Raw genomic sequence first — 72,089 nt, 5'->3', positions numbered from 1 at the left:
ATGTGGAGAGACGTCCGTTCATCTAGCACAAAGGGAACGGTTTGAAGGAGAATCTTTTAATCTGGTTTCTCAGACTGTTTCCTAGTCCCGGTTTGAAGTTCTTGCATATTTTCACTGTATAATACTAGTTAGAGCTAGTACATCACCATATATAAGTATGGAGTGTTTTTTACAATAGAAAAGGAACTTTGTTTTCCCAAAAATTTAGATGTAGCTCGGCTTTCACACACACTTATCCCTCAGAAGTGAGTATGTGTAGAGAATTTCGTTCATGTAGCATGAAAAAATCTGATTGCAGATGAAACATTACTCAGGTATCTCAGTCTGTTTCCTAGTGCCAGTTAGAAGTTCCTGAAGTTTTCACAGTAAAACTGAATTGAAGCTAGTACTTCCCCATATATATTTATGGAGTGTAGTTTCCAAATGAAAAGAAACTTTGTGTTCCCAACAAACTAGGTGAAGGCCGGCTTTCACACACACATATCTCTCAGAACTGGGCATGTGGAGAGGCGTTCGATCATCCAGCACAAAAAGAACGGTTTGCATGAGAAACCTGTACTCAGGTTTCTTAGTCTCTTTCATTGTGCCGGTTTGAAATTACTGCAGTTTTCACTGTAAAACCGAGTTGGAGACATTAGCTCCTCATATATTTGTATGGAGTGTAGTTTGAATCTGAAAAGAACTTTGTGTTCCCAACAAGCTAGGTGAAGGTCGGATTTCACATACACTTATCTATCAGAACTGAGCATGTGGTGAGACCTTTGTTCATTTAGCACAAAGGGGGTGGTTTGCAAGAGAAACTTTTACTGTGGGTTCTCTGTTTCTTAGCGCCGGTTTGAGGTTCCTTCATTTTATAATGTAAAACCGAGTTTTAGCTAGTACCTCCCCTCATATATATACTTAGAGTAGTTTGCAAATGAAAAGAAACTTTGTGTTCTCAACAATCTAGCTGAAAGTGGGATTTACACACAATTGAATTTCAGAACTGTGCAGGTGGTGGGAATTTAGTTCTTCTTGCCCTAAGGGAAAGGTTTGCAGGAAAAACACTTGATGTGTTTTCTCATTCTGCTTCCTAGGGCCGGTTTCAAGCTCCTGCAGTTTTCAGTGAAAACCGTGTTGGAGCTACTACTTACACATTTATTTGTATGTTATTAAATTTGCATGTGAAAACAAACTTTGTGTTCCGAAGAAGAAGGGTGAAGGGCGTCTTTTACACACATTTATCTCTCAGAACTGAGCATGTGGAGAGACGTCCGTTCATCTAGCACAAAGGGAACGGTTTGAAGGAGAATCTTTTAATCTGGTTTCTCAGTCTGTTTCCTAGTCCCGGTTTGAAGTTCTTGCACATTTTCACTGTATAATACTAGTTAGAGCTAGTACATCACCATATATAAGTATGGAGTGTTTTTTACAATAGAAAAGGAACTTTGTTTTCCCAAAAATTTAGATGTAGCTCGGCTTTCACACACACTTATCTCTCAGAGTGAGTATGTGTAGAGAATTTCGTTCATGTAGCACGAAAAAATCTGAATGCAGATGAAAGCATTACTCAGGTTTCTCAGTCTGTTTCCTAGTGCCAGTTAGAAGTTCCTGCAGTTTTCACAGCAAAACTGAGTTGGAGCTAGTACCTCCCCATATATATGTATGGAGTGTGGTTTCCAAATGAAAAGAAACTTTGTGTTCCCAACAAACTAGGTGAAGGCCGGCTTTCACACACACTTATCTCTCAGAACTGGGCATGTGGAGAGACGTTCTTTCATCTAACACAAAGGGAACGGGTTGCAGGAAAAACACTTGATATGTTTTCTCATTCTGCTTCCTAGGGCCGGTTTCAAGCTCCTGCAGTTTTCAGTGAAAACAGTGTTGGAGCTACTACTTACACATTTATTTGTATGTTATTAAATTTGCATGTGAAAACAAACTTTGTGTTCCGAAGAAGAAGGGTGAAGGGCGGCTTTTACACACACTTATCTCTCAGAACTGGGCATGTGGAGAGACGTGCGATCATCTAGCACAAAGGGAACGGGTTTGCAGGAGAAACTTTTACTCTGGTTTCTTAGTCTGTTTCCTAGTGCTGGTTTGAAGTTCCTGCAGTTTTCGCTGTAAAACAGAGTTGGTGTTAGTACCTCCCCATATATATGTATGGAGTGTAGATCCCAAATGAAAAGAAACCTTTTGTTCCCAACAAGCTAGGTGAAGGACGGCTTTCACACACACTTATATCTGAGAACTGAGCATATGGAGGGACATTCGTTCATCTAGCACAAATGGAACGGGTTGCAGGAGAAACGTTTACTCTGGTTTTTCTGTCTGCTTCTTAGTGCCTGTTTAAAGTTCCTGCAGTTTTCACTGTAAAATCGAGTTAGAGCTATTCCTCCCCATATATATGTATGGACTGTAGTTTTCAAATGAAAAGAAACTTTGTGTTCCCAACAAACTAGGAGAAGGATGGCTTTCACACACACTTATCTCTCAGAACTGAGCATGTGGAGATACTTTCGTTCATCTAGCACAAACGGAACGGGTTGCAGGAGAAACTTTTACTCTGATTTCTCTGTCTGTTTCCTAGTGCCGGTTTCATGTTCCTGCAGTTTTCACTGTAAAACGGATTTGGAGCAATTACCTCCCCTTATATATGTATGGATTGTTGATTGTAACTGAAAAGAAACTTCGTGTTCCCAACAAACTAGGTGAAGGATGGCTTTCACTCATACTTATCTCTCAGAACTGAGCATGTGGAGACACGTTCATTCATCTAGCACAAAGGGAACATTTTGCAGGAGAAACTTTTACTCTGGTTTCTCATTCTGCTTCCTAGTGCCTGTTTAAATTTCCTGCAGTTTTCACTTTAAAACCGAGTTGGAGCTATTTCCTCCCCATATATATTTATGGACTGTAGTTTTCAAATGAAAAGAAACTTTGTGTTCCCAACAAGCTGTGTGAAAGACGGCATTCACACACACTTATCTATGAGATCTGAGCATGTGGAGAGACGTTCGTTCATCTAGCACAAAGGGAACGGGATGCAGGAGAAACCTTTACTCAGGTTTCTTAGTCTGCTTTATTGTGCCAGTTTGAAGTTCCTGCAGTTTTCTCTATAAAACCGAGTTGGAGCCATTAGCTCCTCATATATTTGTACGGAGTGTAGTTTGAAACTGAAAAGAACTTTGTGTTCCCAACAAGGTATCTGAAGGTCGGATTTCACACACACTTATCTATCAGAACTGAGCATGTGGAGAGACGTTCGTTCATCTAGCACAAATGGAACGGGTTGCAGGAGAACCTTTTACTTTGGTTTCTCAGTCTTTTTCTTAGTGCCGGTTTGAAGTTTCTGTAGTTTTCCCTGTAAAACCGAGTTGGAGCCAGTAGCTCCCCATATATTTTATGGAGTGTAGTTTTCAACTGAAAAGATCTTTGTGTTCCCAACAAGCTAGTTGAAGGACGGCTTTCACACACACTTATCTCTCAGAACTGAGCATGTGGAGAAACGTTCGTTCATCTAGCACAAAGGGAACGTATTGCAGGAGAAACTTTTACTCTGCTTTCTCAGTCTCTTTCCTAGTGCCAGTTTCAAGTTCCGGCAGTTTTCACAGTAAAAGCGAGTTCGAGCTAGTACCTCCCCTTATATATGTATGGAGTTTATTTTGCAGCTGAAAAGAAACTTTGTGTTCCAAACAAGCTAGTTGAAGGACGGCATTCACACACAATTATCTCTCAGAACTGAGCATGTGGAGAGACATTCGTTCATCTAGCGCAAATAGAACGGGTTACATTTGTAACTTTTACTCTGGTTTCTTAGTTGGTTAATTAGTGCCGGATTGTAGTTCATGTAGATTTCACTGTAAAACCGAGTTGGAGCTAGAACCTCCCCATAAATATGTAAGGAGTGTAGTTTTCAACTGAAAAGAAACGTTGTTTTCCCAACAAGCTAGTTGAAGGATGGCTTTCACTCACACTTATCTCTCAGAACTGAGCATGTGGAGAGACGTTCGTTCATGTAGCAAAAGGAACGGGTTGCAGGAGAAACTGTTACTCTGGTTTCTCAGTCTGTTTCCTAGTGCCGGTTTGAAGTTCTTGCAGTTTTCACAGTAAAACCGAGTAGGAGCTTGTATATCTCCATATATTTATGGAGTGTAGTTTCCATTTGAAAAGATTCTGTGTGTTTCGAAAAAGCTACGTGAAGAACGGCTTTCACACACACTTATCCTCGGAATTGAGCAAGTGGAGAGACGATCGTTCATCTAACACAAATGGAACGGGTGCGGGAGAAACTTTACTCCGGTTTCTCAGTCTCTTCCCTAATGCCAGTTTGAAGTTACTGCAGATTTTCACTGTAAAACCGAGTTGGAGCTAGTACATCCCCGTATATGTGCATGGACAGTAGTTGCAATTGAAAAGAAACTTTGTGTTCCCAACAAGCTAGTTGAAGTACGGCTTTCACACAGACATATTTCCCTGATTTGAGCATGTGGTGAGACCTTTGTTCATGTAACAAAAATGAGTGGTTTGCAAGAGAAACTTTTACACTGGGTTCTCTGTTTCTAAGAGCCAGTTTGAAGTTCCTTCATTTTATAATGTAAAACCAAGTTTTAGCTAGTACCTCCCCTTATATATATACTTAGAGTAGTTTGCAAATGAAAAGAAACTTTGTGTTCTCAACAATCTAGCTGAAGGTGGGATTTTACACACAATTGAATTTCAGAACTGAGCAGGTGGTGGGAAGTTATTTCTTCTTGCCCTAAGGGAACGGTTTGCAGGAAAAACACTTGATGTGTTTTCTCATTCTGCTTCCTAGGGCCGGTTTCAAGCTCCTGCAGTTTTCAGTGAAAACCGTGTTGGAGCTACTACTTACACATTTATTTGTATGTTATTAAATTTGCATGTGAAAACAAACTTTGTGTTCCGAACAAGAAGGGTGAAGGGCGGCTTTTACACACATTTATCTCTCAGAACTGAGCATGTGGAGAGACGTTCGTTCATCTAGCACAAAGGGAACGGTTTGAAGAAGAAACTTTTAATCTGGATTCTCAGTGTTTTTCCTAGTGCCGGTTTGAAGTTCCTGCAGTTTTCACTGTAAAACCGAGTTGGTTCTAGTACCTCCCCATATATATGTATGGAGTGTAGTTTCCATTGAAAAGAATCTTTGTGTTCCCAACAAGCTAGGTGAATGAAGGTTTTCACACACACTTATCTCTGAGAACTGAGCATGTGGAGACACGTTCGTTCATCTAGCACAAAGGGCACGGGTTGCAAGAGAAACTTTTACTCTCGTTTCTAATCTGTTTTCTTGTGCTAGTTTCAAGTTTTTCTAGTTTTCACTGTAAAACCGGTTTGGAGATAGTAGCTCCCCGTATATTTTTATGGAGTGTCGTACGTAACTGAAAAGATCTTTGTGTTCCCAACAAGCTAGGTGAAGAACGGCTTTCACACACACTTATCTCTCAGAACTGAGCATGTGGAGAGACGTTCTTTCATATAGCACAAACGGAACGGGGTGCTGGAGTAACTTTACTCTGGTTTCTTAGACTGTTTTCTTGTACCAGTTTGAAGTTTTTGTAGTTTTCACTGTAAAAGCGAGTTGTAGCCAGTAGCACCCCATATATATGTATGGAGTGTAGTTTGCAAATAAAAAGAAACTTTGTGTTCTCAGCAATCTAGCTGAAGGGGGGATTTTACACACAATTGAATTTCAGAATTGAGCAGGTGGTGGGAAGTTAGTTCTTCTTGCCCTAAGGGAACGGTTTGCAGGAAAAACACTTGATGTGTTTTCTCATTCTGCTTCCTAGGGCCGGTTTCAAGCTCCTGCAGTTTTCAGTGAAAACCGTGTTGGAGCTATTACTTACACATTTATTTGTATGTTATTAAATTTGCATGTGAAAACAAACTTTGTGTTCCGAAGAAGAAGGGTGAAGGGAGGCTTTTACACACATTTATCTCTCAGAATTTAGCATGTGGAGAGACGTCCGTTCATCTAGCACAAAGGGAACGGTTTGAAGGAGAATCTTTTAATCTGGTTTCTCAGACTGTTTCCTAGTCCCGGTTTGAAGTTCTTGCATATTTTCACTGTATAATACTAGTTAGAGCTAGTACATCACCATATATAAGTATGGAGTGTTTTTTACAATAGAAAAGGAACTTTGTTTTCCCAAAAATTTAGATGTAGCTCGGCTTTCACACACACTTATCCCTCAGAAGTGAGTATGTGTAGAGAATTTCGTTCATGTAGCATGAAAAAATCTGATTGCAGATGAAACATTACTCAGGTATCTCAGTCTGTTTCCTAGTGCCAGTTAGAAGTTCCTGAAGTTTTCACAGTAAAACTGAATTGAAGCTAGTACTTCCCCATATATATTTATGGAGTGTAGTTTCCAAATGAAAAGAAACTTTGTGTTCCCAACAAACTAGGTGAAGGCCGGCTTTCACACACACATATCTCTCAGAACTGGGCATGTGGAGAGGCGTTCGATCATCCAGCACAAAAAGAACGGTTTGCATGAGAAACCTGTACTCAGGTTTCTTAGTCTCTTTCATTGTGCCGGTTTGAAATTACTGCAGTTTTCACTGTAAAACCGAGTTGGAGACATTAGCTCCTCATATATTTGTATGGAGTGTAGTTTGAATCTGAAAAGAACTTTGTGTTCCCAACAAGCTAGGTGAAGGTCGGATTTCACATACACTTATCTATCAGAACTGAGCATGTGGTGAGACCTTTGTTCATTTAGCACAAAGGGGGTGGTTTGCAAGAGAAACTTTTACTGTGGGTTCTCTGTTTCTTAGCGCCGGTTTGAGGTTCCTTCATTTTATAATGTAAAACCGAGTTTTAGCTAGTACCTCCCCTCATATATATACTTAGAGTAGTTTGCAAATGAAAAGAAACTTTGTGTTCTCAACAATCTAGCTGAAAGTGGGATTTTACACACAATTGAATTTCAGAACTGTGCAGGTGGTGGGAATTTAGTTCTTCTTGCCCTAAGGGAAAGGTTTGCAGGAAAAACACTTGATGTGTTTTCTCATTCTGCTTCCTAGGGCCGGTTTCAAGCTCCTGCAGTTTTCAGTGAAAACCGTGTTGGAGCTACTACTTACACATTTATTTGTATGTTATTAAATTTGCATGTGAAAACAAACTTTGTGTTCCGAAGAAGAAGGGTGAAGGGCGTCTTTTACACACATTTATCTCTCAGAACTGAGCATGTGGAGAGACGTCCGTTCATCTAGCACAAAGGGAACGGTTTGAAGGAGAATCTTTTAATCTGGTTTCTCAGTCTGTTTCCTAGTCCCGGTTTGAAGTTCTTGCACATTTTCACTGTATAATACTAGTTAGAGCTAGTACATCACCATATATAAGTATGGAGTGTTTTTTACAATAGAAAAGGAACTTTGTTTTCCCAAAAATTTAGATGTAGCTCGGCTTTCACACACACTTATCTCTCAGAGTGAGTATGTGTAGAGAATTTCGTTCATGTAGCACGAAAAAATCTGAATGCAGATGAAAGCATTACTCAGGTTTCTCAGTCTGTTTCCTAGTGCCAGTTAGAAGTTCCTGCAGTTTTCACAGCAAAACTGAGTTGGAGCTAGTACCTCCCCATATATATGTATGGAGTGTGGTTTCCAAATGAAAAGAAACTTTGTGTTCCCAACAAACTAGGTGAAGGCCGGCTTTCACACACACTTATCTCTCAGAACTGGGCATGTGGAGAGACGTTCTTTCATCTAACACAAAGGGAACGGGTTGCAGGAAAAACACTTGATATGTTTTCTCATTCTGCTTCCTAGGGCCGGTTTCAAGCTCCTGCAGTTTTCAGTGAAAACAGTGTTGGAGCTACTACTTACACATTTATTTGTATGTTATTAAATTTGCATGTGAAAACAAACTTTGTGTTCCGAAGAAGAAGGGTGAAGGGCGGCTTTTACACACACTTATCTCTCAGAACTGGGCATGTGGAGAGACGTGCGATCATCTAGCACAAAGGGAACGGGTTGCAGGAGAAACTTTTACTCTGGTTTCTTAGTCTGTTTCCTAGTGCTGGTTTGAAGTTCCTGCAGTTTTCGCTGTAAAACAGAGTTGGTGTTAGTACCTCCCCATATATATGTATGGAGTGTAGATCCCAAATGAAAAGAAACCTTTTGTTCCCAACAAGCTAGGTGAAGGACGGCTTTCACACACACTTATATCTGAGAACTGAGCATATGGAGGGACATTCGTTCATCTAGCACAAATGGAACGGGTTGCAGGAGAAACGTTTACTCTGGTTTTTCTGTCTGCTTCTTAGTGCCTGTTTAAAGTTCCTGCAGTTTTCACTGTAAAATCGAGTTAGAGCTATTTCCTCCCCATATATATGTATGGACTGTAGTTTTCAAATGAAAAGAAACTTTGTGTTCCCAACAAACTAGGAGAAGGATGGCTTTCACACACACTTATCTCTCAGAACTGAGCATGTGGAGATACTTTCGTTCATCTAGCACAAACGGAACGGGTTGCAGGAGAAACTTTTACTCTGATTTCTCTGTCTGTTTCCTAGTGCCGGTTTCATGTTCCTGCAGTTTTCACTGTAAAACGGATTTGGAGCAATTACCTCCCCTTATATATGTATGGATTGTTGATTGTAACTGAAAAGAAACTTCGTGTTCCCAACAAACTAGGTGAAGGATGGCTTTCACTCATACTTATCTCTCAGAACTGAGCATGTGGAGACACGTTCATTCATCTAGCACAAAGGGAACATTTTGCAGGAGAAACTTTTACTCTGGTTTCTCATTCTGCTTCCTAGTGCCTGTTTAAATTTCCTGCAGTTTTCACTTTAAAACCGAGTTGGAGCTATTTCCTCCCCATATATATTTATGGACTGTAGTTTTCAAATGAAAAGAAACTTTGTGTTCCCAACAAGCTGTGTGAAAGACGGCATTCACACACACTTATCTATGAGATCTGAGCATGTGGAGAGACGTTCGTTCATCTAGCACAAAGGGAACGGGATGCAGGAGAAACCTTTACTCAGGTTTCTTAGTCTGCTTTATTGTGCCAGTTTGAAGTTCCTGCAGTTTTCTCTATAAAACCGAGTTGGAGCCATTAGCTCCTCATATATTTGTACGGAGTGTAGTTTGAAACTGAAAAGAACTTTGTGTTCCCAACAAGGTATCTGAAGGTCGGATTTCACACACACTTATCTATCAGAACTGAGCATGTGGAGAGACGTTCGTTCATCTAGCACAAATGGAACGGGTTGCAGGAGAACCTTTTACTTTGGTTTCTCAGTCTTTTTCTTAGTGCCGGTTTGAAGTTTCTGTAGTTTTCCCTGTAAAACCGAGTTGGAGCCAGTAGCTCCCCATATATTTTTATGGAGTGTAGTTTTCAACTGAAAAGATCTTTGTGTTCCCAACAAGCTAGTTGAAGGACGGCTTTCACACACACTTATCTCTCAGAACTGAGCATGTGGAGAAACGTTCGTTCATCTAGCACAAAGGGAACGTATTGCAGGAGAAACTTTTACTCTGCTTTCTCAGTCTCTTTCCTAGTGCCAGTTTCAAGTTCCGGCAGTTTTCACAGTAAAAGCGAGTTCGAGCTAGTACCTCCCCTTATATATGTATGGAGTTTATTTTGCAGCTGAAAGAAACTTTGTGTTCCAAACAAGCTAGTTGAAGGACGGCATTCACACACAATTATCTCTCAGAACTGAGCATGTGGAGAGACATTCGTTCATCTAGCGCAAATAGAACGGGTTACATTTGTAACTTTTACTCTGGTTTCTTAGTTGGTTAATTAGTGCCGGATTGTAGTTCATGTAGATTCACTGTAAAACCGAGTTGGAGCTAGAACCTCCCCATAAATATGTAAGGAGTGTAGTTTTCAACTGAAAAGAAACGTTGTTTTCCCAACAAGCTAGTTGAAGGATGGCTTTCACTCACACTTATCTCTCAGAACTGAGCATGTGGAGAGACGTTCGTTCATGTAGCAAAAAGGAACGGGTTGCAGGAGAAACTGTTACTCTGGTTTCTCAGTCTGTTTCCTAGTGCCGGTTTGAAGTTCTTGCAGTTTTCACAGTAAAACCGAGTAGGAGCTTGTATATCTCCATATATTTATGGAGTGTAGTTTCCATTTGAAAAGATTCTGTGTGTTTCGAAAAAGCTACGTGAAGAACGGCTTTCACACACACTTATCCCTCGGAATTGAGCAAGTGGAGAGACGATCGTTCATCTAACACAAATGGAACGGGTGCGGGAGAAACTTTTACTCCGGTTTCTCAGTCTCTTCCCTAATGCCAGTTTGAAGTTACTGCAGATTTTCACTGTAAAACCGAGTTGGAGCTAGTACATCCCCGTATATGTGCATGGACAGTAGTTGCAATTGAAAAGAAACTTTGTGTTCCCAACAAGCTAGTTGAAGTACGGCTTTCACACAGACATATTTCCCTGATTTGAGCATGTGGTGAGACCTTTGTTCATGTAACAAAATGAGTGGTTTGCAAGAGAAACTTTTACACTGGGTTCTCTGTTTCTAAGAGCCAGTTTGAAGTTCCTTCATTTTATAATGTAAAACCAAGTTTTAGCTAGTACCTCCCCTTATATATATACTTAGAGTAGTTTGCAAATGAAAAGAAACTTTGTGTTCTCAACAATCTAGCTGAAGGTGGGATTTTACACACAATTGAATTTCAGAACTGAGCAGGTGGTGGGAAGTTATTTCTTCTTGCCCTAAGGGAACGGTTTGCAGGAAAAACACTTGATGTGTTTTCTCATTCTGCTTCCTAGGGCCGGTTTCAAGCTCCTGCAGTTTTCAGTGAAAACCGTGTTGGAGCTACTACTTACACATTTATTTGTATGTTATTAAATTTGCATGTGAAAACAAACTTTGTGTTCCGAACAAGAAGGGTGAAGGGCGGCTTTTACACACATTTATCTCTCAGAACTGAGCATGTGGAGAGACGTTCGTTCATCTAGCACAAAGGGAACGGTTTGAAGAAGAAACTTTTAATCTGGATTCTCAGTGTTTTTCCTAGTGCCGGTTTGAAGTTCCTGCAGTTTTCACTGTAAAACCGAGTTGGTTCTAGTACCTCCCCATATATATGTATGGAGTGTAGTTTCCATTGAAAAGAATCTTTGTGTTCCCAACAAGCTAGGTGAATGAAGGTTTTCACACACACTTATCTCTGAGAACTGAGCATGTGGAGACACGTTCGTTCATCTAGCACAAAGGGCACGGGTTGCAAGAGAAACTTTTACTCTCGTTTCTTAATCTGTTTTCTTGTGCTAGTTTCAAGTTTTTCTAGTTTTCACTGTAAAACCGGTTTGGAGATAGTAGCTCCCCGTATATTTTTATGGAGTGTCGTACGTAACTGAAAAGATCTTTGTGTTCCCAACAAGCTAGGTGAAGAACGGCTTTCACACACACTTATCTCTCAGAACTGAGCATGTGGAGAGACGTTCTTTCATATAGCACAACGGAACGGGGTGCTGGAGTAACTTTACTCTGGTTTCTTAGACTGTTTTCTTGTACCAGTTTGAAGTTTTTGTAGTTTTCACTGTAAAAGCGAGTTGTAGCCAGTAGCACCCCATATATATGTATGGAGTGTAGTTTGCAAATAAAAAGAAACTTTGTGTTCTCAGCAATCTAGCTGAAGGGGGATTTTACACACAATTGAATTTCAGAATTGAGCAGGTGGTGGGAAGTTAGTTCTTCTTGCCCTAAGGGAACGGTTTGCAGGAAAAACACTTGATGTGTTTTCTCATTCTGCTTCCTAGGGCCGGTTTCAAGCTCCTGCAGTTTTCAGTGAAAACCGTGTTGGAGCTATTACTTACACATTTATTTGTATGTTATTAAATTGCATGTGAAAACAAACTTTGTGTTCCGAAGAAGAAGGGTGAAGGGAGGCTTTACACACATTTATCTCTCAGAATTTAGCATGTGGAGAGACGTCCGTTCATCTAGCACAAAGGGAACGGTTTGAAGGAGAATCTTTTAATCTGGTTTCTCAGACTGTTTCCTAGTCCGGTTTGAAGTTCTTGCATATTTTCACTGTATAATACTAGTTAGAGCTAGTACATCACCATATATAAGTATGGAGTGTTTTTACAATAGAAAAGGAACTTTGTTTTCCCAAAAATTTAGATGTAGCTCGGCTTTCACACACACTTATCCCTCAGAAGTGAGTATGTGTAGAGAATTTCGTTCATGTAGCATGAAAAAATCTGATTGCAGATGAAACATTACTCAGGTATCTCAGTCTGTTTCCTAGTGCCAGTTAGAAGTTCCTGAAGTTTTCACAGTAAAACTGAATTGAAGCTAGTACTTCCCCATATATATTTATGGAGTGTAGTTTCCAAATGAAAAGAAACTTTGTGTTCCCAACAAACTAGGTGAAGGCCGGCTTTCACACACACATATCTCTCAGAACTGGGCATGTGGAGAGGCGTTCGATCATCCAGCACAAAAAGAACGGTTTGCATGAGAAACCTGTACTCAGGTTTCTTAGTCTCTTTCATTGTGCCGGTTTGAAATTACTGCAGTTTTCACTGTAAAACCGAGTTGGAGACATTAGCTCCTCATATATTTGTATGGAGTGTAGTTTGAATCTGAAAAGAACTTGTGTTCCCAACAAGCTAGGTGAAGGTCGGATTTCACATACACTTATCTATCAGAACTGAGCATGTGGTGAGACCTTTGTTCATTTAGCACAAAGGGGGTGGTTTGCAAGAGAAACTTTTACTGTGGGTTCTCTGTTTCTTAGCGCCGGTTTGAGGTTCCTTCATTTTATAATGTAAAACCGAGTTTTAGCTAGTACCTCCCCTCATATATATACTTAGAGTAGTTTGCAAATGAAAAGAAACTTTGTGTTCTCAACAATCTAGCTGAAAGTGGGATTTTACACACAATTGAATTTCAGAACTGTGCAGGTGGTGGGAATTTAGTTCTTCTTGCCCTAAGGGAAAGGTTTGCAGGAAAAACACTTGATGTGTTTTCTCATTCTGCTTCCTAGGGCCGGTTTCAAGCTCCTGCAGTTTTCAGTGAAAACCGTGTTGGAGCTACTACTTACACATTTATTTGTATGTTATTAAATTTGCATGTGAAAACAAACTTTGTGTTCCGAAGAAGAAGGGTGAAGGGCGTCTTTTACACACATTTATCTCTCAGAACTGAGCATGTGGAGAGACGTCCGTTCATCTAGCACAAAGGGAACGGTTTGAAGGAGAATCTTTTAATCTGGTTTCTCAGTCTGTTTCCTAGTCCCGGTTTGAAGTTCTTGCACATTTTCACTGTATAATACTAGTTAGAGCTAGTACATCACCATATATAAGTATGGAGTGTTTTTTACAATAGAAAAGGAACTTTGTTTTCCCAAAAATTTAGATGTAGCTCGGCTTTCACACACACTTATCTCTCAGAGTGAGTATGTGTAGAGAATTTCGTTCATGTAGCACGAAAAAATCTGAATGCAGATGAAAGCATTACTCAGGTTTCTCAGTCTGTTTCCTAGTGCCAGTTAGAAGTTCCTGCAGTTTTCACAGCAAAACTGAGTTGGAGCTAGTACCTCCCCATATATATGTATGGAGTGTGGTTTCCAAATGAAAAGAAACTTTGTGTTCCCAACAAACTAGGTGAAGGCCGGCTTTCACACACACTTATCTCTCAGAACTGGGCATGTGGAGAGACGTTCTTTCATCTAACACAAAGGGAACGGGTTGCAGGAAAAACACTTGATATGTTTTCTCATTCTGCTTCCTAGGGCCGGTTTCAAGCTCCTGCAGTTTTCAGTGAAAACAGTGTTGGAGCTACTACTTACACATTTATTTGTATGTTATTAAATTTGCATGTGAAAACAAACTTTGTGTTCCGAAGAAGAAGGGTGAAGGGCGGCTTTTACACACACTTATCTCTCAGAACTGGGCATGTGGAGAGACGTGCGATCATCTAGCACAAAGGGAACGGGTTGCAGGAGAAACTTTTACTCTGGTTTCTTAGTCTGTTTCCTAGTGCTGGTTTGAAGTTCCTGCAGTTTTCGCTGTAAAACAGAGTTGGTGTTAGTACCTCCCCATATATATGTATGGAGTGTAGATCCCAAATGAAAAGAAACCTTTTGTTCCCAACAAGCTAGGTGAAGGACGGCTTTCACACACACTTATATCTGAGAACTGAGCATATGGAGGGACATTCGTTCATCTAGCACAAATGGAACGGGTTGCAGGAGAAACGTTTACTCTGGTTTTTCTGTCTGCTTCTTAGTGCCTGTTTAAAGTTCCTGCAGTTTTCACTGTAAAATCGAGTTAGAGCTATTTCCTCCCCATATATATGTATGGACTGTAGTTTTCAAATGAAAAGAAACTTTGTGTTCCCAACAAACTAGGAGAAGGATGGCTTTCACACACACTTATCTCTCAGAACTGAGCATGTGGAGATACTTTCGTTCATCTAGCACAAACGGAACGGGTTGCAGGAGAAACTTTTACTCTGATTTCTCTGTCTGTTTCCTAGTGCCGGTTTCATGTTCCTGCAGTTTTCACTGTAAAACGGATTTGGAGCAATTACCTCCCCTTATATATGTATGGATTGTTGATTGTAACTGAAAAGAAACTTCGTGTTCCCAACAAACTAGGTGAAGGATGGCTTTCACTCATACTTATCTCTCAGAACTGAGCATGTGGAGACACGTTCAGTTCATCTAGCACAAAGGGAACATTTTGCAGGAGAAACTTTTACTCTGGTTTCTCATTCTGCTTCCTAGTGCCTGTTTAAATTTCCTGCAGTTTTCACTTTAAAACCGAGTTGGAGCTATTTCCTCCCCATATATATTTATGGACTGTAGTTTTCAAATGAAAAGAAACTTTGTGTTCCCAACAAGCTGTGTGAAAGACGGCATTCACACACACTTATCTATGAGATCTGAGCATGTGGAGAGACGTTCGTTCATCTAGCACAAAGGGAACGGGATGCAGGAGAAACCTTTACTCAGGTTTCTTAGTCTGCTTTATTGTGCCAGTTTGAAGTTCCTGCAGTTTTCTCTATAAAACCGAGTTGGAGCCATTAGCTCCTCATATATTTGTACGGAGTGTAGTTTGAAACTGAAAAGAACTTTGTGTTCCCAACAAGGTATCTGAAGGTCGGATTTCACACACACTTATCTATCAGAACTGAGCATGTGGAGAGACGTTCGTTCATCTAGCACAAATGGAACGGGTTGCAGGAGAACCTTTTACTTTGGTTTCTCAGTCTTTTTCTTAGTGCCGGTTTGAAGTTTCTGTAGTTTTCCCTGTAAAACCGAGTTGGAGCCAGTAGCTCCCCATATATTTTTATGGAGTGTAGTTTTCAACTGAAAAGATCTTTGTGTTCCCAACAAGCTAGTTGAAGGACGGCTTTCACACACACTTATCTCTCAGAACTGAGCATGTGGAGAAACGTTCGTTCATCTAGCACAAAGGGAACGTATTGCAGGAGAAACTTTTACTCTGCTTTCTCAGTCTCTTTCCTAGTGCCAGTTTCAAGTTCCGGCAGTTTTCACAGTAAAAGCGAGTTCGAGCTAGTACCTCCCCTTATATATGTATGGAGTTTATTTTGCAGCTGAAAAGAAACTTTGTGTTCCAAACAAGCTAGTTGAAGGACGGCATTCACACACAATTATCTCTCAGAACTGAGCATGTGGAGAGACATTCGTTCATCTAGCGCAAATAGAACGGGTTACATTTGTAACTTTTACTCTGGTTTCTTAGTTGGTTAATTAGTGCCGGATTGTAGTTCATGTAGATTTCACTGTAAAACCGAGTTGGAGCTAGAACCTCCCCATAAATATGTAAGGAGTGTAGTTTTCAACTGAAAAGAAACGTTGTTTTCCCAACAAGCTAGTTGAAGGATGGCTTTCACTCACACTTATCTCTCAGAACTGAGCATGTGGAGAGACGTTCGTTCATGTAGCAAAAAGGAACGGGTTGCAGGAGAAACTGTTACTCTGGTTTCTCAGTCTGTTTCCTAGTGCCGGTTTGAAGTTCTTGCAGTTTTCACAGTAAAACCGAGTAGGAGCTTGTATATCTCCATATATTTATGGAGTGTAGTTTCCATTTGAAAAGATTCTGTGTGTTTCGAAAAAGCTACGTGAAGAACGGCTTTCACACACACTTATCCCTCGGAATTGAGCAAGTGGAGAGACGATCGTTCATCTAACACAAATGGAACGGGTGCGGGAGAAACTTTTACTCCGGTTTCTCAGTCTCTTCCCTAATGCCAGTTTGAAGTTACTGCAGATTTTCACTGTAAAACCGAGTTGGAGCTAGTACATCCCCGTATATGTGCATGGACAGTAGTTGCAATTGAAAAGAAACTTTGTGTTCCCAACAAGCTAGTTGAAGTACGGCTTTCACACAGACATATTTCCCTGATTTGAGCATGTGGTGAGACCTTTGTTCATGTAACAAAAATGAGTGGTTTGCAAGAGAAACTTTTACACTGGGTTCTCTGTTTCTAAGAGCCAGTTTGAAGTTCCTTCATTTTATAATGTAAAACCAAGTTTTAGCTAGTACCTCCCCTTATATATATACTTAGAGTAGTTTGCAAATGAAAAGAAACTTTGTGTTCTCAACAATCTAGCTGAAGGTGGGATTTTACACACAATTGAATTTCAGAACTGAGCAGGTGGTGGGAAGTTATTTCTTCTTGCCCTAAGGGAACGGTTTGCAGGAAAAACACTTGATGTGTTTTCTCATTCTGCTTCCTAGGGCCGGTTTCAAGCTCCTGCAGTTTTCAGTGAAAACCGTGTTGGAGCTACTACTTACACATTTATTTGTATGTTATTAAATTTGCATGTGAAAACAAACTTTGTGTTCCGAACAAGAAGGGTGAAGGGCGGCTTTTACACACATTTATCTCTCAGAACTGAGCATGTGGAGAGACGTTCGTTCATCTAGCACAAAGGGAACGGTTTGAAGAAGAAACTTTTAATCTGGATTCTCAGTGTTTTTCCTAGTGCCGGTTTGAAGTTCCTGCAGTTTTCACTGTAAAACCGAGTTGGTTCTAGTACCTCCCCATATATATGTATGGAGTGTAGTTTCCATTGAAAAGAATCTTTGTGTTCCCAACAAGCTAGGTGAATGAAGGTTTTCACACACACTTATCTCTGAGAACTGAGCATGTGGAGACACGTTCGTTCATCTAGCACAAAGGGCACGGGTTGCAAGAGAAACTTTTACTCTCGTTTCTTAATCTGTTTTCTTGTGCTAGTTTCAAGTTTTTCTAGTTTTCACTGTAAAACCGGTTTGGAGATAGTAGCTCCCCGTATATTTTTATGGAGTGTCGTACGTAACTGAAAAGATCTTTGTGTTCCCAACAAGCTAGGTGAAGAACGGCTTTCACACACACTTATCTCTCAGAACTGAGCATGTGGAGAGACGTTCTTTCATATAGCACAAACGGAACGGGGTGCTGGAGTAACTTTACTCTGGTTTCTTAGACTGTTTTCTTGTACCGGTTTGAAGTTTTTGTAGTTTTCACTGTAAAAGCGAGTTGTAGCCAGTAGCACCCCATATATATGTATGGAGTGTAGTTTGCAAATAAAAAGAAACTTTGTGTTCTCAGCAATCTAGCTGAAGGGGGGATTTTACACACAATTGAATTTCAGAATTGAGCAGGTGGTGGGAAGTTAGTTCTTCTTGCCCTAAGGGAACGGTTTGCAGGAAAAACACTTGATGTGTTTTCTCATTCTGCTTCCTAGGGCCGGTTTCAAGCTCCTGCAGTTTTCAGTGAAAACCGTGTTGGAGCTATTACTTACACATTTATTTGTATGTTATTAAATTTGCATGTGAAAACAAACTTTGTGTTCCGAAGAAGAAGGGTGAAGGGAGGCTTTTACACACATTTATCTCTCAGAATTTAGCATGTGGAGAGACGTCCGTTCATCTAGCACAAAGGGAACGGTTTGCAGGAGAATCTTTTAATCTGGTTTCTCAGACTGTTTCCTAGTCCCGGTTTGAAGTTCTTGCACATTTTCACTGTATAATACTAGTTAGAGCTAGTACATCACCATATATAAGTATGGAGTGTTTTTTACAATAGAAAAGGAACTTTGTTTTCCCAAAAATTTAGATGTAGCTCGGCTTTCACACACACTTATCCCTCAGAAGTGAGTATGTGTAGAGAATTTCGTTCATGTAGCATGAAAAAATCTGATTGCAGATGAAACATTACTCAGGTATCTCAGTCTGTTTCCTAGTGCCAGTTAGAAGTTCCTGAAGTTTTCACAGTAAAACTGAGTTGGAACTAGTACCTCCCCATATATATTTATGGAGTGTAGTTTCCAAATGAAAAGAAACTTTGTGTTCCCAACAAACTAGGTGAAGGACGGCTTTCACACACACTTATCTCTCAGGACTGAGCATGTGGAGAGACGTTCGTTCATCTAGCACAAAGGGAACGGGTTGCAGGAGAAACTTTTACCCTGTTTTCTTAATCTGTTTTATTGTTCCGGTTTAAATTTCCTGTAGTTTTCACAGTAAAACCGAGTTGGAGCTAGTACCTCCCCATATATATGTATGGAGTGTAGTTTGCAACCGAAAACAAACTTTGTGTTCCTAACAAGCTAGGTGAAGGGCGGCTTTCACACACACTTATCTCTCAGAACTGAGCATGTGGAGATACGCTCGTTCATCTAGCACAAAGGGAACGTTTTGCAGGAGAAACATTTACTCTGCTTTCTCAGTCTGTTTCCTAGTGCCAGTTTGAAGTTCCTGCAGTTTTCACAGTAAAAGCGAGTTGGAGCTAATAACTCCCCATATATATGTATGGAGTTTATTTTGCAACTGAAAAGAAACCTTGAGTTCCAAACAAGCTAGATGAAGGACGGATTTCACACACAATTATCTATCAGAACTGAGTATGTGGAGAGACGTTCGTTCATCTAGCACAAAGGGAACGGGTTGCAGTTCAAACTATTCTCTGGTTTCTCAGACTGTTTCCTAGTGCCGGTTTGAAGTTCCTGCAGTTTTCACTGTAAAACCCTGTTGGTGCTAGTATGTCCCCATATATATATAAGGAGTGTAGTTCCCAAATGAAAAGAAACTTTGTGTTCCCAACAAGCTAGGTGAAGGGCGGCTTTCACACACACTTATCTCTCAGAACTGAGCATGTGGAGGGACGTTCATTCATCTAACGCAAATAGAACGGGTTACAGGTGTAGCTTTTACTCTGGTTTCTCAGTCGGTTTATTAGTGCCGGATTGTAGTTCCTGCAGTTTTCACAGTAAAACCGAATTGGAGCTATTTCGTCCCCATATATATTTATGGACTGTAGATTTCAAATGAAAAGAAACTTTGTGTTCCCAACAAGATATGTGAAAGACGGCATTCACACACACTTATCTCTGAGAAGTGAGCATGTGGAGAGACGTTCGTTCATCTAACACAAAGGAAACGGGTTGCAGGAGAAACTTGTACTCTGGTTTCTTAGTCTGTTTAATTGTGCCGGTTTGAAGTTCCTGCAGTTTTCACTGTAAAACCGAGTTGGAGCCATTAGCTCCTCATATATTTGTATGCAGTGTAGTTTGAGACTGAAAAGAACTTTGTGTTTCCAACAAGCTACGTGAAGGTCGGATTTCACACACACATATCTCTCAGAACTGAGCATGTGGAGAGACTTTCTTTCCTCTAGCAAAAATGGAACGGGTTGTAGGAGAAACTTTTATTTTGGTTTCTCAGTCTGTTTCCGAGTACCGGTTTTAAGTTCCTGCAGTTTTCACTGTAAAACTGAGTTGGAGCAAGTAACTCGCCTTATATATGTATGGATTGTAGATTGCAACTGAAAAGAAACTTTGTGTTCCCAACAAACTAGGAGAAGGATGGCTTTAACACAAACTTATCTCTCAGAAATGAGCATATGGAGAGACGTTCGTTCATGTAGCAAAAAGGGAATGGGATGCAGGAGAAACTTTTCCTCTGATTTATCTGTCTGTTTCCTAGTGCCGGTTTCATGTTCCTGCAGTTTTCACTGTAAAACGGAGTTGGAGCTATTTCCTCCCCATATATATGTATGAACTGTAGTTTTCAAATGAAAAGAAACTTTGTGTTCCCAACAAGCTGTGTGAAAGACGGCATTCAAACACACTTATCTATGAGAACTGAGCATGTGGAGAGACGTACGATCATCTAGCACAAAGGGAACGGGAAGCAGGAGAAACCTTTACTCTGGTTTCTTAGTCTGTTTTATTGTGCCAGTTTGAAGTTCCTGCAGTTTTCACTGTAAAACCGAGTTGGAGCCTTTAGCTCCTCATATATTTGTACGGAGTGTAGTTTGAAAGTGAAAAGAACTTTGTGTTCCCAACAAGGTAGGTGAAGGTCGGATTTCACACACACTTATCTATCAGTACTGAGCATGTGGAGAGATGTTCTTTCATCTAGCATAAAGGGAACGGGTTGCAGGAGAAACTTTTACTCTGGTTTCTCAGTCTGTTTCCTAGTGCCGGTTTCAAGTTCCTGCAGTATTCACTGTATAAACGAGTTGGAACAAGTACCTCCCCTTATATATATATGGATTGTAGATTGTAACTGAAAAGAAACTTTGTGTTCCCAACAAATAAGGTGAAGGATGGCTTTCACACACACTTATCTCTCAGAACTGAGCATGTGGAGATACGTTCGTTCATCTAGCGCAAATAAAACGCGTTACATGTGTAACTTTTTCTCTGGATTCTTAGTCGGTTTATTAGTGCCGCATTGTAGTTCCTGTAGATTTCACTGTAAAACAGAATTGGAGCTAGAAACTCCCCATAAATATGTAAGGATTGCAGTTTACATCTGAAAAGAAACTTTGTATTCCCAAAAAGCTAGGTGAAGGACGGCTTTCACACACACTTATCTCTCAGAACTGAGCATGTGGAGAGACCTACGTTCATCTAACACAAAGGAAACGGGTTGCAGGAGAAACCTGTACTCTGGTTTCTTAGCCTGTTTCATTGTGCCGGTTTGAATTTCCTGCAGTTTTCACTGTAAAACCTAGTTGGATCCATTAGCTCTTCATATATTTTATGGAGTGTAGTTTGAAACTGAAAAGAACTTTGTGTTCCCAACAAGCTAGGTGAAGGACGGATTTCACACACACTTATCTATCAGAACTGAGCATGTGGAGAGACGTTCGTTCATCTAGCACAAAAGGAACGGGTTGCAGGAGAAACTTGTACTCTGGTTTCTCTATATGTTTCCTATTGCCGGTTTGATGTTCCTGCAGTTTTCACTGTAAAACTGAGTTGGAGCAATAACTTCCCCTTTTATATGTATGGATTGTAGATTGCAACTTAATAGAAACTTTGTGTTCCCAACAAACTAGGTGAAGGATGGCCCTCACACACACTTGTCTCTCAGAACTGAGCATGTGGATATCCGTTTTTTCATCTAGCAGAAAGGGAAAGTTTTGCAGGAGAAACTTTTACTCTGGTTTCTCAGTCTGCTTCCTAGTTCCTGTTTAAAGTTCCTGCAGTTTTCACTTTAAAAACTTGTTGGAGCTATTACCTCCCCATATATATGTATGGACTGTAGTTTTCAAATGAAAAGAAACTTTGTGTTCCAAACAAGCTGTGTGAAAGACGGCATTCACACACACTTATCTCTGAGAACTGAGGATGTGGAGAGACGTTCGTTCATCTAGCACAAAGGGAACGAGTTGCAGGAGAAAACTTTTTCTGGTTTCTTAGTCTGTTTTATTGTGCCAGTTTGAAGTTCCTGCTTTTTTCACTGTAAAACCGAGTTGGAGCCATTAGCTCCTCATATATTTGTACGGAGTGTAGTTTGAAACTGAAAAGAACTTTGTGTTGCCAACAAGGAAGGTGAAGGTCGGATTTCACACACACATATCTATCAGAACTGAGCATGTGGAGAGACGTTCTTTCATCTAGCACAAAGGGAACGGGTTGCAGGAGAAACTTTTACTCTGGTTTCTCAGTCTGTTTCCTAGTGCTTGTTTGATGTTCCTGCAGTATTCACTGTAAAAACGAGTTGGAACAAGTACCTCCCCTTATATATGTATGGATTGTAGATTGTAACTGAAAAGAAACTTTGTGTTCCCAACAAACTAGGTGAAGGACGGCTTTCACACACAGCTATCTCTGAGAACTGAGCATGTGGAGAGACGTTCATTCATCTAGCGCAAATAAAACGCGTTACATGTGTAACTTTTTCTCTGGTTTCTTAGTCGGTTTATTAGTGCCGGATTGTAGTTCCTGTAGATTTCACTGTAAATCCGAGTTGGACCTAGAACCTCCCCATAAATATGTAAGGATTGTAGTTTACAACTGAAAAGAAACTTTGTGTTCTCAACAAGCTAGGTGAAGGACGGCTTTCACACATACTTATCTCTCAGATCTTAGCATATGCAGAGACGTTCGTTCATGTAGCAAAAAGGGAATGGGTTGCAGGAGAAACTGTTACTCTGGTTTCTCAGTCTGTTTCCTAGTGCCGGTTTGAAGTTCTTGCAGTTTCACAGTAAAACCGTGTTGGAGCTAGTACGTCTCCATATATATTTGTGGAGTGTAGTTTCCAACTGAAAAGATTTTGTGTGTTTCCAACAAGCTACGTGAAGAACGGCTTTCACACACACTTATCCCTCGGAATTGAGCATGTGGAGAGACGATCGTTCATCTAGCACAAATGGAATGTGTGCAGAAGCAACTTTTACTCCGGTTTCTCAGTCTCTTCCCTAATGCCAGTTTGAAGTTACTGCAGTTTTTCACTGTAAGACCGAGTTGGAGCTAGTACATCCCCATATATATGTATGGACCGTAGTTGCAATTGAAAAGAAACTTTGTGTTCCCAACAAGCTAGGTGTAGTACGGCTTTCACACACACATATCTCCCTATTTTGAGCATGTGGTGAGACCTTTGTTCATGTAACACAAAGGGAGTGGTTTGTAAAAGAAACTTTTAGTCTAGGATCTCTGTTTCCTAGAGCCGGTTTGAATTTCCTGCATTTTATAATGTAAAACCGAGTTTTAGCTAGTACCTCCCCTTATATATATACTTAGAGTAGTTTGCAAATGAAAAGAAACTTTGTGTTCTCAACAATCTAGCTGAATGGGGGATTTTACACACAATTGAATTTCAGAACTGAGCAGGTGGTGGGAAGTTAATTCTTCTTGCCCGAGGGAACGTTTTGCAGGAAAAACACTTGATGTGTTTTCTCATTCTGCTTCCTAGGGCCGGTTTCAAGCTCCTGCAGTTTTCAGTTGAAACCGTGTTGGAGCTACTACTTACACATTTATTTGTATGTTATTAAATTTGCATGTGAAAACAAACTTTGTGTTCCGAACAAGAAGGGTGAAGGGCGGATTTTACACACATTTATCTCTCAGAACTGAGCATGTGGAGAGACGTTCGTTTATCTAGCACAAAGGGAACGGTTTGAAGGAGAATCTTTTAATCTGGTTTCTCAGTCTGTTTCCTAGTCCCGGTTTGAAGTTCTTGCATATTTTCACTGTATAATACTAGTTAGGGCTAGTACATCACCATATATAAGTATGGAGTGTTTTTTACAATAGAAAAGGAACTTTATTTTCCCAAAAATTTAGATATAGCTCGGCTTTCACACTCACTTATGTCTCAGAAGTGAGTATGTGTAGAGAAGTTCGTTCATGTAGCACGAAGGAATCTGGTTGCAGATGGAAGTATTACTCTGGTTTCTCAGTTTGTTTCCTAGTGCCAGTTAGAAGTTCCTGCATTTTTCACTGTAAAACCGAGTTGGAGCAATTACCTCCCCTTATATTTGTATGGAGTGTACTTTTCAACTGAGAAGAAATTTGTGTTCCCAACAAACTATGTGAAGGATGACTTTCACACACACTTATCTCTCAGAACTGAGCATGTGGAGAGACGTTCGTTCATCTAGCACAAAGGGAACGGTTTGAAATAGAATCTTTTAATCTGGTTTCTCATTCTGTTTCCTAGTCCCGGTTTGAAGTTCATGCAGATTTTCACTGTATAATACTAGTTTGAGGTAGTACATCCCCATATATAAGTATGGAGTGTTGTTTACAATAGAAAAGGAACTTTGTTTTCCCAAAAATCTACATGTATAATGGGTTTCACACACACTTATCTCTCAGAACTGAGCATGTGGATAGACGTTCATTCATCTAACACAAAGGGAATTGGTTGCAGGTGAAACAATTTCTCCGGTTTCTCAGTGTGTTTCCTAGTGCCGGTTTGAAGTTCATGCATTTTTCACTGTAAAAACGATTCGGATCTAGTACCTCCCCATATATATGTATTTCTGTAGTTTCCAAGTGAAAATGAACTTTGTGTTCCCAAGAAGCTAGGTGAAGAACCGCTTTCACAGACACTTATCTCTGAGAACTTAGCATGTGGGGATATGTTCGTCCATCAAACACAAAGGATTGGGTTGCAGGAAAAATCATTACTCTGGTTTCTCAGTCTGTTTCCTAGTGAGGGTTTGAAGTTCATGCAGTTTTCACTGTAAAATCGTGTTGGAGTTAGTACCTCTCCTTATATAAGTATGCATTGTATTTTCCTACTGAAAAGAAACTTTGTCTTCCCAAGAACCTAGTTAAAGGACGGCTTTCACTCACACTTATCTTTCAGACGTGAGCATGTGGACAGACTTTTGTTCATCTAGCATGAAGGGAATGGGTTACAGTAGAACCACATACTCTGCTTTCTCTGTATGTTTCCTACTGCTGATTTTAAGTTCATGCAGTATTCACTGCAAACCCGAGTTGGAGCTAGTACCTCCCCATATATATACATGTAGTGTAGTTTCCAACTGGAAAGAAACTTTGTGTTCACAACAAGCTAATTGAATGATGGTTTTCACACTCACTTATCTCTCAGAACTGAACATGTAAGGAGACCTTCATTTATCTAGCCTAAAGGGAATGGGTTGCAGTAGAAACACTTAATTTTGTCTCTCAAAATGTTTCCTAGTGTTGGTGTCAAATTCGTGCTCTTTTTACTGTAAAACCATGTTGGAGCTTGTACCTCCACATATAAATTTATATTTTGTATTTTCCAACTGAAAGGAACTTTATTTTCCCAAGAAGGTGTGTGAATGTCGGCATTCACACACACTTATCTCTCAGAATTGAACATGTGGGGAGACTTTCGTTCAACTAGCATAAAAGGAATGGGTTGCATAGACACACTTACTCTGGTTTCTCAGTATGTTTCCTAGTGCCTGTTTGAAGTTCATGCAGTTTTAACTGTAAAACCGTGTTGGATCTAGTACCACACCAGATATAAAAGTATGGAATGTTGTTTGCATCTGCAAAGAAACTTTGTGTTCCCTACAAGCTATGTGAATGACGGCTTTCACAAACACTTATCTCTTATATCTCAGCATGTTGAGAAGTACATTCATCTAGCATAAGGGAAATGTGTTGCAGTAGAAACACTTCACTGGTGTCTGAGTATGTTTCCTTGTTCTGGTTTGATGTTCATGCCATTTTCACTGTAAAACCGTGTTGGCACTAGTACCTCCCCAATATATATATGTAGTGTATTTCCCAACTGAAAGAAACTTTGTGATCTCAACAAGCTAGGTGAATGACTGCTTTTACACACACTTATCTCTCAAAATTGAACATTTGGAGAGACGTTCATTCACTAGCATAAAATTAATGGGTTGCAGTAGAAACACTTCACTGGTTTCTCAGTATGTTTCCTAGTTCCTGTTTGAAGTTCATGCAGTTTACACTGTAAAACCGAGTTGGATCTAGTACCTCCCCATATATTTGTATGTAGTGTAGTTTCCCATGGAAAGAAAATATTTGTTGCCAACAAGCATGGTGATTGGCAGCTTTCACACACACTTATGTCTCAGAATTTACCTTGTTATGAGACGTTGCTCATGTAGTATAAGTGGAATGTGTTAATGTAGAAACACTTATTCTTGTTTCTCAGTACATTTTTTAGTGCCACTTTGAACTTCATGCTGTTTTCATTGTAAAACCAAGTTGGAGCTTGTACTCCCCATATATATGTATGTAGTGTAATTTCCTACTGAAAACAATCTGTGTTTTCCCAACAAGGATGTTGACTGATGGCTTTCACACACACTTATCTCTCAGAATTTAGCATATGGAGAAACTTTCGTTCTTCCAGCCTAAAAGGATTGGGTTGCATTTGAAACACTTACTCTGATTTGCCACTATGTTGCCTATTGCCAGTTTGAAGTTCATGGTCTTTTCACTGTTAATCCGATTTGGAGCTGGTACCTCCCCATATATATGTTTTATTGTTGTGTCCGAGTGAGATGTATCTGTGTGTTCCCAATCATCTAGTTGATTGACGGCTTTCACACACACTTATCTCTCTAGAATTGAGCATGTGAGTTGACCTTCTTTCATCTAGCATAAATGGAATTGGTTGCATTAGAAACACTTACTCTTTTTTATCAGTGCGTTTCCTTGTTCTAGTTTGACGTTCATGAAATTTTCACTGTAAAATCATGTTGGAGCTTGTAGCTTCCCATATATATGTAGTTAGTGTAGTTTCCCACTGAAAAGAATCTGTGTGTTCCCAACAAGCTAGTTGACTGATGGCTTTCAAACACTCTTCACTCTCATGATTGAACATGTGGAGAGGCGTTCGTTCATCTAGCATAAAGGGAATTTTTTCAGTAGAAACACTTACGCTGAGTTCTCATTGTTTCCTAGTGCCGGTTTGAATTTCATGCAGTTTTCACTGTTAAACCAAGTTGTAAGTAGTACCACCCCATATAAGTATACTCCGAATGCCCTTTGCCATGGATGTTGTCTCTATTTTCCACTTTTAAGCTTTAGCTTAGAGATGTTTCAGTGTCTTGCCATGTAAGCTACAGACCATAAGTGCGTCTTTAACCACATGGCTCTTTCCTCCTCACTGTAGCATAGATCCTCTGCATTCGAGCATCCCGAGATGTCATTGGTGTTCATTTTTCATGTTAGGAATCAGTAAGTATGTTATGTCCACATGGATTAGGAGGGTAAGATTTCATTGTCTAAAGTGGTAATGATGGGTTGACCTTTTCACTTAAAGAGTCTCACATCAACAAATTCGTGTCTGTTCTGGACAAAGAAGAAATAAGTGTTTGAAAAATAATAACTTGGAAGGTCAGTGGGACATGTCAGGCATCTTCTTCATGTCTTCCCGTTCGGGTATCAAACATGGGTTTCCTATCCTGAGTGATACTGTCATTTTGTCATGCTCTGTGCCTCTTGTATGCCAGAGGCTTTCTAAATAATATATCTTAAAATGGTATCATTTTTGATATCTGTTGAATAGGTGGAGATGAAAGAATTAAAATTAGTCCCTAATGTGCATTGATTTTTTTAAAGACATCAATTTTATTAAAACTTTTGAAGAATTAAAGTGACAGAAAATTGCAAAGCACCTTCTCCTTCTGGTAGAAAAGGGTTCTGTTTTCCTTTTTTGATGAATGTAACATAGAATCAGTACTAATATTGTTTGTATTGTACTTAGTGTTTACAGGGTGATTCAAGATATTTTCCTATTTCATGTGTGCAATGACCTCTGGAAGATAAGATTTCCTAGTTATTCTTTTTAATGTGTATTTCTTAACTCTGTCTAAAAGCAGATTGATTGAGCTCCATTTCCTCAATTTAGAAGGCTGGACTGATTAATTGTGTCAGAACATTCCAGGAGGCAGAGGAAAGGAAGAGACAGGGGTTGTACACGATGGAATCTGCTCCTGAAAGGATTTGACCAGCAGTCTTATCCATTTTTCCCAAGGCTGGAAACAAAACACAACCCAAGACAAGAAAATAGGGAGCCCATGTGACTCCAGCCTTGGCACATAGATTCACAGCTGTCTTCCTGTGCCTTGGAGAGGAGGATGCTTTGGGTCTCTGTTCTACAAACTCTGTTTTGCTTTTTCTCCACAGTGTCTTGTTTTCCTGGCATATGCCAAAACTTGATTTATATTTCATAGCATTAAAACAAAAATCAAGATCTCATTATCATTTATTAACTATTTGGTAAATAGTTTTTGTTGAATCTTTATTATTAGGACTTACCATGGCAATGTACAACACCTAGTTCCCCAGATAACAGCAGTGGCTTAAACATGCTCAAATTGTATTTCCCTGTTACATAAAGAAGTCAAGCAATCGGTACCCCAGGGCTGATTTGCATGAAGGCCCCAGGGTCAGAGAACCAGATGCCTGTTATCTTCAACCCATCAACCTGATGGCCCAAAGTGGCTGACTGAGGGTCAACCATCAGATCCACATTCCAGGCAGCAGAGAGGAGGGAAGAAAGGTGCTTCAGTTCCCTTTTGGGATGGTTCTGTGAAGTCCCAGGTAGCTTTCCTTCTTTTATCTTGCTTTAGACTGAGGGCTGATAGACAGCTTGCTATGAGGTAAGCTCAGATCAAGACCAGCCATCTCCCTCGAGGGGAGGGGAGTGAGGGTCGGGGAGGCACCGCTCATCCTGCAAATGGTGTAAGACACCACGATGAGCTGTTGGGGGCCTCTGCAGTCCATGCATTGCTTCGGGCTGCACTGAGCGGTTGGTAACGGTTGAGATTTTCACGTAGTGTGTGTATGCTGGAACAATTGCTCGGTACTTTTAAACTAGTGGCTACCAGAGCACGTTGGAGAACACATTTATTCTCACCTTCTAGCCAGTGACCCTCCCGCCAGGTTTCTGTCCTGCTGTTCATTTCCACGTTATTTTCCAAGACTTCCAGAGGACATGTAAGCAGCCTAATGCTGAAATGCTTTTCTGTGTGATTACCCCCTTGTTCTTTGAAGGAAATACAAATTGCCTAGAGAACAGTGAATGAAATGCCAACCCCACATTTCTTTAAAGGTCTGAGATTTGGTGTTAGGAAATAGAAGAAAATTGCAGAAACACCCTTAAGAAACTTATTATTTCTTTCAAATGTGATTCGGAACAGCAAAGGACAATATATTTTATAGCACAACTTTCAAGACAACCGAATTGGCAGTAAGTTCACATAATGAATCTTCCAACAAGTCTTTATATTTCTCCTGGAAATTCCTTGGTTCTTGGTGTAAATTTTTAATAATTAATATCAGCTTTCTATTATTTCTCTTCCTGTAGTTGTAGAGTTAATGTGAAAATAGCTTGTTGTGTAACTAAGAAAGTCTCCTGGTCAGATTTCTTGTTAAACAGCTCATGTGCATTTCATTGGCAAGTGTGCTAAACAGTAGTTTTCAGGCACTTGAGGGATGCCCATCACAACAGCACTGTGGGAGCCTATTTCTCACCCACGACCAGATGAGACCCTCCTTTCCTCCACTGCCTCGCCCAGGCACCCACATTCTGGTTCTTTCTCATGAACCATTATCATCAGGTTCAGCCCTGCACCAGCAGAGCAAGTCTTGGTTTTTCAAAGACCAGGATCTTAGTTCTAGGTTTTCTGTTAAAGGACAGTTCATAAAATCAGGCAAATTGATATGTCTTTTGAGGTCTCAGAATCTCTGCATTTAAAATGAGAACTTGAGTTACAATACTATTCTCTTCCACTTTTCAAATTCTAAAGCTCCACACAATAGCTTTTTTTTTAATTAGCTAAAAATTTTCTAGAGTATATTTTCCTAAGTTTCACAAGTATCTGTTCATTTATATTTCAAGATGCTATATTTAAGAAATAGAATAATTACTTACTTTTAAATAGGAATTTAAGTCAAGAAATGTTTGATACTGAATGTTTACTATGAGTTCAAGTATGTAAGCTTAATTTTTGTGGTACTATTGATAAACCACACAACGTGAGAGTTGTGGGTTAAGTTTTATCTGGGGAAAAATGAGAAGCAGAACCCAGGAGACAGCATCTCAGAGAGCTCAGAGGAAGTGCTCTGAAGAGGGGAGCTCAGCATTATATGTGATTTCAGTGAAGGGGGACGTGCAGTCCAGTACACGTTTAGGCAGGGGCTGATGCTAGTTGAGGAGCAGGTGTCTCTGTTAATGATTTTAGTGCTTTTCTAGATAGGAGGAGATGCAAGAATTTGGGCTCATAAAATTTCCTGAAAATGTCAAATTATCTGCAGGCTTTTCTGCCCATTTTCCCAGAGCACAGGGTGCCGAATTCCTGATCTCCACTCTGAACTACTTTCAGAGGGTGTTGAAGGTCAGCAGCTGCAGTGGCTCATGACTTAATCAAATCAGAGGCAGATGACAAGTGCGAATTTTTAGTTGACAATATGTATATATTGTAGGAAAAAAATGTTACTTTCCAACCCTACCCCTGTTTTAGTTTTAGTTAGAGATCAACTGATAACTGTTAGAAGACTTAGGTCAGATGAGGGGCTGAAGGAGTCGTCTCGTGAGCTGGCCAGTGCTCTATGTCAGCCTCCTTGATCACATTCAATTTTCTTTCTGTTCAAACAGCATGCATCTGATTTTATGAAGTTTGGAGCCTGTTCTGAGCACATGGGGTCTGGAGGTGGCCCTGTTCCTGTGGTCTTTGTTTATTCTGTGAATTATGGTGTGAAACTTTATGTGCCCAAACTTCATCATAATTTCAAACTTAAAGGATTTAAATATGGGAGATGGATGCCAAGTTCTGGGAATAGATTTTCAGTATAACAACCAGGATTGGTAAAAAGTAGGAGAATGGATACAGCCTTTAAAAAAGAAATGTTATTTACAATTTCTGGCAGATAAATTAAAGTGCTTGTTGGGATTCTATCAGTAATGTTTAATTGGGAGACTTGCCTCCCATTTTCATGAAATAAAATAATTTTATTATTTGTTTAGTGCCTACTGTGTGGCAAATAATTAGCCCCTTTGCATACAGTTTTATCTTTTAATCTCTACAAAGATTCCCTGGAGAACACACGTGTCACAGGTGAGGGAACCAAGATCATCCAGGGTAAGTGGCTGGAAGGCAGATGGGCTGGAGGGCTTACCCTCCTTCAGGCTGAGACAGAGACACAAGGTTTATTGACAAGTGTGTTGCTGAAGTGCTTTATTTCATACTTTGCTTCTTTGATGAAGTGGATCTCTTGAAATTGTTTATGTCTGGCTTATCTTCCCCTCTCTCGTCTGCCTCACGACTTCTCCTCGTAAGTAGTATGAATTCAGCCTGAACAGATTCAGGAAAATCAGAAAATAAAAATTAGCCCTCACAAATGTCTGATTCGTCCTTGTAATTCAGTACTTCCTAAAACTCTCAGAAATGCAAGGAAGGTGTGTTAACTCAGGGACTGAGTGCATTTGAAGAGTGAGAAATGTAGTGTGATCTGGTAAAGGCACAGGCTCTACAGACAAAGATCCAGGTTTGTATCCTGGCTCCACCGAGTACTGAAAACATGACCAACCAGAGCCTCAGTTTCTTCATGTGTTAAATGGGCTGATGGAGCTCACCTCCAAGCAGTCAGGTCAAAATGATACGGTTCGTGTGACTCTCAGGCAGAATGCTTGGCAAAGTGCTAGTTTCTCTTGCTGCTTTATAATATCTTCTTAGGTAATTCCGTTGTTCATTGGCTTGCGAATACCTCCTCATTTGATTTAAGAAAAATAGCATACCTTAAGAATTTTAAAAATAAGGAATGAAGATTTACTGATTAATGGTGGGTGTATTTTTATAGGTCATTTATAAAAAAAAAAGTAGTTCTCTAAAGCGAATTTATTCAGTGTGTCAAGAATATGATTCATTTAAAAATGATTTTCCTTTAAATTCTTTTCAGAAATTTACTGTGATATTTTTTTGAATACTAGTTGAAGTATTCTGAGGAGGTGTTACATTTCGAAAAGTTTATTCTAGTAAAAACTGATACATTAAATAAATGATTCATATCCCTGGACAGTGTAAATCCCTGTCTGTTTTGTTTTTTATATATATATAATTTTGGGAGTAAGTTCTATGACATTTTATTGGGTAGAAGTATTTCCAATTTCCATTTTACAGGAAAAGAAAGTGAGTCATATGATACTCATTATACAAGAGCAGCAGAGTCTGATTAATTTGGGCAGAGGAGGAAAAGGGTGTGGAGAAAAAAATCCTTGATTCTCAAACTGGACACATTCTGCGGTGCTGTGCAGCTGAAACTGTTTTGATTTTGCTTCTGGGTTGTTCCTAGTGTTCGGCACATGTGACTGGAAAGGTCTCTCTGGCAAAAATGCTAATTTAAGAAGGTTGTCATTCTAAATGCTCTTAAGAGGATTAAACAAATTTCACAGCAAATAAATGAACATGTTTGGAAAGTTTTACACCCTCATGTAATTTCCAGAAAAGAGACATGGTTCACTTGCTAAACCAAACACACAGGTATAATAATGAGCCTGGCTCACATGACTGGACAGCACGGAGGGAGCCTCATCTATTGGCGTGGGTTCCGCTGCAGGAACCGCACCTGAAGTTTTAATTAGAATTTATTTGCAGCGAGTGCTGCTTCCGTGTTTTTCTCCACAAAGTAAGGAAGCACCCTCCTTGCCTGGCTGTTAGTGGGCAGAGCCCCGTTGCTCACACACTCCCCTGCTCATCAGGAGGATGATGGAGCCAGCTTGCTTTGAAACCCATAGCTACACTCGCAGCGGGGATCATCAGTCTCTTCTGTGTGTTCACCTCCATGTGCAGGGGAGAAAATCGAGTTTTGCTGCCGACAAACGCTAATTCACCACCAGTTATTTCAGAGCGACTGTGATGTTGAAAACTGTAGTCCCTTTCATTTTTATATGTTGGATGCAGGCAAACTGCACAGCAACACCCACACTGTAAGTTCACCCACCAGGGAGGGGATTGGAATTTGATCTGCATGTTTTAGTATTCAGATCCTGGCACTGGTCAGCTTACAGTGTTCTCGCTGGGTTTGGGAGACTGTTTCCGTAGTGATTTATTTGGTTTCCAATAAATTTGCACAGCCGTCTCCTTCAGTCGAGTTCTGATGAGTTCAGTTGGGAGGGGCATGTGAAATTGGGGCAGGCAGAGAGGTTGCAATGAAGACTAGACACCATCTGGTTACCTCTCATTTTTTATGGGCCCAAAAATGCTTGTCTTGTTTTCTTTTCTCCTCCATCTACCCCTTCAGGTCAGGGAGTCGTCTTCAAGAATTTCATCCTAAAATATAAAGTAATGAAGAAGGCAGTGTGTCTCTTTGGTTGATTTCATTTGACTTGGGTTCATTGTTAAAGATTTTCCAGTGAGGATTTTGTGAGCTTTTAAAAGCTGGAAGTGCAGCACAACCAAGGAGAGAAAGTCAGAGAAACGAGTCAGCGGCCCCTGTGAGGTCTGCAGGACGAAGGCAGGAAGTGGGGCGGAGGCAGCACCTTGGCCTCACCTGCAGCCCTGAAGGCAACGTGCGCATGTAAAGCCAGCATCTCTTGTCACCATGTGTTCTACCAGGATTCGCACTAAAGGAATGCATGGAGATTTGGGAGGCCTTACCTTTTACCCTCTTGTGAAACATCTTTAATGCTGACTGTATTTATTCAAGATGACACAGAGATCACCTGCAGAGCTTGAGGGAGTGGTGCTTGCTTCCTTTCTTGCTGCCCCAGGCTCACTCATCAGACACCTGTTTCTTACAGGCACTGCAGTGCCAGTGGGGGTATCTCTGCTCCTGGGGGTCTCTGCTTCTGTGGGGGGAGCTCTGCTCCTCAGGGAGCTGGACACGGGAGTGCTCACATTGGAGCAGGCCGCACCAGCGCTTATCCCACTCCACGTGGTGAGCCCTTTGTGCAAGTAGTAGAGGTGGGATCCAGAGTTTTCCTTTGTCTACGGAGTTCTCCAGTAAAGCCAACTTGGAGGAAAGAAAGAAAATGCCTACTGTTCCATGACTGTGTCCTAAGGGTTTAAAGCTCACTGGGGAGAACATGTGAGATCTCATCCAGTAAATACTCTGGGGTTTTCACTCTGACTTGTCATAAATTTGGCATTCTCATAATGTTATTTCTCTTAAAATATGTCTAATCAATAATTTTTGTGTGATGGTTATGTGTGCGTAAGGGTTCTGAAGAAACTGTTGTGGATGGAAGTGTGGGCATCAGTGGTACCAGAAGGGCTGATGGCCCTGGGGGCTGCCCGAGCTCCACACCATTTGTTACCAGCAGTCTTTCAGATTGCATCTTATTCCAGAGCTCACTGGGGCTCCCATCTCTTACTATGTATCTTGAGAGAATATTTGTTCAGAGGGGAGGGGACGGGGTGCTTCCAAGTCTGGGTTCTGGGGTTCCCTGTCTAAAGGTGGCACTAGCACAAATCCTTTATTCATGGAGTAATGAAGCCCTCCAGTCTCGTGGCTAATTGGGCCTCCCTGTCCTTCATGTGAGGAGCCAGAGGGCTTGGGTAAGGCCCCCAAACCTGTTTTTGGTGAGCTTTCAGCCCTACCACACAACCTGGGTTGTCCCGTTTCAGTCACATGACTTTGATTTTTGCAGGTAGGTGTGACTCCTGGACAGTGCCTGGGACTTCCAGGTTTCCCCTACAGTAGGGAACACTGAAGAAATTTCAACCCGTAAGTGTGTTTGGGGGCCTCGAGGACAAGTAGGGACCCACAGAAAGATATCTGGATGGGTGGCGATCAGGCCCGAGTCTTGGAAGGACAGAGATTCCATTACTGTTGTAACAGTGAACTTAAGGGAGGAATTCGGGAAGGTCTGATGCAATTCAGATTAAAAATATTATCTGGCTTTTATTGTTAGCAGTAGTGGTTTTTAACCCTTAGACCCATTCCCCGCTTTTTATAAGAAATATTTTGTAACCTTTCTTTTTTGGTGCCCGGAATTGAACATCATAGAAAGTGTAACCTAAGTATAAATATGATAAACAAATAGACAGGTAGATGGAAAGATGTGGTACCTAAATTCTTATATTATGGGGTATTTTATATTCTATGCTAATTAGTGACCTCTCAGGACAAAAGGCACATACAAAGGAAGTCACTTATAATAAACTATTTTTCCAAGCCTTACCTAACTGGAAAACAAGTGGCTTCACAATGTTAGAGCACCTCCCAGGTCCCGGGGGAAAGCTCCTTGTCAGAATTACACTTGCTGATGGTGTCCTGTGCCAAGTACAAGCAGATGCGGTTCAGAAACTGCCCGGAGGCTGACTCCGGGGATTCCTTCTCCACCGCAGCTGTGAGGGAGCCTTGCCTTTCCTGACCACAACCACAGAGGCTATTTTAAATCTCTGAAAACGGCCATACCAGTGTATATCACAACCCCCACAAGATATGTTGAATAAAGTAGAAAACTTAAAGTGTCTCCTTTAGGATAGAAATAGGATATAAAATAAATCATGATTTAAAAAATTCTAGTGCCCGAATAAGTGCTACATTACACTGGCTGCATTATTAGGTTAGACAACTTCATTACTGCTTTCCATACCACATCTTCGTAGTTAGATTTTATTTATCTTTTTTTCCCTAAAGAAAAAAATCATATGATGCATTCTTGTGTCAGAGGTGACAAGAAGAGAGCAAGTGTAAAACCGGAAATCGTGATGCTGGTCAGTCTAATATCAGCTCCGTCACTGCACAGATCATCTTAACTCATTTTACTGCACTTTTTGGAATTACCTTCTCACTTGGAAAACCCCTGTGTCAGTTAGATTTGCTAGTAAAACAATTCTTTTTTCTTACCTAGTGCATCAGTGATGTTTTCAAGATGATAAAAAAATTTTGCCCATGGCATTTAAACAGTTGCTTGTTCTCGTAATTCATGGCTCACAGTCTTGTATTTGTCACAATTGGAGAACTGTGTATTTTTTTTGTGTGTGTGCAAATTCTCATTGCTTTGGTGATGCAGGGACACGTGTCCTTACTGGATGGAGTATGATAGTAGTTTTTTGCATTCTCTCCCTAAATCTGGAGTCCTGTGTTATGTTTCCTGTTAACTTAAAAAATAGGAATATTGTTATTTACCTAAATAGCTAACCCCACACCAGTGATGCATAACAAATTGGTCCAAATAAGAATTCCAATATTAATAAGACAGTAATTTCACAACCCACTGTTCCGAAAGTTGGATTGATGGTTCAATTATACCAGGGACATTAGCAGTTTTAATTGAATCAATCATTGCTTTCTTCAATAAAAGTTTCCATTCCGTCTGCTCTTTTGGTTTATTGTTCTTCAGTGTTTCATTTGCTTTCTTTCCCAAATATATATGATTTTTGCTTTTGTCATTGAAAATCATTGCTGGTTTTGCTACCTCATGCTGGAGAGGAAGCCTTGTGACTGTTTTATAGTCACTGATTTCATGGTTGTATGAGTGCTTAATGCCACCTTGCAGGGGTGTGGAGACCTAATGAAGTGTGTACATACAAGGCTTAGTCTACACTGAGTGCAGGGTTAGTGTTAGCAGCTCATGTCATCAGTATCATAATTAATCCATTACAATCATCCTCTATTAATCAGTGTTATCCTTCTAATGTCTCCAGGAGAGGAAATGTAGCATTCTAAATGCAAATCTTTGCCAAACTTTTAGTCAAATCAACACTTTTAAAGCTTTGCTGTCAATAGGACTGTGTGCCTGTTATCCCTACTTCTGCTCCTCCTGACCCAGGACGCGGTCTCCATGGCTGATGATCCACGAGACACTGGATTCTTGGTCCCATGGCTCTGTGCGTTCTGGGACAACTGGGGACTTCAGCACTGTTTTCGGGGCTTTGGGTCCCAGCTCTTCATAGCATTGCTGAGATGGGATCTGTGTGTTCACCCTCATTCTTGAGTGTATTGTGCATTTTTTCTAGAACCAACACAAGCCACTGTGGCAGCACTGCTTTGACCACATGCTAGGACAGTGAGTGCTTGTCAATACTTGGGTTTAAAATTTTCTGTTCTAATTTCTAAAATGGGGTATATTGACAGATACACTCCATGTAAACAGAAGCTCTGTGGGGTTTTCAGCAACTTCTAAGACCATAAATATTCCTGAAGCAGCTAACCTTCCTCCCAAGTGAAAGCAAGCCGGCAAGTCCTGGGTGCCTGCGGCAGCCAAGCTCTGCAGCCCAGGCTGCTCACTGAGGAGCAAGGAGAAAATCTTAAAAACCTACTTCCATGCTGTCTTTCACAGAATCTCAGAAATGAACGTTTTAATATTTAAAGAGGGGTGATTCTTTTTTTAATAAATTATTTTATTTTTTTCCTTTTTCAGTATTATTAGGTAGAATTATTACAGTTCAACTCCACATACATATATTGCATGTAAATACATGTATAGAGTATACTGCATTTTTCTAGTTTACATATATGTACTAATTATTGTTTCTAAGAACAGATTAGAGCTTTAGATTTTTAAACTTACATAGTTACCAGAGGAATAAAGCCAACTACAAAAGAATAAACAGAATATGTTAATCCAATCACAAAGGACAGTCAAATGTGCTTACACATATTCAAGAAATCAAAATAATAATTAGCTCATTTGTGGTCTTATTATTATTGCTATTAATTTTACGATTCCTCATAAATGAAGTCATATTGCATTTTTCTTTCTCTTTCCACCCCACTTCACTTAGAGTGACAGTCTTCAGGTCCATCCATGTTGCTGCAAATGGCATCTTTTTTGGCTGAGTATTATTCCATTGTATATATGTATCACCTCGTCTTTATCCAGTCATGTGCTGATGGACAATTGTGTTGTTTCCATGTTTCTTGTTCTATGTCCCTTCTGGCAACAATTACTGATTTTAAATATTTTCCACCTTAAAATCCTTCCTGAAGGAGATGTGGTAACAGGAATCAAAAACATTTACAGCCCAGGGTTGTGTGTGATGGGCCCTGGGGGCTTGGTAGAAAGGTTGGCAGAAAGGATTTCAGATTCTGATCAAATGACTTCTCCTCTTGTAGACCTGCTGACTGCCTATCTCACTGCCTGCCCTACAAGTCTGACCAGTCCCTTCTGTGAATCCTATTGTATTGTGCACAAATTTTGTCCAATTGGTGTCATCCAGCTGGCACCTTAGTTGAGGCACCTAAGCTCCTGTGTTGGTTTCTTCCATCAGCCCTTAACTTCCTTGGGAGCCAGGACTGTCTCATTGTTTCAAGGATCCCTAATGCCTAGTGAGATCCCTGATACAGCTGGTACTTAATGAGCACAAGGGTCAAATGGAAAAACCTGATCAAAGAAAAGGCCCTCATTTTTCAGACATGCCTACTTGAGTACATAGGATAAAATGACATGTCTTCTGGGATTTGCTGTCAAATACTTCAACAAAGGACAAGTAAAAGAACAAAGGTCTGAATAAAGGAAATATGGAAAAGTTTGTGAATTCCTTAATCTGGGTGATGGGCTTATTGTACTATATTTATTGATGTATACTTAAGTTATTTTATAATTTTCCTATCATTAGCTGAATAGCAAGTATTAATACGTATTAATTGAAATCCTTTGAGCCGACCAAACTTACCCCACACAAAATCCTTAATATCCTAGTAGTCTGTCTTACAGAAATCTTTTCCCACAAAGACAGGAAAAAAGGGAAAGACAGATCCGTGCAGTATTTCCACGTTGTCAAAAGACCAAAGACCGACACAAAGTAAGAGATACTAAAAAAGATAAAGAGGCTGAAATCAATGTCCTGAAAACCTAGCCAAGAATTCTAAATGTCCCAACTTAACTAACCTCAGCACTGCCGCATCAGGAATGGGGCAAATAGCACCTTGTGGATTTTTTTCTTTAAATAAATAAATAATGATCCAGTTCCTAACACAGGCAATTAGAAGACTGAGTATAAGTTCTAACACCAAATAGTGTACAAATTATAATTTCTACTTGATTCAAACTGCTTCTTCTATAAAATCTGAATCTTTTTATTCTTAAGACAGATTTGTGGCATATGACCTAGTGATAAAATTTTCAACCCGCTTGTATTCAAAAAGTTCACCAATGTGAGAGTTTATTACATCAACTATTGCTTTTTGGGAAACCCATGTGCCTTGTCACTCTCTTCATAAGATTTCCTGTGGAAAATTCAATCCCTCATTCAGGAAAAGGCTGAGCAAACGGTCTGATGGAAAACCTTCATACACTGCAACACAAGAAAATGAAAATGACTGTGAGCAGCCCGTGAAGCCGGCAGACACACACAGCTCACGGCTGTGTTCCCGCCTCGACTTTCTGTAACCAGCAGGGAAAATGTGCATTTCAAGAAATAGACATAAACACTTTTCAGGACCTGAGCACATAATTTCCCTTTCAGGGTTTAGTGGGCTTCCATTTAATTCTATGAGAAGTGTTTAAAACAACAGAACAACAGCTGAGATATGGTTTAAAGTAACTTTATGTCTTAGTGAAAATAAAGCCAGCTGATAGTTATCATTTTTACTTTATTTGATCTCACTCTCCTACTTTACCTCCCCAACCTCCTCCACAAAATGATGGTGAACGTCCCCTCCTGGGTCAGAAGGCTAAGTAGAAAGTACCAATCACATGGAGGTGTGCTTTGTTGTTTTATTTTTCAAAAGAAACATGTTTCATTCATGTGATTTAATAATTAAGATCAAGAAACAAACTCTATTCAATAAATGGTAGCCAACACATGTCGTCATAGCTGCTCATCAGGTTTGGCCCCATGTTACACACATTTACATGGACATCTGCCATGTGCTGTCATGGGACATGGTGAGTGGGGACAGGGTCTCTGCTCTCACAGGGCACACAGCCTGGTGGGGGAGGCGGTGTTCAATCATTGCCCTTTTTTTTAATGTACTTACAAATTATGGGAAATGCTATTTAAAAAGAACAAAATGAGTCAATGAAAGTGAAAAATACAAGGACTGTATTTAGGCTGAGGGAAGACAGGGAACCTCTTTGAAGAGCTGACACTCCACTGAGACCCAAAGGACAACTCCGGTGCTGCAGGTGAAGGGCAGGGACACACTGATAAGGGCTGATATCCAGAATACACCAAAATCTCTTTAAACTCAACAAGAAGAATGAATAACCTGATTAAAAAATGAGCAAAATGCCTGAACACACACCTCATCATAGAAGGAATCTAGATGCCAAAGAAGTCTATGGAAACATGCTCCACAGCATCTGTCATCAAGGGAATGCAGACTGAAACAGCGAGGTACCATTGCACATCTGTCAGAACTGCCAAAACGCAGAACACTGACAATACTGAATGCTGGTGAGGATGTGGAGCGACAGGAATTCTCATGCATTGCTGGTGGGAATGTAAAATGGCCCAGATACTTTGGAAGACGGTCTGGCAATTTTTTACAAAACTAAACGTACTCCTACCATATGATCCGGCAATTGTGCTCCTTGGTGTTTACTCGATGAAATGGAAACTTACGTCCACACACAAATCTGCATATAGATGTTAATAGCAGCTTTATTCATAATCACCAGAACTCAGAAGCAACTAAGCTGTTCTTCAGTAGGTGAATGGATAAATAAACTGTGGTCCAGCCAGAAAATGGACTATTATTTGGTGTTAAAATGAAATGAGTTATCAAGGCATGGAAAGACATGGAGGAACCTTAAATGCATATTACTAAGTGAAAGAAGCCAATCTGGGAAGGTTCTGCAACTGTCTGATTCCAACTGTATGGTGTTCTGGGAAAGGCAAAACCACAGAGACTAAAAGATCAGTGGCTGTCAGAGGCTAGAGGGGAAGGAGTAATGAATGAGGTGCAGCACGGAGCATTTTTAGGGTCACTAAGACAGACTACTCTGTATGATGCTGTGATGGTAGAAACGTGTCATTGTACATCTGTCCAAACCCACAGAGTGCACACCACCAAGTGTAAATCCTAGTGTCAAGTATGGGCTCTTGGTGATGATGACGTGTCAGTGTAGGTTCACCCATTGTCGCAAATGCACGCTCAGGTGCAGGCGTCAATAGTGAGGAGGCTGTGGGGACAAACTGCAGTTCATACACCCAATCCAGCCCCAGCCACTGCTGTGAATAAAGCTCTGTGGGTGTGTGGACTGTCCGGCTGCTCTGGCGTCTGAACAGCAGAGCTGAGCAGCTGCACCAGAGATCAGGAGGTTTGCAGATCCTGAAATATTGACTCCCAAGCCCTTGACAGAAAAAAGTCTGCTGTGTCCTGTTCTACACGAATCACAATTCACCCTGATGAGACAGGAGAGCAGGGCCCAAACAAGGCATGGTTAATCGGACTGAAGCAATGTTTTAGTTCCAAAACCTTTGTTGAAGTCCTGCAGATCCAGCGACAGACTGTAGCCAGGAAGCGTCTGCAGAAGGAGTCGGTAGCAGGCCTTCCCGCCAGGCTCCGGGATGCCGGGGGCCGCGCGCTGCACGGGGGCCACCCACTTGAAGAAGACGGACTTGCAGTGGAAGCCGATCAACTCATAGAGCTCGGAGAGGATGCTGCACTGCTGAATTCTCTCCTAGGAACGCTGAAGCACAGGGAGAAAAGCAACAAGCATCTGAACGAAACATGTAAGTGAAAAAAGACACGTAAAAAAGTTTTCCCATAAAACAGAGACCTGATGACACAGGAAGGAAGAGGAAGGCTGACTTCGTGCACTGATGGGACCGGATGCAGAAATGCAGGGAAGCAGCGCTGTGCAGATGCTCCAGACCCCCTCCGGCCCCACCTATCCACGTTCATCCTGTCCTTTTCCTAGAAAGGCCTGTATTCCCTGAAACAGAGGAATCTGCTCCCTACACATGAGACGCAGAGAAAGGAAGGAGCAAAAGAAAGGGAAAGTAAAGGAACAACGTTTCATCTAGACCCTAGTATTTGGGCAGGACTTTCACCAAACACACATCTTCTCAAAGCACAGAGCACACAGTGAGAGGCTGACAGAGTGACTGCGACTTCTGCTCCTTAAGCACCAGCTACCTGCCAGCACACGCTGCGCCCCTTACTGAATCATTACAATCATCTCAGAAACTATTACTACCCCGGCTCACAGGCAAGGAAATCTGAAACTCGGGGAGGAATTATTATCATCCTGGACAATGTCCCACGACCCAGAATTGTCAGAGCCTCCAGCAGACCCTGGACTAAAATGCTCCGCTTCACCACGGGCCCTGAGCCTCAGGCTGAGGCCACATCAGGTCTGCACGGGCCCAGAGCACGAGTCTGTGGGACAGGGAATGCTCCCACTCGAAGTGCCAGGCCAAGGCCCTCAGGAACCTATGAAATGAAACCAAATCCCCAAACTCATTTCCAACCCACTGCCCTGTCCGGGAGGACTGCTCGGCACATCTGCGCTGTCACCTGTGCACAGGCTGAGCAAGGGGCCCAGACAGTGACGTGACGTCCCAGTGGAAGTGGCTCGGAGACCGCTTCATCACAGGACAGACTCTCCCGGCTTCCAACGTTAACTCTCCATTCCATTTCCAACTGGAAAGTAAGTTTAGACTTGTTTTCCTCTCCTAGAAACAAAGAGAGTGGTAATATCAGCAGGAAACTCAAGACTGAGGAAGAGTCTCCTGGCCATCTGGAAGGATAGGCCGGGGAGGGAACAGAGACAGGGATCAGAAAGACCCGTGTTCCAGTCCAAAGTCTGCACGTCACTCGCTTTGACAGTTTACTTATTAATACAGGTGAAAAAATCTAATTATGATTGTTGGGAAAACTAATTGAAATAACGTATGCCACTAGCATACGTCTAAAATCCTTCATGAGTGTCCCAGAAATGGAAGTGATCGTGGTTAGTTACTGTCTGCCAAGTCTTGGGTGCTAAGCCCACATCAGCCAGCCAGAGATGTGCCAGAGAATGCCTCACCAGCTAGCAGCCTTCTCCAACTTGGAAACTCACAGTGTCTGAAGAACAGGCAGTGGTGGATGCTTTGGGACACTCTGGAGGTAACACTCCAGTGATGACTTTAAAAAGCTGGGGAGAATTTAGGGGACCATACAGTTCAAATACAGAAAACACATTCCATGTCTGCCCACATTCATCTCTAGCCATGATGATTCAGAGAGGAAATACATATTCAAACGTACACCATTTTCCCACATAAGTGCATCAAAACAATTTCGAAAGAATGTAACTTTTTTCTCTAGATCAGAAAGGGGGGATTACAAGGTTTGTACTGAGAATCCTACTTGTAAACCTCTGCTAACATAACTGGGTTCACTATCAGTCATTATCATTCTAAGAGCAGGATGGAAAAGAACAAAGCCAAGCTAATACACTCCGGTCTTTTGTTGGGTTACAATGTCAAAGAGGAGACGGACAGGTCAACAAGGAACCACTGTGCCGTGATCACGGAGCCGCGGAACAGGATGGGCGGCAAGATGTATGACGCAGCCGCAGCTGTGCCCGCGCTTCTAGGCAGTTACCAAAGTCACCTCGACAAGGTGTCCAATGCTTGTGCCCACGACCCCATCACCTAAGATGCATAAAAGAGAAATGAAAACTATAACGGCCAATACCCTTGGTGGGCACACCGTCCAAAGAGCAAAGTCACAGTTTGACAACTGGCCATCCCGGTTCCCTGGGATTCATTCTTGGAGAACCTTAAAAACCACACCTCTGTCCTCAAGAAGTGCTGCCTACTTGTCCGATCTTTGGCTCAGGGATACAGCACGTTCACGTGAACTTCAATGTCTGCACAGATTTGACTGTCTTTCTCCAGGTTCACTTGTCCATTCTGAAGAGGCCTGAGTTAAGTCCATCCTCTGTAAGATCAATTCCCTCCAGTGAAAACTCATCGAGCCTGCAATTAAAAGCCAACTGAACAGGACTGTCCTCAGCTAAAAATGTCACCCACCCTTCACTGCTTTCTTAATTTCCTTTCCTGGCTAATTGCAACAGACTAAAACCTCCCTCCACCCAGCTCCCCAACTATGTCAAACAGAAAGTAAGGTCCATAAAAGAGGAGACAACTCCATAGTCACCTCTGAATTCCTAGCATATACTAATGTCAATAAATAGAACTATGATTATGGCTTCTTTCCTTTAAAACCTTTCTGGTTATTTAAATGAGACCTTGGAAGAGAGCTGTTTGGGTCTAGTATCTTGATCCAGAAGACTCAGGAGGCCTTTTTCGGAATGGCTGTTCACTGATTCATTCAAAACACAACTTCTCATTCCAGGAGGAGCTGTGATTTTCTGCCAGGAGTTTGTGGTCACTCTCATGCCAGAACAGATTCAAACTAAATCCTTACTTTCGATTTGTTATTTTTCCCCCTTCCAAAAAATTGAATTTCCTTACTTTCTTGCCTTGAGTAATTTTTTTTCTTTCTTTCTAATTCACCCTTTAGTAAAGCAGGCTTCTCAGGATGGGCTTGGCCTTACATAGGATCAGCCATTCACCTCCCAGTGTGAGAGGCCTGGGGCTCACCTCCTGCCCAACTCTCAGGGCAACTGAAACTCACTTCAGCAGCCAACAGGCACCCCAGGGCTTCTAATGTTCATGTATGTCCCAGAATCCCTGCTTTCTGGTTTGTCTTGGCTTCTGAGGATTTCCCCTCACTTTCTTGACAATTAGCTGTGCAGCTTGAAAGATGAGGAAGGAAGGTTTTATTTCTTAATCAGCATTTTAAGGAACTTGTGTAATGAAGGTTTTCACGAGTTTCTAGAACCCTCCATTGCCGAGACAGAAAACACACTAGATATTTTCTAAATTTAGGTATCATGTGCATTTTTTCTTTGCTTTTGTTTTCTTAACTGCTAACAGACATTTTTTCATTAAAAAAAATAAGGCCCCAAATAGGATAGAAACTTGAAGGGGCAAACAAAATTAAAGGGCAAAGACAGAAAAATGATAAGTACTCTACAAAGTTAATAGAATACATACACTATGGATCAGATCAGCAATTCTCAGTAACAGCTAATTGAAACATGACCATGAGGTAAAACGTCTCTCCTGTCAGGAGATGGCCAACAGAAAATAGAATTAAAACAACAAATTAAAATTCTAAGTCTGGCGAGGTATAGAAGGCTACCAGCTAAATGTGTCTTCTTCTGGAAAAGAGGGAGGCTCACCAGCTCTTTACTGTGGAGCCTGAGCCTAGGGGAGGGCGGTGAAGAACCGCCCTGTAAGTACCCAATTAGCAAAGTGGGTGATGAATAAAGAGACGTGAGCTTTGATGACAGAGATGATACTACTATTCACTTGTCCTGTAAAGTATGTCTTCACGTTCAGTGATCAATACCTCGGCGTCCTCAGGGATTGAGATTATAGGAAAATGCACAGCCCGGGCCCAGACCTCCTCTGTGAGCTCGTGACACTGCACTTAGATGTCTCAAGGGCAACTCCAACTCCACCTGCAAAGAGCTGACTTCACGGTGCTCCTCCCATAGCCGTCCTGCCCAGGGCCCCTGGTTGGGAGGGAAGGTCTCTCTGCCCCTCCCAGCTCAGGCCCATCACTCACAGATGTGACTGGACCCCTCCTTCAGGGCTCAGATTTCCTCAGTCACCGAGCCCCACCACCCACACCTGACCTACCAGGTACTCACAGGCACTCCCTCAGCACTGACTCTGGGCTGGGGACCACGCTGCACACTGTGCACATGTTATCTCACTGGATCTCCACAACAGTCCTGGGAATTGGGTACATCACTGCTTCAATTGATTAGATAAATTGTTTCACTTCCTTGAGTGCGTCATCCAAAGTGACACGTCTACTGAGCCACAAACATGGGACTGAAAACCACTTGAAAATTGAACACTGCTACACCTCGCAGCCACCCTACTCTGACTTCATCACATCACTTCTGCCGAGCCTACTGAATGTTTGCAAGCATTCTACAAGCACAAAAGTGATCTACGAGGGCTCCCCACTCCCCTACTTAAAATCTGTCAATGACGGTCCACTGCCCTTAGGAGAAATCCCCACCGGGCCTGAGCACAGCCCAACGGCCCGGTATCCCCATTCCCTGCACGGCCACGCCGCCTCACCCACCACGCAGCTCTACACGTGCCGTGTCCAGGAAAAGGATGCTGACTCCGTACAACCCGGGGCTCTTCTCACTCGAACAATGATCACCGTCTTCAGTGGTCACCCTCTTCAATGCTGACTCAGAAAAATGTTTTTTCCGGATGAATCAATATCTTTTTCCTTACAACTTCCAGTCATTGATAATGAGCTCCCCCCAAAAGAGAGAGGAACTAATCCTCAGTCTCCTTATCTGTAAATGTGGGAATAACAAGGAATTATGTGATTTTTTAAGAGAAATAATATTCATGTGAGGCTGAGGGACAATTCCCAACATACAGTAAGCACTCAATATGTGCTTACTTAATATTAATAAGAATATATTCCATTCCAGCAATCTTAAATCAATGTTTTGTTGTTTTGTCCAACAGACTACTGACAAAATGTTGGACGAACCCCTTTGAGCAGATCAGCACAAGCGTACTGGGAGAGGTAAGCGCTGACTCCAGTTACAGCTGCAGGCAACAAGCACTATGGGGCGGGGGCAGTTTGCTCAAACTCTTACATGTTGTTCGAGCATTTACTTGTAGTTACTGAATAAAGACAGGTGTTCTTTAGTCAAAGCTTCTGAAACATAAATCTTCAAAGATTGATGCAAATTAGGTTTCAAGTACAACATTCTCACTAGAAATTATTTGAAAATGATAGTCTTAGCTCCTCTGTACATCAAAAGGGCATGTTCTTAATGTATCTGACTATATACACTGAAAGGATTGTTTAAAAGAAATTAAGATGAAGCCATCCTAAATAAGCTCTCAGTATCATCTGCACAAAGCCCCACCCAAGGGTCTCATTTCTCACTTCCACATAGGTGTTCAGGTAGCTTAACCTGGGTCTTGGTTTCTTATAACACAGGGGAGGGAAGAGTTGTGGATAGATTTATGTAGCAAATATAAACCTAGTGTATTTGATGTGTAGGAATCCTAGAAATAAACAAATTGATATATAGTCCCACCCTTAAGAAGCTCAGCCTTTCCATTTACAACAGCATTAAAAATAAAATGGGAGATACATTTAACAAAAATTTACAAGATTTGTACATTGAACAATTTGAAGTATCACTGAAAAAATTTTAGAAGATCTACATATATGGAAGACATCCCATGTTCATGGAATGGTAGACAATATTGTTAAAAATGTTAAGACTCCCCAAAGTGATCTACAAATTCAGTGGAATCCTATCAAAATTCCAGCTGACTTCTTTGCAAAAATTGAAAAACTGATCCCAAAATTCATATGGAAGTGCAAGGGACCCAGGTCAGCCAAAGCAATCTTGAAAAAGAAGAGCAAAGTTGGAGGACTCACTTTAAATGTTACTACAAATCTATAGTACTCAAGTCATTATGGTACTGGCATAAGTTTGGATACATAAATCTATGAGACACAAGTAAAAATTCCAGGGGGGAAACTTACATTTACAGTCAGTTTTCCACAAGGGTGCCAACAACACTCCATTGAAAGAATAGTCTATTCAACGAATGGTGCAGGGACACCTGGGTATCTGCAGGCAAAAGAATGAATCTAGAATCTGAACCCCCCTATTGTATATAACAAATAAAAATTAATTCAAAATGGATCACAGACAGAAACGTAAAAACTAAACCTATAAACTTTCTAAAAGAAGACATAGTATAAATCTTTGTGGTCCTAGGATAGGCTATGGTTTCCTAGATACAATACCAAGAGCACAAGTGATAAAAAAAAAAACAGATAAACTGGACTTCATCAAAATTAAAACCTTTTGTTACAAAGGACATCATCAAGAAAGTGAAATGAAAGGGGAAGTGGGTAGCTCAAGTGATAGAGTGCATGCTTGGCAAAAATTAAAATAAAATAAAATGAATAAATCTAATTACCTCCCCTATAAAGAAATTGTTTTAATGTTTAAAAAAAGTAAAGTGAAACGACAATCTGCAGAATAGGAGAAAAATTTTGCAAAGCATGTATCTAATAAGAGACTAGTATCCAGGATATATAACAAATGCTTACAACTGAACAATACAAAGAAAATCGACCCAATTTTTAAATTTGCCAAGGATTTAAATAGATACACAAATGGCCAATAAGCATATGAAAAGATGCTCAGCATCACTAGCCAAATCAAAATCAAAATGAGATCTCATTTTACACCCACTAGGATGGTTATAATCAAAACATGGACAATAACAAGTGTCGGTCAGGAGGCAGAGAAACCTCATATGCAGCCAGTGGAAAGGGATAATGGTGCAGCTTCTTTGGAAAAGTCTGGTGTTTCCTCAAAATGTTGGAGTTATCATATGGCTCAGCAATTCCACTCCTACATATAAATTCATCCCTCAGTATCCTCAGGGCATTGGTTTCAGGAACCCCCAACCCTGGATACCATAATCCAAGGTTGTTCGAGTCCCTTTACAATCAGCCATCTGGATCCATGAAGTGGAAACTACAGATATGGCAGGCCAACTGTACAGCCAACAGAATGAAAACATATTCTCACAAAAACTTGCACATCAATATTCATAGCAGTATCATTCAGAGTAGCCAAAAGTTACAAACAATATCCATCCATCAATGAATGGATAAACAAAATTATCAAGAATAGTCCCACAAACTTTTGGTCATTGAATCTTTGACAAAGGAGGTGAGAACATACAATGGAGTAAAGACAGCCTCTTCAGCAAATGGTGTAGGGAAAACTGGACAGCTGCATGTAAATCAATGAAGTTAGACTACTCCCTCACAGCATACACAAAAATAAATTCAAAATGGCTTAAAGACTTAAACATGTAGACAAGACACTATAAACCTCTTAGAAGAAAACATAGGCAAAACATCTGACATACATCTCAGCAATGTTCTCCTAGAGCAGTCTACTCAAGCAATAGAAATACAAGCAAAAATATACAAGTGGGATCTAATTAAACTTACAAGCTTTTGCACAGCAAAGGAAACAATAAGCAAAACAAAAAGACAACCTATGGAATGGGAGAAAATATTTGCAATAAATGAGACTGACAAGGGCTTAATTCCCAGAATATATAAACAGCTTTTACACTTATAAGAAAGAAAAACAAACAATTCAATCCAAAAATGGGCAGAAGGTCTAAACAAACATTTCTCCAATGAAAACATAGAAATGGCCAATAGGCACATGAAAAAATGCTCAATATCATTATCAGAGAAATGAAAATCAAAACTACAATCACATACCACCTCACGCCAGTCAGAATAGCCATCATTCAGAAGTTCACAAACAATAAATGCTGGAGAGGCTGTGGAGAAAAGGGAACCCTCCTACATTGTGCTGGGAATGCAGTTTGGTGGATCCATTGTGGAAAACAGTATGGAGATTCCCCAAAAGACAAAAAATTGACTTCCCATATGACCCAGCAATCCCACTCCTGGGCATATATCCAGAAGGAACCCTAATTCAAAAAGACACTTGCCCGCCAGTGTTCGCAGCAGCAATATTTACAATAGCCAAGACATGGGAAAACTTAAATGTCCACTGACAGATGACTGGATTAAGAGGCTGTAGTATATTTATGCCATAGACTAATACTCAGCCATAAAATATAATAAAATAATGCCATTTGCAGCAACATGAATGGACCTGGAGAATGTCATTCTAAGAGAAGTGAGCCAGAAAGAGAAAGAAAAATACCATATGAGATCGCTCATATGTGGAATCTAAACAAAACAAAACAAACCAAAACAAAACAAGACAAACTTATCTACAGAACCGAAACAGACACAGAGACATAGAAAGCAAACCATGGTTACCAGAGGGGAGAGGGTGTGGGAAGGGAAAAATTGGGAGTCCAAGACTTGCAGATACTGACTATGTATAGAATAAACAGCAAGTTTATACTGTATAGAACAGGGAAATATATTTAATATCTTATAGTAACTTATGTTTAAAAAGAATATGAAAATGAATACATGTATGTTCCTATATAACTGAAGTGTTTTGCTGTAAACAAGAAACCAACACAACATTATAAACTGACTAGACTTCAATGAAACTATTTTTAAATAGACCAAAAACAAAAACAAAAAAAAGAAAAAAGAAAAAAGATATTATTAAACAAAAAGTATAAAGTACAGATTCAGGCTACAATATGGATGAACCTTGAAACAGTATGCTAAAATAAGCCAGACACAAAATGGCAAATACTGCCCTTTTAGGTGAACTATATCTAAGTGTTCATTGTACTACTCCTGTAAGTTTTCCGGAGGTTTGAAGTCTATCAAAATAAAAATAAAGTGTATTATTCATTAAAAACATAAAACGATTCCTCACAGGAGAGTTTAAATTATTAAATGCAGAAATGCATGTAAAGCTCCTGGAACAACACTTTGCATGTCCACAGTCACTGCTGTCACTACCACTCAGTGGGTGGTGCCAGCGCTGATGAGAGCTGCCTCCACTCGCTCCCCTGCAGACAGGAGTGAGGGCCTGGGCTCTGACAGGCAGGGTGACCGTGAACCTGGGTCAGACACAGCCACCCCCCAGACTCTGTGTTACCCAACTTTCTTATACAAACTGCTACATGTAACATAAACATGCTACAGGGATGTATCTTATAACACAGGGAATACAGCCAATGTTTTACAATAACTATAAATGGAGCATCTATTGTACACCTGAAACTTACATAATATTGTAATTCAGCTATAACTTTATAAAAAATTAAAAAATAATTTAAAAATGTTATCACTTTAATATTCATTTTGGTTTTTAAGTAACTACTAAACAGCTTAAAATGTATAACAGCATTTAAGTGTGATGTTTGTTTACATATTTACTTTCAGCCTCCTGCTAAAAGAGAAATTAAATTTTTTAAACACAGCTTAACAAACATAACAACAAAAAGACAAAAGTGACAGTGAAGAGAAAACTGAGATTCAATACTTGATTGAAACAAGGGGGAGGCAAAGTCATAAAAATGGATGCCATGAAGTCAGGTTAAGTGTTAAAGGCCGACTAGAAATTCAGCTCTAAGATTCTTGGCAGGTAAAGCAAAAAGAAATAGATGATGGGGCGGGTGGTAGAGCTCAGTGGTAGAGCGTGTGCTTAGCGTGCACTGGGTCCTGGGTTCAAGCCCCAGGGCCTCCACTAACAGATAAATACACCTAATTACCTACCCCCCCAAAAGAGCCCCAAAGAAAAGAAAAAGAGAAATTTCTTTCCTAAAAAACCTGATATTAAATTTAGATTAAATACTTAAAAAAAAAAAAGAAAAATAGAAAAAGATGAGTGACACAAGCGATAATGCCCGTGAGATAAATCTGCGGTGGCTGCTGGCAGGTCCCCATTTCCCACGTGGGAAAATCTGAAACATCCTTCTCACCACCCAGAGTCATCCTCAGCCCACCCCACCCCTCCCCCTGTTAAATGCAGGAGCACAGCCAGGGCCGGCCTTTGCTCTCTCTGTGTCATCACAGTGAGACAGGATGGAAGGGGGCAGAGCACAGCCATTCAAGGAAGGCCACAGCAATTAACATCAAAATGGTGAAGGATTCAACCCCCAATAGGCCTTGAGGCTCAGGATGAAGAGATTTAAGTTCTAGCAGATCTTGAGCTTCATTATACACCCATTGTAATAGTAACATGGTGAATAACACGCCCCCAGGCACCATGGCAGTCCCAAGGCTAGCCACAAAAGGTCAAAGGGTGGGAAATGGCCAACTCCCTGGGAATCCCAGCCCCTTCCCCTTAGGCTGGTCCTCTACTTATTAGCATATGAAACCACCAAGCCCATGAAAACCAGCAACACAGCACCGCCTAGCGGTCACCCCTCTCTCTCCCTCTTCAGAGAAGGCCCACACTCTGTCTGTGGAGTGTGTACCTACTTTTAATCTGAGCATCCAACCCCCACACCTCGTGGCCTTTCTCTTGCCTTTCAATGTATCTCTCTGAATAAATCTACCTTTACTCAACAGTGGCTTGCTCTTGAATCCTTTCCTGCACGAAGCCAAGGACCCACATCTGGCGGGGCACATCCCAGGGGCTCAACCAAAGCCTGGGACACAGCCCTTCTCATGCCCCACTTCTTTTTTCTTGTATCAACAGGACTGGGTTGTGAAGGGAGCTCTAAGGCCCCAGCTAAGGGACAGAAGCAGCCCCCAGGGCTCGAATTGGTGGGCAGCCCCTCCCCCAGCAGGGGCCCTGGGGTCAGCCCGGTTCTCTGTGGTTCCCTGTTGTGCTGACTCCCCAGCCAGAGAGCGTTCTCCCTAGGCCTGTCCCCACAAAACCCTTCTCTCCAAAATACAAGCACATCATGTCACAGTCCTCTTGTTCAACCAGGAAATGTTCAGCCCACTTTTTCCTTCCCCAGTAAAGAACCTAACTGTCCTCCCTCCCATCCCACCACTTCTTTCTTTGTGAGAACTCTGCACTCCCCACACACCATCCTGAACGCAGGTGCCTTGCTGGCTGGGACCGAGATGTTTCAGTCTCACACAGCCTGCGTCCTTTCACTTTCCCCTTTCTACCTTAAAATAGCCTTTCCTGAGTCTCCCACCCCTCTGATTCTGAACTTCACAAAGTGCTGAGGTTTACAGTCACTATGTGCATACATCCCAGGTTTTGGCTAGGTTTCCTTCACAAGATCTTCATTAAGGAGCTGCATCAAGAAGTTTAAAGAGGCTATTCTTACATCTGAGCGGAGGAGCCTGCATAAAATTTAAATGGCTTTGAAGAGAGAGTTAACCAGGGACAGAGAGGTCGCAGGTCCTAGTCAACAGTGTCATGAGGCAAAATGTTCTTCAAAGGCTCAGAGTGGCTTCTGAACACGGAGTCGGCAGGGAGGAGGATGCCAGGCAGTGAGTGGGGTGAGTGACACTGGGTACGCTTCCCCAGCTGGGGAAGAATTGGATTTTTTTCTAGTTTTCCAAACAATTTCTTACTACCTTTTTCTCTTATTGTCACATACCATTTCCTACGAATTAAGAAAATCAATGTCAGTCATTTGGGCCACTTGGGAGAAGCTACATCGATGCCATTCACAGGGCTGGGATATGACAGCCACACCAGTCTAGGTTGAAAGACCAGTGGGGGTATTTCCAAGGTAATCACGGGCATGCAGCAAACTCCCCAGCTTCAATTACCTCATCTCAAATGTGAGGCCAATAAAACTACCAAGCAAAGTGCGTGATGATTATGGCCGACATCTGTTTACTAGGTAAGTGCCCGTAACAGCTGCCGCTGAATGGGGAATGAGTATGATCAACGAGGCCAAGTCAACCTGGTCACACGCGCCCTGCCTTCCTGCCTTGGTGCAGGACCGGAGTTTGTTTAGCTGAGATGAACGCCCCCAGAGCAGCCCCGAAGGGAAAGCTCCCAGCTCTGCACGGCGAGGCGTGTTCCTTTCCTTCTCAGAGCTGATCACAGTTTGCAGTCGTCTGTTTTTACATTTATCCCTTTAGTACCTGCCTCCCCTCCGGAGTTTTGCTTAAGCAGCACAGGTCCAGGTTGTGTTGCTGCCTACTGGATATTCTGGGCTGGGAGACAGGCGACCCCACGTCTGGCTCTGGGGCTGAACGGAGAGGGCAGAAGGCCCAGGGGCCCATGCTGAACCGAGGCCCCAGCACCCAAAATTATGGTCTGACTTTGGGCAAATTACACAGTCTTCTTTACCCTGAGATTCCTCATCTGTCCATGAAAATAACTGCCCATGGCATATAGAGTTTCAAGGATTAAAGGAAATCACCAAATTCACAACCTATTCAAGGGGCTACCAGTGCATCCTCAACAGGCACATGCTACCTTTACGGCTGTGACACACGCTAAGCGGGGCGGACAGACACAGTGAACACTGCTAAGTGCCTGTTTGTTAAGTGTTTCATGAGTGTTATAATACTGTTTACAACTTACAACAAACCCAGGAAGAAACGAATATTATAATGCACATTTCACAGATTCACCAACAGATTAAGGGAGGTTACACTCTAGTCCAAGGCCCTTTGGTGAGGAAATGGCGATTTAAACCTGTATCTGAGCCCAGGCCTGGGCTACATCTCTCTCCAATCCACCTGTCCAATACACAAGTTTGCACAGGCCAGCTCTTAAATGCAATGTGTGCCACCGTTTGTCAATGTTTGTTAATTACCATAACTGCTCTCAGAAACCGCTACAGAAAAGACAGGTGGACCCACATCCCTGCCAACAAAGTAGAGGAATTCTGCCTTGCCTTCTCCTGTAATGTGCAGAAACCCTTCCCTACACCACCAAATTCAAATGTATGCTTCATCCGTGTTTATGTTTGCACACGGAATATTAAAGTAGAAGGTACCTGCAGTAATTCTATCTCGGTTCCTTTCCAAGTTTCCAGATTATCCACAATCAGTCTGTGAATGAAAATACTACAATGTGAATGAAAATACTGCAACCATGTCAGTAAACAAATAATGCTGAAACCAAGTCATCAGCGGCTGCCGCCATCCCCAGCGAGGACAGGCCTGAAGACCAGCCTCTACAGCCACTCACAACAGTGCCCTCTGAACAGACTGAGAATAAGAAAAGACAGGATACTTGCCCTAGATAGCTAGGTGCTTGTCTAAAGAATGAATCCAGTGAGCCCAAATGCCATAGAAAATCACTAAACTCTTTAACTTGAGATACCTGGCTTTCTTTAGATAACAAGCAATGTTTTATTGTTCCAACTACCTGGTCTTTGTTGTAAAGCTCCTATATATCCTAGCTCCTCCCCAACCTCTTCGGAGCAGTCCCTCAGAGCGATCTGAGAGGCTGTCATCCCGGCTCGAGTCCTCCCGCCAAATAAAACATAACTCTTAACTTTTAGGCTGCACATGTATTTCAGTCAACAGTTTTGGACACCATGAAGGGACCCAGAGCAGACTTCTCTCCACCTGAACTCTCCGAGTAACCGGAGCCTTGGTACCAGCAGTGGCCCTTTGTGCCCATCCGCCTCCTCGGGGAGTCCAGATGAATTTGGGTGAGTCTATCCTGGTTCTCGGATCTCCCATATTGGTTGATAATCCTGAGTTTTATTTGGCGGTGTATCCAGGTACCTGGCCCTCCAGTTGAAAGATACTGGGGGGAATTACCCACCCAGTGGAGACATACTGGGTGGGGCCTGGTTGAAAGATAACGGGAAATACCCACCTTGAGGAGACGTCCGAGGTGGGGCTGGTTGAAAGATACCAGGAAAATACATACCCAGTGGAGACTTTCCTAGTTGGTCCATGTTGAAAGACACTGGGTTCAGGACTGAGTGGTTAGGTAAGAGGCTGGTCTAATGCTTTCCTCAATTTGGTTACCTCCATTGAATTTTTCAGGATAAAAGTAAAACTCTTATGAGGAACATTTAAACTCCAAAAATGGGACCCTCCTCCTGGCTGGTAACAGCTTTCTCGGATGACTGAGAAACTTGCAGGAGTGGTAGAGGCAAAGACTTCATGCCATAGAGTTGTCCCTGCGGGAAAACGTACTAGCAATTTTTTTCTGAGAACCCTATCTTAGAATGGGGAATAGAACTTAAAAAAAAAAAAAAAAAGAAAGAAAGGAAAAGAAAAAGAAATGACAGATTGCCAGCCTCCAACTAATACCCCAGCCAGGTTTATATATGTACAAAACTTACAACTTTAATTGGGAATTAGAAAAAAAAAATCTCACTCTGGAAATGTTACGGAAACAATAGGCCAGTCAAGAAATAAGCACCACTCGGAGGGTTGGAGCACTCAGATGTATTACACCAGCGGGCTCAGAGGGGCTTCTGTTCCGAAGCTCTGAGCACCTCCAAGACGTGCGCATGAGGTTTTATAGGGTAAATTGCAAGCTTGGGGTTTTAGGCCAATAGGCATGGAACAGCTTTAGCAGCATTATCATCACAGAAGTGGAGGCGGGGAGGCAGCAAACCAACATTCTAAAGCCAGATACGATAAGTATCTTTGAAAATCCAGCTGGCTAGCAAAAAAACATAAACAGCAAACCAACACTAATTAACTTAGATTTACAAGTTAGTCCAGCAGAACTCAGATAAGTATTCCAATACTTAGACTTGTGAGTTATCTTGTTAGCCCAGCCCAGCCTCTCCTTCACATTCCTAGACCTGTGAGTTATCTTGTTAGACAGGCCTGATAAAAACATTTTTTGGAATTCTGAACTTATAAAAACAAAAACCCCTTTAGGGGGAACTTGGATTTCTCTTCCTGTGTCCTTGAAATGTAAACGTTTTATCTTTCTCTGGGTGTTTTATGTGTGTGTATGTATGTATATATGTGTTTCCTTTTTTTTTAAAGGAAAACTTGGACTCTGCCATGCAAAAGGTACAAGTATTGTGTACATATGGTGGCCACACAAATAAATTGGGATTCTCAACAATCCTTTGTACCAATTTTCAGGCATTTTGCCATCTTAAACTTTGTTGCATCAGCCTGGACCACAAATGGCTTTACCGTTTGGAGAGTAAACTTTTGAATTTTATTTAGGCAGCACCCCCTACTCTCATTTGGAAAAGCCTCTTCATCTTATTCGTTTAAAATCACTATATATATATAATTGATGGCCATATGATGGAATGATGGATCCCTTAATTTGGAAAACTTTTAAATTGGTGAAAGTTGAAAGAGCTCTCATTATAAACAGCCGTTTTATTGGTACCTATTAAAATCAAGTTTAAAGGTAGAAAATATATCTAATGGTTAATCTAAGAACTTATTTTAAAAAAACTGGTTTAAAAAGCTACATTTATGTTTTTCCTTTCCCATTAATGGTTTTAGAGATGTTAATAAAATCTTAGAATAATTAATGTTAATTAGGTTGAGTAACTGGAAAAAAGAATGTAAAAATGTCGAAAGATTTTTTTCTTAACAGAAAAAAAAAAAAAGATAAGGGGATTATCCAAAATGGGTAAATTTTTTTGATGGTTATTTTGAATGAGATAAATAAAATGGACATTTTTGGATTTAGAGACAAGGTTTTGATACTACACTACGTAAAGTTAAAAAAAAAATGGCCAAAGAGATCACCTACTGCCCCCCAAAATTAAAGTTCAAAGAAGTCCGTTTTATTTGCCCCAGTTTAAAATGTATGTATTTATAGGGATAGATACATATATATATGTAGACTGTGATATTTGATCAATGACTGGGGCAACAGACCAATTAATCAAATTAAAAGTTGAGAAGGGCCTAAGTTCTTTGGCTCAAACTTGGGGATCCCAGAGACTTTTCTATAAAATTAGATACAGTGAAAAAAAAAAAAAGAAAGAAAGAAAAGAAAAGAAGAAAAGGCTTCTGGCATTCCTTCTAGAAATAAAAATTATTGATTAAACCTAATAAATATTAAAATTAAAGGTATAAGAGTTAATAAAATTGAGATAAAAGTTTGTAAAATTGGTATGTTTAAATGGGCTTTATATAAACTTTTTGCTTAATTATGTTGTGGGATAGATATGTTTCAATGGAAAAACGCTTCCCCTTCTTGGTATTACAAGGCTGGGCACATTTCTGTCCCTCAGAAAATATTAATTGAACAAAATAAAGGAAACCAATAGAGTTACATGAGCCGTCCAATATAATGTAAAACTAAAAACTAATATTCAGTGGCTAATAGAAAATATAATAAGAGGTTTACCCTGGGTTTAACTTATAACTCAAGGAAAAGAGACCTTACTAAATGCCTTATGCAAGCTTTGGAAGACAAGATAAATTAAACCTTAAAGTTTTAAAACATGGAATTCTTTGTTTACAGCTCTTCTCACTGATACAAAAAAGCCAATTAAGGAGATACAATTGGGCCTGGGTGACAGAGCAGTTCTCTGGGGAACTGGAAGAGTGTGTCTTTGTCTTGCAGATCAGAAATGTAAATACAGCAAACAGTGACCTAGGACTGAGCCTAATTAGCTCAACGAAATAAAACTTAAGGCCAAGAAATTTTTGGCATTTTAGAACTCAGAACTCTGATGTGTCCTTCAGACTTTGTCAAGAAATCTTAAATGTCTGTTTCATAAATAGCAAGCCTTAGTGATTTGAGCAAGCAAATTCACTTTACTCCAACTATTATTATACCTATCTTATAAGTAAGTTTTAAAGTGAAGCTATGAGATCTCTAGCTTTTGTCTGTTTATAAGACTGTGTACACATTATAGATGTGAGATATTTCTACAGCTAAAAAAAAATCAAAGTCAAAGAGATCTGCTTAATTGACGTAAAAAATAAGAGCTTGAAAATTAAGTATTTTTAAAATAAAAACTGAACAAATTGACTTTCAGCGTCACGTGAACTGGAAAATATTCAATATTAAGATAATATTTGATATTGTTTAGTTTAAGAATGTTCTAATTAATATAGACATCTTTAAAGTCATCAATATTAAGTATAATGCTTTTACTGTACCTAGGTTTAATGAAAGTCAAATAAGATCCTGTTATATCTGTTGCAGATTTGTCAAGAAAAAAAACAGTAATGTGGTGTGGTAAAATTTTAAGTAAATTAAATGCAAATGAGATGAGAGCTTTGGGTAAATTTTTAAAATATATTTTTAAAATGTATGCTTAAGATAATCTCTAAATGTTTGGTATCTTTAAATTCTAGAGTTGTGCTAAATTAAGTCAAATGATAGGATTTTATTAAATAGCTATGCCATTTTCAGATAAAATAAGATTGAAATATGAATTACTTAACATGTAACTTCCTCTTACAGAGAAAATAAAGGTGTTTAGAAATACTAATAAATGGATGATGCCACCCTGAAATAGTCTCTATTATTAAGGGAATGATCTCAGTATCCTAGGAAAGTAAGATAAATGTGTAAAGGAAGATATAAGAATGGAATTATATTTTGTTAATGAAAAATAGTGAATTTCTCCTGAAGCTGGTTACTTCTGAATGGAAGAGAAAATAAGGGACACACTAATATGAGTATAGAAAGCTATGGAAGGCTTGTGGAAGAGGAACCCTGAGGAAAGAGTTTCATACGTGGTCGGAATTGGCTAAGTTTAGAATCAACTTGGGCAAAGTAAATGAATCTTAGAAGTAAGCAGGTACAAGACTAGATTTGGTTTTCTCGCTGTTAAGAGGAAAAAATTTTCTTAAAATGTTAATCCACCTTCAGTAACAGATTGTAAAACTTCTTATACCACTTAACTGATCTGTTCTGCCATTACCTTTGACGCATTTTCTTGTTAATGAATTAGTACTACGTTACAGTGATCTATATGTTTATCTGACCAAGTGTTCTGAAATCTTTTAACAAGCTCCCCAAATATCAATTTCTAATTAAAGTTCTTTTAATCTCCAGTTAAGTTTGGGATGCTACAGAGGGCCCCTGAAACATCCCAAAGAGAGATTTTAATCTAGTAAATTTCATTTGGCATGTTAAATAACACGGTATTGTCAAATGAATAATAAATCTTCTAAGGTTATATTGTATGAGAAAATATTATTAATATAGATATTGTAGAAATTATATGGACTCCCTAAAATTCTGGTATATCTGAAATGTTACCAGTGATAATTCTGGGTATAGTGACCAGGTTTCTTTATCGATTATAGTGTAACGGTGTTTAACCATGATTTTAAATCTTTTGTCATTTATAGACAGTTAATGGTTGTCTTCTGATGGTTTTGCAAAATGCTTGCTCTTCAAGGAGATTTACTGATTTCTAATAAATTTCAAACTATAGCAGTGAACTAAACTGGGTAAGAAATTTTAAATTTCCAATGAAAACTGTGATTAAAAGAATTAGTTACATGGGACTGAGTAAACTGGTGAATATGGTTATAATTTTTGATTTTGTTTAAAATACTACTGGCTTTTAACCTGTTTCCCAGACATAAAGAATCTCTTCTCTTTAAGCTAGTTATGATTCACAGCAATTTGATAAATTATACCTATGTAATCAGACTTGGAACAGTTATCTTTTCTCTCTATCTGATCCCTCAATAGACTAAAAACTCTTAGGTCCCCAGTGGCTCTATCAGACAAATGAGGAAGATCATCTCCTAACAGATATAGGAATCTCAAGGTATTTTAAGGATTTTAAAGAGAAAAGAATTTACCTAAATCTGTAAGGCAGAAATCCATGACAAGCCCTTGACGGGGCTTTCCTGGCCTTAGCAAACCTTATTAACATTCTACCCTGAGACTCCTAATTAAAAGTTCCAACACAGCCAATTTAAAAAAGCCTATATGATCAAATAATCAGACAACTTGTAAACAAATTAATCTTGACATGGCTTTATTTGAGAAAAATGAGGGTAACTTTAGAGAGAAAAAAGATTATATTTTAGTGGATATTAAATTCTAGTTTTGTTAATTGACGTCCGTATTTACTAACACACTTCCCAATCATTCCTTGCTGTTATGTCACATTGCTGTACAGTTTAACTGAATTATTAATAGGATACTCTAGCTTTGTTTCTGAAGCTCACTAATCTATCCTTGGGTAAAGTTCCAATGCCCCATGACCTGCAGCCAGGGGATTATACAAACTGGAACAGGCATGACTTAAAGAACTGTCTCCAACCTGAATGGAAGGACCCTTTATCAGGTACTCTTAAATAGACCATACACACCAAAGCTGAAGGAAACGGACTTTCGGGTTCATTTCCTATCAGAAATAGCCCCTGCAATGCACTGGCCTATAGAGCACTGCTCACCTTAAAACAATGCCCAAATGGAGAAAAAGCTACCAGGCCAGGATGAGAAGAAGACGATATCTGAGGTAGACAGCTGACCCAAGACACCGTACCAGGCCTGCATAACAATTACTGTGATAATTTCTCCTACCTTTGATTATGAACTACTCCAATTGTTAAGTTTATGGTAAATTACCTATGTCTAGTTCTTCTGTGTTACCTTGGTGGGTTTCCCTACTCCAAGGCTCTAACTAGATAGCCCTCAGAAACGTTATTCTAAAAAGAAATTATAGTTCTGTTTAGGCCTCTGTTGATCTTACAAGGTGGGAGACCTCACCTGACCAATTAATACCTGCTCTGAGACTGACCATAAATATGAACTTTCTCATAAGATCACTCAAACTCAATCAGAAACACAAGCAAAATTTTAACCCCAAAATACAACTTCCCGACTATTAAATTCTTAATCGTGACTTTATTAACGTTACTAGCTGTATTACTTATATCCTGTCTATTTTATAAAATTGTCTGTTACATTTCCCAAAGTGTAACTAGGCCTACAAAATTGATGATGGCTAAACATCTTGAAGAAATAGATAAAATTTATAACCCTGAATAAAGTAATTGTAATAGTGTGATTCTAGGTATGGGAATGAGCAATGAAGGGAAAACACTTCCTGGATCATAACAAACAAGTAAGACAGGTGATCCAGAGAATTTTTAGTATCAACAGGGCCTGATAAAAAACTAACACCTTGAATGGCAACTCAGAAGATTCTTCACCTGAACTAGGATTGAGCCATCCTAGCACCATGGGACAAAATTGGTCATGAAATGTCTCTCAAAATATTGGCAGAATTTAGGACCAAGGGGGAGCACTGTGAATGAAAATACTGCAACCATGTCAGTAAACAAAGAATGCTGAAACCAAGTCATCAGCGGCTGCTGCCACCCCCAGCGAGTGCATGCCTGCAGCCCAGCCTCTCAGCCACTCACAGTGGTGCCCTCTGAGCGGACTCAGAGTAAGAAAGGACAGGATACTGGCCCTAGATAGCTAGGTACTTGCCAAAGGGATGAATTCAATGACACAAATGTTTGCTTCCTCCCATACATAGAAAAGCACTAAATACTTGATCTTGAGATATCTGGTTTTCTTTAGATAACAAGCAATATTTTATTGTTCCAACTACCTGGTCTTTCTTGTAAAACTTCTATATATCCTAGCTCCTCCCCTACCTCTTGGGAGCAGTCCCTCAGAGTGATCTGAGAGGTTGCCATCCCGGCTCGAGTCCTCCAGCCAAATAAAACATAACTCTTAACATTTAGGCTGAACGTTTATTTCAATGAAGTCCCAGAATAGACACAACTCATCAATTCTGTAATGGAACACACTGGATCAGGAAACAAAAGCGTGTTTTAGTCTGGAAAAACTACGGTTTCCTCTTTCTTCCTGTCATTATACAATCCCACCAGAACTCATTACTTTGCTGTCTCCTCATCTGGCAACCAAACTCAGAGCAGAGTCAACTCAGCAGCGCACCCTGCTTGGGAAAACCCCCCTCAGCAACACGGCGGGCTGCTTGCCCTCCCGCACACTCTGCTGACCCCTAGTGTCCTCCGTGGAGACCAGGCCAACAGAGCTGTTCCCAACAGCTGCAAAGTCCCACACATTAAATAAAAGCATTTTAATTTAGACCATATGTTACATATATACCCATCTCTGAAAACAGCTTTGCCAGAAGCCGAAATCTTCAACATTAATCTGCAAAGGCAATTCCTTTCCCCAAGGGAAAGCAAGTCTTAAGACGATACTGAGGCCTCCAAATTCCTCTCCACGACCGTCAACGAAACTGCCTGCAGTCTGCAGCTGCAGGTGGCCACATCGTCTGTTTTAAAGCAACCCCTTCCTGCCCTCGGGCGCTACAATGTCCCTCTACGCCCTCCCATCTCAGGGTAAGAGCAGCCACTGCAGAACCTTGCAGGGCAGCACTGACAGGACTGGACAAAGAGGATCAGAGCTAAACTAAGCCTTCTGATGACACGAGCTTGTCACTCTGTCACTTTACAGATGAAGATATATATATAGAGAGGTGGGGTGATCTTGCTCAAAGTCACACAGCTAATAAGTGGCAAAGTCTATAACTCTGCTCCTCCCTCCGGCGTGACGCCCCAGCTGGGACGCCCACAGGGTTCTCTCGTGCCTGCCTGACCAGTCCTTTACTGTCACTCATAACCACCACAGGGTCTGACCCTAGCCTACTTTTCAGCATCTTTTCCCTGCAGTCTCGCAGGAACAAGGCTGTTCGGCCATTGTATGACTTCTGGCTCCCAGAAGCCTCCGTGCTCAGGCTGGTCTTGCCTGTGCATCCAGCCCCCTGCTCAGAGGCTCTTCCTCCCCTGCAGGAGGACGTTTCCCACTCTCCGCATGGACACCCCCTCAGGGAAGCCCTCTTCTCACCCTCAGCATCAGCAGGTGTCCCAGGCCACATCCCGAGCTGCCCCATTAGGACTGTGTGTGCCCAGGTCTGCTAGTCAGACCAGCAGCCTCAGAGCCAGGGGTTATTCCCGGGTCACCCTGCAAACCTACTGCGCACCTCAGAGCCCCCAGCCAGCAGGTCACGTGGAAGTCACAGCAAGTGCCCCACTCAATCCAGAAGTCTCTTCACTTGCCAGCACCGCTGATGACTGGTTTCCAACCTTTGGTCAGTTTTGCACAAAACAGCAGCTTCCACTGTGAAGTGGGGGGTTTTCACTTCTGCTCCCCATCCTTAGTGGAAACGTCAAGGGAAACCAAAAGGCCTTTTCTCAACCCTTTTCGGATGACACCTTCCCACCCACAATACTCACAAGCTAAGAGCTTTGAGTTCACGTGGTTTTGTTTCCCTTACGCGAAGTGGCTTAAAACACTGCAGGATTCGTTCTCTTTTGAGGTTATTTGTACTGAGGTTATCGGTGTTAATGTTTTTGTCTCTCTCTTCAGTATCCCTAGCAGTTGCCACTTCTTACTCCCTTCAGCAGCCTCCCTCCCAACATCTAGTCTAGGAAATCAGCTGTGATGAGGGGCCCGGGGGCAGTCACAGAAGATGCAACTAAGGCACAGAGAGGCTATATAATTTGCCCGAGAAGATCAGCTTCAACCCCCAACACTGTGTGTCACGTCCCTCTGTTTAACTCTTATGCTAAGCAAGCTAACTTTTTGTAGATTATGGTTATAAACAGATGAGGTATCAAAATACATACAAGGACACACATCAACTCTAAGATGTTCATTAACTCCACTATTTTGTTTCTATTTATTTTATTTCTATTAAAAAAAATTAAGAACCTCTGCAGTCAATATAGCAAAATGTTACTGGGCTTTAAATACAGAATATAGAGGTGTTAAGTGTGTCATTACTCATACTTATTTGTATGTTCACAAGACAAAATTATTTGAAATTCTCTCTCCCCTCCCTCTACTCACTACTGGCTCTCACCTGAGCTCCCAGACCACACATCGAACAGCCTTTCACTTTACCCACAGCTGAACTTATCAGATTTCCCCCAGAAATCCTTCTGCAGGTTTCCCTCCTCAGAGCACAGCAGGACCATCATTTACCTCATTAATCCACCCAGAAACCTGGGCCTTACTCCATCCTACCTTCATAGACAGCATTCATCCTTTCCTTTTTACCATCTAAACATGCCTTCAATCTGTTCGCTTTTACCCACTGACCATCCCACCGCTCAAGTGGAAGCCACCAACACTGCCCACCTGGACTCATGAGTCTCACAAGTGGCCCCACAGCCGCTCTCCACTACTTGAGACAAATGGGATTGTGTCACTCCCGTGCTTTTAGGACTCTTTTCAAACCCACTGTTTTTAGAAGAAACTCCAAGTTCTTCACCTGGTGAAGGTCTTTGCCATGAAACTGTCAGCTCAGGGAGGGCAGGACCCGCAATCTCCCCTCAGCCCCGCCCTCTGGCACAGTGCCAGCTCGGGAGGACCTGCTGAGCTACACCAGCCTGTATTCTAACCCTGGTCTTGAGTTCTTAGCAAACTGCTTCACTTATCCATACAAATCCAAGGTAGATTAGAAAGATTTTAGATGTTGAGCTAGACTATTGATTTGGGGATTTTGCACTAGCAACCTGCAAGTACATGTTCTAATGATTCTGTCTTCTTAAAACCACACCCAGATTTAAGTAGTATTTGTGGAATGTCTTCGGAGTAAAAGGGACTGTACTTTTACAGACTTTATGTTTTATACCATGAACAACCCGGACAGGGTCACAAATGGAACCGCCTCACAAGTGACAGAAGACAGGTGAGAGGCATATAGCAACAGGTCACAAAGATGGTAAGAGCAAAGTTGTTTCTCCAACCCCCCAAAAAATTTTTGAAAGAACCGAAAACTCTGAATTTTGAAAGTAAAATACTATCATATAAAGAAATAAAATAATCCTCTTCATCAGGGTTTCAAGATCTGACTCCAGAATTTTTAGCATGCCATATTGAATCCTAGCACAGAAAAATCAGATGGACTAGTGGTGAGTAAGTTCCAGGAAAACGGCAGTAATTCCTCCACTTGTAAAAGCACATACACTCACCTGTCGAAGGTGAAAGTAAACCACATTCTGGAGAAATTTGGAAGCTTCCAGGCTCCGCTTCTGGATGGCAAGGACACGGACAGCTTCGAAGCATGCTTCTAACTGAGTCACCGGCATTCTTACACTGCAGGGGGAAAAGGAGGCCATCAGTCAAGAGCAGAGATGTTCCTGTTGTGTCTCACAGGCCGTTCCTCAGGGACTCAGTGCCCTGCAGCAGCCGAACCCGAGGTGAGGACCCACAGCGTGGCCCACCCAAGCAGGAGGGGCACTGTGCTTGAGAAAGCACATCCCTGATGGGGGAAGAGGGGCTGGTGTGTTTGAGTGAACCTATAAAGGCTCACAGAAATACACCTGCATACTTTCAAGTGATACAATCAACAGTAGCAGGCTATTTAACAAAATTTCAATTGTCAGTGGAAATTTTACCATTCCTTTCCGCTTGTCCCCTGCACTCTGAGACAGGCTTAGGCTCTCTCACACCTGCAGCTCTGATGCAATATTTGTGCAGTTATTTTACTTTGCTGCAAGTGTCCTCGCTCCCCGTGTCACTGTGACTGTCATCTCTTAACACAGTCAGATGTCTTCCTGGATCTCTCCCTGAGTTCCTGGCTCCTGCTCCTCAGATCCTAAGATAAAGGACAAGTGAAGACACATGACCAGAAAAGTCACTGTAGACTTCTCCAAAGTCCTCAGTCACCCCCTAGGTGAGTGCTGCCCACCACTTACCTTTGATTCTCAAGATTCTGCCCAGGGTGACATCCAGACAGGAGAGCGTCCTGGGCCAATTAACAGCTGTGTGGCTTGGGCGTGGGGAAAGGTGCAGGAGCTGGTTCCAGAGCCAGTCCCCTCCCCACCTCTGCTCTTCTCTCTCCTGAGGCCCTTCTGCCAAGCCCCTAGTCTCCCTGATAGTCTGTCCTCTTCTACTCTACTCCAAACCCTTTTCCTCTTCCTTTATTCCCTAATTATCCCCAGCTGGAGTGATTTTTCAATCACAGTATCTGAAAAAATTTCCTGCAGCTGAAAAAGAGGTCTCCAGAGGTAAATGCCCTTATGCTGGTTCCTGAAGAGAGCCCCTGGTTAGAGGGACCCTCATCAACGCTCACGGGGCATCAGACATGTTGCAGGGTCGACAACTCCCAACAAGAGTTTGCTGTGACCCCAAGGCCCGCACAGCATCCCTGCTCACAAAAACGTAGTTGGACAAATTATCTGTTATCAAGAAGCAAAAATTAAAAAATTGCTCATGTTTCTTACTAAAATTATTTATGAGGTGCAAAAAGAAATTGTAATAGAAAAGAACAAATTTGACTCCATGTTAGATCTGTTCCTTTGGCTTTAAACCTGTGCCCTGTTTTCTAGGCTCAGACTTGCTAGCTCTGCACCTTTTGTAAAAGAAAGTTGCCTTTAGCCTGAAATATCCAGGAAAGCCTATTCTCCGGGCTCTGATCTTTAAGGATGTTAGCTCTTCTGCACTTATGTAGAGATGGCAAGTTGCAAAATAGAGAATAACCTTTGTTTTTTTTTTTTTTTTTGGAGGTTTTACAGGGGCACCATGATTTGACCCACATGGACAGCTGCAAGAACAAAGGATTCCAAGGACAAACAATTCGTACAGCAAGAAGTTTGCAACAATCAACCACACCCCCGCCCCATTTTAGTATAAAAGGAGACTGAATTCTGTCTTGGGGAAGGGAGTTCTCCAGGATATCAGTCTGCTATCTTCTGGGTCTGCCAGCTTTTCAAATAAAGTCACTATTCCTTCCTCCAACACCTCATCTCCCAATTTATTGGCCTGTCATGCAGCAAGCAGAACGAGTTTGGACTTGATAACAAAATGACTGCATTGGAGGTAGTATATCTCCACTGTTTCCTTGTTTCCAATATGTAATATGCACATCATTTATGATCTAGTGCAAATAATTCATCAAAGACAACCACAAAAAGAAACTACACTCACCTAGCTATCAACACTGAAGTCACAACCTATCAATTTTATATGCTGTTTAACAACACAACTAAAAAACCTAACATAGGGAATTGATTCCACAGAAATAAAATTATTTCTACTCCTTCAAAACCTTTTTTTCTTTTCTATTTTATTTTGTTTTGCATATTGAAAAGAAAATAAAAGACAAATCATTTTATTTCACGTATTTTGTTATAGCTACATAATTTAAATACTACAAAGAGATTTAAATTGCAATAAAAAATTGTTCATATATTGTACAAAGATATATACACAATCAATGTGGATAAGGAAAGGAATGGATATTTACTAAAAATCCACTGCACATCCAGTCTTTTACAAGCATATCCTGGAATATAAGCTCTATGATCCAGGGGTCCCCCACCTGCATTCTCACTGCTGAGTCCCTTAGTAATCTTCTACCAAGGCACCAGCATAGAACCACGCGATCAGTATTTTAGGTATAAATGAGGGAATTAGCTCATTCAATTCTAAAACAAAAACCCTAAAATAAATACTGAACTTATTTACAGATAAAGAAAATTGGACACAAACAAGTACAGTTTCTTCCCCAAGTTCACAAAGCTAATAACTGGTAAAGGCAAGATTTGAACTCATCTGTCTGATTCTAAAAACTAAGGTGGAAATCCCTTTCGACTGGGGAGGGTCCAGCAGCACAGCCTATCACCCTATCTTTGTTCAGATCTAGCCTTAGACAGCCTGAGACAGCACCCCATTCCTATGGAACTTGAGGGCAAATGATAACAATAAGGATTTTATATCCAGTAGTTTCTTAGGTATCATTTATATAAACTGTCAGCAGGACAGCAGAAAAACTCTGGGAAATATGAGTGGGTCCAGGGCTTTTTGCTGATTAGAAACTCAGTCTATCAGGACAGAGTGACCTTCCCATGAGAGGCCACATGGACCTAAACTAAAGGCAGCTGAGCAATGAAAACTAGCAAGAACCTGGAACTCAAGCAAGAAGGATCCCTGCCATCCCCCACCCAGTTGCCTCTTCATCCACGTGGACACAATGACAGAAGACCCAGGTTCTTGTCCAAATTACACCATCATGGATTCTTACTCATAAAAAGTTATGACTCTATGTTGTCTTAAGTCCTTTCCAACTCAAATATGATGACACCAATATCTCAGCAGAATGCCTAGGTCTCTTCCATTAGGAGAATATTTCTATGACCACAAAGCAGAAATCCAATTAAAAACACCATGCACGAAGCCAGGTGAAAGTCTGCATAAGAGACTTTGCTCTCACGCTCAGTGAATGAAAACTCAGAAAAAGTGGTCCTTCTCCCTCAGCAAGTGGGAGGTAGCCTGATTGTGTGTGTGTGTGTGTGTGTAAATCAAATACAATCAACTCTGGGATGTGTACAGATTTTTTTTATGTTACTGTCATTTCATGAGGCTGAGCCAACCTTTAAAGTAATTTGAATCTAGTGTTCTGAGAGAGACTCAGGCTCTTTTGGTGGTGGAGGGGAAAGGGGAAAGGAAAGGAAGAAAGAAGTAAATGAAACAAAGGAGTAAAACATTAATTTTTTTCCTACTTGCATCACACACAAATTAGGGACTGGCTTTCCCCTGATGTCTTGTCGAGCACTGCGTTGCAGAAGAAGAGGCGACAGCCCATTTCTCCCTGAGCTTGTGACTGTATGTGGCATCTTATAGACACAAATCACTTACCCTGATCAAACACTCTAGCAGCAGGCCGTAATTCTCCTATTTTGAGAGACAAGAAAACAGAAGTTCAAAGAGGGTATATAAATTGACAAAAGTCAGAGGACCAGTAAACAAGAGAGGATGAATTCAAACTCAGATCCGAATGCAGAGTCTGATCTTCCCACTCCCAGGACTGGAAAATCCTTAACACACAGGCTCCCCAGCTCCCCTGCAGTGTTCCTGGAACCAAGCATTTCCCATGGCGATGGTCTCCAGTTCTCACAGTCACAGCACTCTGTGCAGCCAAGGAGCTCCATTGGACCTTGATCATCTACCTGCCACGCCCACCAGGCTTCACCATAAAGGCAGGAAAGCTGGCTTTCAAGTGCATACAAAGCCACCCCTGGTCTAACCTGGGCTCTTCTGGGGCTTCTCCAGCCTAAAGGCAGCCATGAAAGTGCTCACAGTTTGTACATGAGCCACACTACCTCTCTCCATCTGTCTCCACACCTATACTACTTAGCTATGACCATTTTGATAATATTGGAAACAAATTTTTAAAAACACAAAAGAAAGGATTCCTGGAACAAGTACTTAATACTTACAATTTTAAATGATTAGTTACAAAGTGAGTATTTACAAACCGAATCTGCCTTCCTAGGTGTCAGTTTAAACAGTTAAAAAATATAATAGCAAAAAATTCTCACTTACAAAATTAACAAAAACATCAACAATAATCTGGAATAAACTCAAAATTAATGCCCATGTTCTACATGGAGAAAACTACAGGACTGTACTGAGGGGTAAAGTAAGAGGTGTGAATGTAGAGACATCAACATATTGCATGGAGGAAAGCAGTTTTGTAAATATGGAAGTTCTCCTAAAAATAATTCAAAACTTAATAAAAATCCCATGAATACTCTTATCTGATTTTTTTTAACTTGAACAAAATATTTTAGAATTCTTCAGGAATAATAAAGTCATAATAATAGCCAAGAAAATTTGGGATGGAAGAAAAGAACAAAAAAAAATCACACTGTCAGATAATAATTAATTTTTACAATATGTAAGATATAGCGCTGGAGTAAGGAAGTAAGATTGACAGAAATAAAGCATGAGCTCAAAAAGAGACTCTAGTGTACATAAGTATTTTGTACATGTGGGATTTCAAATCAAAGAGCAAAGTATGAATTCAATAATTGTCCTGGGACAATCAGAGAATCACCTGGAAAGAACAAATTCTATTCCTGTCATAATGACCACAAAAAAATTACAGATAGTGATGTAAATATTAAAATACTAATAACAGCAAATACAACTCTTTGCTCATATTAATTCAACTTCCCTTCACTATAACAAATACTATTATCGTCTCCATCTTAGAGATTAAAAAAACCTACAGAAGAGATTTGTACAATTATAAGAAAGTATTTCTAAGAATAATACCAAAGATAAAACCCAAAAGGAAGACATTTACTATCTTAAGAATATTTTGGGCCACAACAAAAATAAACCTACTGAACAAAATGAAAGGCAAGAAATGACAAGGAAAAGCTCTGTGATACATGTTGATGAAGGGGTTAATGTTCATAACGTACAAAGAGCTGTCACAAAGCAACAAGAAGCTTCCTCACTTAAATGTGTGCAAAGGACAAAAGGGATCATTCACTTTTAAAAAGTCAGATGGCTAATGAGTGAAAAATGCTCAATACCTCACTGGTCATCAAATGCAAACTAAAAGAATGAAAAAGCACTTTTGCTCATCATATTGGCAAATATTTTTAAAAGATATTCTAGCTAGTGTCCATCTGTGGGAGAACAAACTGTGAGCGACATTTTTGGAGGATGACATGTCAATGGATATGTAATCTCTTTAAAACGTGTGTACACATTGACTCAACTCCACTTCTAGGAATAATTTAGTTTAGAAAAAATCAGTTCAAAAAGATGTACTCATCAGGGCATTTTCACAGCACTGTTTACAATGATAGGAAGAAAAGCTGAAGTGAAATCATATCCAGTGATAGAAAATTGGTTACATAAGTAATTCTACATCTTTTCATTCCCCACTGGAGAAGAAATTTCTAGAGTCACTTCAAAGGAGCCTGTGATGAAAGTAAATGTCACATCCAGGGACTAAATTTCCAGAAGCCTTAACTTAAGGAATACTCATATAAGATCACAGGAATGTCTGTAAAAGAAGGATGCCAGTCAAACATCCTTTCTGACAGTGGAAAATGGAGAAAACTTAAGTGTACACCATCAAGACAATGATGTGGTAAATCACGGTGAGCTGTGGGCTCTGAGTGGGCTGGCGTTTTGGCATGGTCCAGGGCCTTGTCCACAGCACTCTCCCACCAAAAGTGTCCTTGCACAAGAGACCACACCTGCATATCAGGAGACCCCTCCACTCTATCTGAAAGGACCGGGTGAGTCTGGAGTGGTAAGACGTCTATGATATACCCCTGACTGAATAAAGCAAGCTGCAGAAAACATATAGTATGGCCTTACTTTTCAATAAAGCATATATACACACACATATACATAGATTTCTCATATACGTGTATGTATGTATGTATGTATATATTTACATATATGTCATAGGCATAAAGGTTATGAAATATATACACCACATTGTCAACAGCTTTTACTCTCAGGAAATAATGGGAAGGGAGGTAGGGGCCTTTCTGTACCACCACGGTACTCTTTTCAGTATTTCAGTTAAGTATACTTGGAAATTAAAAGTTTATTTAAGTCCAAAGTAAAATGGACGATGCCTCCACAAGACAGAATGCTATACTGGTCATTAAAAATCATGCCAGGGGAGATAGAATATTATAGAAAAACATGTAATAAGCCAAATGGAAAATGGAGGTCTCCACACAGTAAACAGGCACAGAGTGCTCACTGGTTTTTATGACAGAGGTGATACACACTGATGAAAAGAACAGAAAATAGATGTTAAATTGTTAATTATTATCTCTGATTAGTGGGACCAGGATAGCTTCTTTTGCCCCTTTTTTCAGACTTATTATATTAAATACACATTATTTTTCATCTGAAAAAAGCATTTTTAGATGTGTAGTACCACACATTGGAGAAAATACACAAGTACTTACAGAAACAAATAACTAGGAGACATGGCAGCAGTGTCACACAATGTAGAACGGGCGATCCTGATTAACACCACACAGTTACATAAGGACCCACAAAGTGAGAGCACCTGCTGTAACAGGGCGTGGCCCCCTTCTATTTGTCAGTTGTGTCTTCAGAGCTGAGGCAGTTCTGAGCACGGCCAGTGTCAGTGTTGGTGTCTGGATGGATGTCACTGGAGGTGAGGGCACCTGCAAGCCGAGAGGAAGAACAGAAATCATCCTCTGCCTTTTGTGTCTTGTGTCTTTGTTACTTTAAAAGAGAGGCATAAATAAGATAAACTGTGTATCTTCCCTACTGAAATTTCAGCAATGTAACCGTTTTTAAAGTCTTCACAGCTTATATTCTGCCTATAACTGTCT

At 40.8% G+C, this 72,089-nt stretch overlaps 3 long non-coding RNA genes across 3 annotated transcripts; 1 reads left to right on the top strand and 2 right to left on the bottom strand.

Annotated features, from left to right (window-relative positions):
- Nucleotides 1-38,821: 38,821 nt before the first annotated feature.
- LOC106730918 lies at nt 38,822-66,464 on the bottom strand. Its single transcript, XR_004317521.1, has 9 exons — nt 66,314-66,464; nt 65,358-65,557; nt 64,932-65,055; nt 47,169-47,293; nt 45,723-45,948; nt 43,248-43,531; nt 41,344-42,241; nt 41,040-41,253; nt 38,822-38,911 (listed from the first exon to the last, which is right to left on the bottom strand). It is a non-coding gene; the product is annotated as an uncharacterized LOC106730918 (long non-coding RNA).
- On the bottom strand, nt 49,782-54,042 carry LOC116661580. Its single transcript, XR_004317524.1, has 3 exons — nt 54,032-54,042; nt 52,650-52,678; nt 49,782-50,200 (listed from the first exon to the last, which is right to left on the bottom strand). It is a non-coding gene; the product is annotated as an uncharacterized LOC116661580 (long non-coding RNA).
- On the top strand, nt 66,046-71,840 carry LOC116661578. The gene is made up of 3 exons (XR_004317522.1): nt 66,046-66,056; nt 68,138-68,141; nt 71,696-71,840. It is a non-coding gene; the product is annotated as an uncharacterized LOC116661578 (long non-coding RNA).
- Nucleotides 71,841-72,089: the final 249 nt, after the last annotated feature.

This window comes from Camelus ferus, chromosome 35 (genome assembly GCF_009834535.1).
Source record: "Camelus ferus isolate YT-003-E chromosome 35, BCGSAC_Cfer_1.0, whole genome shotgun sequence".
In the NCBI taxonomy this organism is placed as follows: domain Eukaryota; kingdom Metazoa; phylum Chordata; class Mammalia; order Artiodactyla; family Camelidae; genus Camelus; species Camelus ferus.
Note: the sequence above shows the minus strand (reverse complement) of the source record. Positions and strands in the feature narration are given on the sequence as shown.